Source organism: Sciurus vulgaris, assembly GCF_902686455.1.
Source record: "Sciurus vulgaris genome assembly, chromosome: 6".
Lineage (NCBI taxonomy): Eukaryota > Metazoa > Chordata > Mammalia > Rodentia > Sciuridae > Sciurus > Sciurus vulgaris.
The window spans coordinates 32,579,402-32,649,847 of NC_136466.1; the positions used below are offsets into that span (position 1 = coordinate 32,579,402).

The following is a 70,446-nucleotide window of genomic DNA, read 5'->3' on the forward strand; positions in this document are numbered from 1 at the left end:
AACAATAACTAATTTAATCCTCACAAGAATCCCCACGAGAGATAGGTAGTATTATCATGTCATTCATAGATAAGAAAAACAAAGTCCAGAGAGGTTAAGCAACTTGCCCAAAGTCACAAAACTACCCATGTGGCAGAGTCAAAATTGAGAGCCAAGCTGTCTCCTCTTCTGTGTCTTCCCATCTTTCTCCTTCCAGTCCCTGGTTTTAAAAGAAGCTGAAGCAAGTGAGGAGAGGCTAATTTAAGAGCAAGCCCTGCCCCTCAATCTCTGCCTCCCCTAGCCCCAGGAGGTCTGAGTGAGGTACCTGGCCAACCACTGCACTAAGCTACCTCTCCAAAAAAGGTGGCATTGTTGGTTGAGATCCCTTGAGACCAGCCTTTACAGCAGCCACCCCACTCTAGCCTCCAGTCCCAGTGCAGAGCCAGAGGAGTCCAAACCTTTACCCACCAACTCACCTCTGAGCCTGCAGATGGCTAGAGGACTTGCTGTGGGCTCATCTGGGTCCAAGGAGGGACAGCGCCACCAATAAAGCAGCAAGGGCTGCCCACAGCCTTGGAGGCACCAGAAGGTAGAAACCCCCACAGCAGCTTCCCTCCCTGGAGAACCCCCAGCCTCTGCTCGCACACCTCTGAGGACAAAGAGCTCACTGCCTCTGTCACAGACTGGGCGGGCCACGGTTGGCCAGCTCCGACTGGTAGACGTGCTTCCTCAAGCCGAGATGAAATCTCTCCGTGTAATTTCCTCCCATTAGCCCTGTCTCTGCCCTCAGGCCCCACAGGGCCAGCCGCTCCTCCAGCCCTCAGACATCTGGAGATGGCCATCTCTTGGAAGGAGTCTCCACTCAGGCTGAACGACCAGGCCTCAGAAGGCAGGGCTCCTGGTGCCCCTCCCAGCCCAGTCCCCACGGTCTGGCGGTGACCAGCAGCACTGCAGGATCACAGGGACAGACATTTGTTTAGGCAGCACCTGGGAATCACCTCTCTGGGCTTGGTCCCCAGCTCAGTCCTGCTGTCTGGAATTCCTGCTCTGCACTAGACATTGTGCTGAGGTCGTTACAAACATGAATCATCCCATCTTCTCAACTATTTGAGGTAAGTATTATTACTACACCCACTTAACAGATGAGAAAAAGAAGGCTCAAGTCAGGGTTGACGGTCCCAAGGTTCAGGTCATGATGAGTAAGTGAAGAACCCCAACTGCACATATGACTGGGACTTTCAGCTCTTGGCCACCAGGAGACAAAGACAGCAGCTGAAAAACAGCAGATGCTCACAGGAAACAGACCCTCAGCTCAGAATAAGATGAGTGGCTTCAGTTTTCAAGGAAATGGGAGTCTGGAAAGGAGGGAAGGAGTCCTATGGGCCTGGGCAGGTGGGGAAGCCTCCTCAATTAGGCAGAGACCAGGGATGGGCCTTGAAAATTAAAGACATCTCAGACACTGCAGAAATTCCAACAAAAGAAAAAAAAAAAAAAAAAAAAATGGAATCCTGTCAGCCCAGGAGCTTGAAGAGCCGTACTAGACCTTAATTCAAAAGCTCCATCTTCTGGGCAGTGAGCATTTATTAAGTGCTACAGTAAGTTTGGCTAGTAATAGACACAGATTAAAGTTCCATGATCCCAAGAGGCTGAGAATCCAGGAGGGCAAGAGTGAGACTGGTTAGAACTGTCTCAGCACTCTGGGGTTCAGCCCTTACTAACTTCCTCCACCATTGGTTTCCATTGGTTTCCATTGGTTTCCATTGGAACATCAATTGGAAGCAGCTCCCTCAGCATTCCTGTATGTTCTGGATAAGGAGAGGTCCTCACGCTCCCTGAAACCAAGGGCACCAATGTCCCCCAGACTTTCAAGAGATCTGCATTGGTTTGAAAATCATATATGGAGAGTGTTGCAGTACAGGCCTATAATCCCAGAGATTTGGGAGGCTGAGGCAAGAGAATCACATGTTCCAGGCCAGCCTCAGCAACTTTGTGAGATTCTGTCTCAAAATAAAAAAGAGGGGGCTAGGGAGATAACTCAGTTGGTAGAGTGCTCGCCTCGTAAGCACAAGGCCCTGGGTTCGATTCCCCAGCACCGCCAAAAAAAATAAAAAATAAAAAAGAGGTCTGGGATGTAGCTCAGTGATTCAAACAACCCAGTTTCTTTCTCCCTCTCTCCCTCTGTTTCTCCCCCCCTTCCCCCCCCCACACGCACATACACACTCATACATGGAAAAATAGTTATAGAATCAAATAACTGTGGGAGACACTTGCCTGATGGAGGTTAGACAGGTTTCTCTGTTCCAGAACTTCTCAGACCCTTTCCTGGCTGCAGACATTGGGACAGGCAGTGGTGACAGAGTCTGGGACAGGCAGTGGTGACAGAGTCTGGCACAGGTCCTTCCTGTCCACTGTGTCCTAGTTGTTCCTTTCCCCACCACCCCAACTGCCCTGGGTTGGAGGAGGAATGAAGCTAGAAACAAGAAGTGTACTTTCCACAGGGCACTGAGCTAGGAGAGTCTTGAAGCCCTTTGCAAAATGGTGGCCTATGCAATGGGAGGTAGTCTGTTCTAGGAGAGGGAGTAAATAGGGAGAGTCAGTGTCCTGAGGAGAGGAAACTTGGGAGGAATCGTCCCATTAGAAGGGATGGAGGGACTGCAGGAACTGGGACATGAAGAGGTGCCAGTCTAGACAAAGCTTAATGAAAGATCAAACTCTTCCCAAAGATGCGAGTTTACCTGGGTCCCAGGGACTCTATGAGGTCAAAGTCCACCATAACATAGAGGGTTATGACCCCACATGAAGAAGGCCCTGCCCTCTTTTTTTTTATTATTTCTTATTTTTAGATATATGTGACGGTAGAGTACATTTTGACATATTATACATAAATGGAGTATAACTTCCCATTCTTGTGGTTGTACATGATGTGGAGTTACACCGGTGGTGTTTTCATATATGAACAAAGGAAAGTTATGTCCAATTCATTCCACTGTCTTTCCTATTTCCATTCCCCCTTCCCTTCATTCCCCTTTGTCTAATACAATGAACTTCTATTTTCCCCCCTACTCTCATTGTGTGTGGGCATGCACATATCAGAGAGGACATTTGGCCTTAGTTTTGGGAGATGAGCTTATTTCACTTAGCATGATATTCTCCATTTCCATTCATTTACCGGAAAGTGCCATAATTTCATTCTTCTTTATGGCTAATATTCTATTGTGTATATATACCACATTTTCTTTATCCATTCATCTGTTGAAGGGCACCTAGGTTGGTTCCATAGTTTAGCTATTGTGAATTGAGCTATGAACATTGATATGGCTGCATCACTGTAGTATGCTGATTTTAAGTCCTTTGGATATAAACCCAGGAATGGGATAACTGGGTCAAATGGTGGTTCCATTCCAAGTTTTCTGAGGAACCTCCATACTGTTTTCTAGAGTGGTTGCACCAATTTGCAGTCCCACCAGCAATGTCTGAGTGTAACATTTTCCCCACATCCTTTTCAACATTTATTGTACTTGTATTCTTGGTAATTGCCATTCTGACTAAAGTGAGATGAACTCTCAGTGTAGTTTTAATTTGCATTTCTCTAATTGCTAGTGATTTTGAACATTTTTATGTATTTGTTGAGCATTCATATTTCTTCTGTGAAGTGTCTGTTCAGTTCCTTAGCCCTTTTATTGATTGGGCTCTTTTTTTTTTTTTTTTTTTTTTTTTTTTTTTTGGTGTTGAGTTTGAGTTCTTCATGTATCCTGGAGATAACTGCTCTATCTGAAGTGCAGGTGACAAAAGATTTTCTCCCATTCTGTAGGGAGAAAATTTTTTATTGTTTCCTTTGCTGTGAAGAAGTTTTTTAGTTTGTTACCATTCCATGTACTGATTCTTGATTTTATTTCTTGTGCTTTAGGAGTCTTGTTCCTAAGCCAACATGATGGAGAGTTGGGCTAACTTTTTCTTCTAGTAGGTGCAGGGTCTCTGGTCTACTTAGAGTTGATCCACTTTGAATTGAGTTTTGTGTAGGGTGAGAGATCGGGGTTCAATTTCATTCTGCTACATACAGATTTCCAGTCTTCCCAGCACCATTTGTTGAAGAGGCTCTTTTCTCCAATGCATATTTATAGGCCCTGTTGTCTTAAATCCCACTTGCCTTCCAGGCTGACATCCTTCCTCCAGGAAGTCCTCCCTAACTGCCACATTGAATGCCATGACATGAACTCCTGTTCTCGTCTCATGGCTGTGGGTTCCTCATGGCATGCTTGGAACTAGGTAAGGGACCCTTACAGTTCTAGATTGTTCTGGACCCGGACTAGGCAGAAGATTTACTTGAGTTTGTACTACAAGTCAGTGGTGGTTTGGGGACCCAGATCCCAAGCTCTTGGGTGACCAATGAATACTGTTGCCCTGGCACCTGGCTGCCACTCCAAGACTGCCTTTACGGCGGCCATTTGATATCTCTGACTCCAAACCCCTTCCTGTGGAAGGTCAAGGATGTTTTTTCCTTTTGGCAAGTGAACCCCAGGACCATTCATTGGGCAATGTTTGGTGCAGTGTGGCAAATAGTCACAAGGACTCTGAACTGACAGGGCAGATCTCCGTGTAATTCCCCCTCTTCTCATGCCAATTTGGCCAAACTTTCTTAGGGTTTCATCATGAAACACTAATTCTAGCTTCATTATTAAATTTTTATTTTGATAGTAATTCTTGGTATTACATAAAATATGAGGGAAGGGGGGAGGGAGAGAAGAGAAGGTCCCCTCCTTCTTTATGAAGGAAAAAATGACCCCAAACCCTCCTTGCTCCAAGTTCAGGATCTTTGGCTATTGCATCAAAGCCATCATGTGTCTTTTGCTGACGTGTGGGTCACAGTCACCCACAGACACACACACTCGAACATAGTTTCCAGAGAGCAAACTGTGTTTCTAACAAGGAACTACACTCCGCCTCTGGGACTTGTGACCCGACTCTGCCCTGAGAGAGATGCTCCATGGGAAGAGCTCCTGATGGGAGCCTGCAGCCGGGCCTCCAGGCTGCTTTTGGCAAGTCCCAACAGGATGCCAGGCGGGCTGGCGGGCAGGAAGAGACGCTGCTAGGAACCTCTCCCTGCTGTAATTTACTAAATCCATCTGGGTCTCCTTTGAGACATTTTCTGGAAATGCCACATTTCAAGGTTCTCCCTGTTAGAAAAGGTCAGGGAGTTCATACAGGCCTTTCATGTTATAGGAACTTGAAAGGAAAGGAAAGGAAATGTATATTTTCAGCTTCAGCTATGATTAAGCGGGCTCAGGCCATGAGAACATTCAGATGATTTACATGACGTTACATGAAGAGCCAATTAGCCTAACAACTTCCGAAAAATATCTAGCTCAAGAGCACCCATTTATTAGAGTACTTGGAATGTGCCAGACATTGTGCTAAGCTCTTTACTAGGATATGGTGATTCCTCTCAACCTTGTACCAACAGTCCAAGGTAGGTACAACACCCATTTCACCCAGGAGGAAACCAAAGCTCAGAGAGGGTCAGTGATTTGTCTGGGATCTCACAGCCAGTAAATTGCAGGGCAGGGATGGAAACACCAGTCTGCCCAAATTCAAAGCTGGAGCTTTCTGTCTCAGAAACCTCTCAGAAACCCTTCAAACCTCAAGGGTCCTGACTTAGTACTGTATCCAACATCCAAGGACAGTCAAGTTCACCTGATTCATTTGCATGAAGCTGAAGCCTCATTAAATCACCACCTCTGGCCTGACTAAATGAGTCCAGAGCATTCTGGGTCCTGCTCTTGAACTTTGCTTGTAACTTCCAGGGGCCCAGCCACAGCAGATCTCAACCCCACCCTGTGGGAGAACCCTAGGGCCCATGGTCTCTGGGATGTGAGTCACTGACCGGTACAGGTAGCCCAGGACAGCCAGGAGAGATGGCACAGGCTAAGGTCTGTGTGGCTCAGGGAGTGGCTCTGGGCCCTCTAACCCTGCAAAGGCCTTGGGTCCCCCACATATACCATCCAGGGGAATTATCCAATTGTCTCGGTGACCCCTCCATGTAATAAGAGCCACCCAGAAAGTCAGGATTCTATAATGGTGACAGCTCATTCATCACTATTTGTCTGCCAAGACCACACAACAGATAATGACTCCCTTGGAATTTTAGGGTCATGATGGAACAGCAGAATGGTGGGCTCAGGAGTCAGATTGCCTGAATTTGAAGTTCTTGTGCCCTCATTTTTAAGCTCTGAGATATTGGGCAACTTACTTAACCTCTCTGAGCTTTAGATTTCTCATTAGTAAAATGGGGATAATAGTCCTCATGTCACAAGGTCGCTGTAATGATTAAATGAGATAATATGTGTGAAGTTCTTGGCAGGATGCCTGGCACATAGTACTAACTCAGTATATGGGGTCATTGTGCCAGTGAGGATAAAGGAATCTGTGCTGACCAAGGGCTCCTGCCAGAATGTACCTGCCTTTTGGGAAACAAGTCTAAGTTCCTGCTCCTCTCTTCCTTAGCTTTCCACCTCCAGGAAGCCACCCTGATTACTCCAGCCCACTCAAACTCCTGCCCCTCAACTCTGTATAGGCTGATCCAGCCCCCAGCTCAGTTCTGACCAATGGCTCCCAGAAAGCACCTCTACTCCTCCCCCGACTTCAGCCTGAGCCCAGGGTTAAGCCCAGTAGCTGATCCCTCAGTGAGCTTTCAGACTGATCTCAATGAGGCTGTGAATGCCTGACTCAGCCCTCCTCTCTGCCTTACCCCTCCTCACACCCTCATTCTTCCTACTCCTTCCCCCTCCCCTCTTCCTCCCAGCGAGGCAAGGAGTCCCAGCCAGGACATCACAGGGCAGTGGTTCTCAGGCTCAGGGATTTCACAGCCCTATAAAATGTCCAAAGAAACTTGAGAGTGGGGGAGTGAACAGATGAGAAAAAAATGTCACTTTTCTTTAGCCAAATAAGGTCATTTAAAAAAGTCTATTCTCACTGTCATTTTAGTAAAGAAAGGATGCTTTCACACCAAAAAAGCAGAAAAAAAAGTACTCTTATTAAAGGCTAATGCCAAGCTGAAAAAAAAAAAAAATTACCCTTATAGACACACTTCACTTGCCCTGACTTCTTTCTTTTCTCTTTGGATTGTAGAAAACTTCAATCCCCCCTGACCTGTGTCCACTGGGACCTCATGGATCTTACAAATTGCTCTGGAGGAGGTTCCACCTACATCGTAGTCACCCACAAACGCAGGAGGACGCCCCCACCCACCCCATACACCTTTGGGTTAGGGAGATCCCTATTTCCGTTCAGTTTTCCAGAGGAGGTTGATACCAAAGCCAGACCCGACAACCTGGGTAGTTGATGGGCAGGAGGATGCAGGAGATCGTGTGTCTGTCCCCTTCTGGCAGGACAGCTTTTGGCTGGAGCCCCTCCCCCAAAGCTAGAGGGGTCGGGGTCAAATTGAGCACCCGCTCACACCTTGGGAAAGCAGGCTGGAGAGACCCATCGCGCAGGGTCTAAAATGCATCCCCTTTACCAAGCTGAGTGCTAATGCCCAAGCCCCCCAGCCCTCGGAAGGCAGGGAAAGTGGGCACCTTAGCCCGGAGGTGGGGGGCCGCGGCTCCCCGCTGGGCGGGCGCAGATAGCATCTGAACACAGAGAAGGACGGCCCTGGCTCTTTGATCCGCAGCCAGCTAGGCTGGGCCTGGACCCGGAGGGGCGGCGCGGCTGTCTTCCGGCCCGGCTTTGCACCGCTGCCAGCGGTCCTGTGGGGCCCTGCGCCAGAGAGGCGAGGCGTCCAATGCCCCCTCCCCCAAATATCCTCTTTTTCAACTGCTCTTAGAAGAGGTGGGAGCGCTACACTGAATCCTGCACAGAAACCTGAAGGGGGACCTGCGGTTTACTGCACCGCGATCCAACGAACTGGTGTCTTTCGTAGATGCAGAGGCTGAGCCGAGACCAAGTCACCGGAGGACCCTGTGGATAAGGCTCCGGGTGCCAAGTAGATGAGATGAAAGTTCAGTACCGGTCATCGTCAGTCAATGGGTTCCGGAATGCAACTTCCCAGATTGAATTGCTGCGGGTGAAGGATCCCACGTCGGAATCCGTGGTCCACGTGGCTGCCCAAAGTCCCTGGAACACAGGTTCTAGGCGTGGAACTGAGCTGGGAAGGACGTGATGGAGGGTGGCTGGAGGTTCGGCGGCGGGGGTCTTTCCTCCTTGTCGTCTGTGTTCGCACCTGGGAGCTGCCACATGACTGAGCGGCTTGTCAAAGATGTGTTATGTATGAGCGGCGCATGCAACAGGCGCTCAATAAATGCGTGAGGGTTGTATACTTGTGTTCTCACAATGGGCGGGCAACCTGGAAGGAGGTTCCAGATTGGCATAGGGATGGAGGATGGGTCAGAAAGTGGGGCTTTGAGAAGTCTTAACCCTGACGGTTCCCTGGGTTCGAGTAGCCCCAAGCTCTAAGAACCTCCCTGTTCAAAGCACAGGATACACTGGCCCTGACGCAGTTCACGCTAAGTTTGCAACTTGAAGCCACACCCCAAAGCCCAAGGCCTAAGGGACCCGCACCCTACCTAACTGGAAGAGAAATTTGGGCGCCGGATGAGAATATCTTGTAGGGAGGAAGCAGGGTCGGGAGTTTCCTTTAGCATCCCCACATTATAGAAGAGTGACAATATTTCAAGCTGGTCAGACGTCTCCCTCGGGGTTCACTGGCGGAGAGCGAGCCCTTTAAGACTGCCTAGTGGGTGCGTCCCGGTCTCTCCCGGGAGAGAAGGGGGCGGACCCAGACTACTCGGCCCCGCCCCGTCGGGGCCCGCCCCCAGAGTGCCCGCCCCGCCCCCGGCACTCCGCCGGCGGCGCCTTTGATGTTCCGACCCGCCGGCTCCGGGAGCCGCTCAGCCCCGCGCCCTTGCCCGGCACCCACAGCCCGCCCAGGCGGAGTCAGCCCGCGCTCCGCCCGCCGTGATCCGGGCTCGGAGGTACAGACTCCGAGCTCGCCGCCTCCCGGGCCGGCTCCGCGTCCCGCACTCCCCGCGCCCCGCGCTCCCTGCGCCCGGGCGGGTGGAGCGCACTATGCCGCAGCTGGACTCTGGCGGGGGCGGCGCGGGCGGCGGCGACGACCTCGGAGCGCCCGACGAGCTGCTGGCCTTCCAGGACGAGGGAGAGGAGCAGGACAAGAGTCGCGACAGCGCCGCGGGCCCTGAGCGCGACCTGGCCGAGCTCAAGTCGTCGCTCGTGAACGAGTCCGAGGGTGCGGCCGAAGGCGCGGGGATCCCGGGTACCGGCGCCGGAGCCCGCGGCGAGGCCGAGGTCGGGGCCGAGGTGAGCGTCTGCCCGCGCCCACTATGTTGGGGGTCGCCGCGCCGGACGCCGGCTCGAGCTGACCAGCCCTCCGCCTGGGGCCCTCCGCTTCTCCATCCCTCAGAGCCCTCCTCCCGGGTCCCGAGACCCTGAGCCCCAGGTCCCCGCTGCCCCTCACGGCCCCTCTGGTTCTCCCTCCAGGCTCTGGGGCGGGAGCACACTTCGCAGAGACTTTTTCCGGACAAACTTCCAGAGTCTCTGGAGGACGGTGAGTTTCTGCGCGGCCTGGCTTCCCTTCCTCGCGCTGAGGCCCTGGCCTCCATGGGAGATAGGGAATCGAGGGGGTGCCTCCCCCGGCTGCAGCTCCGGCAGTGGGTAGAAGCTAGGGGGTGGGGGAGTGGGGGGCGGGTTTCCCGGGCGCTGCTGGGCTCGAGTCACTTCCGGTGCCCTGACCTTTATAGGAGTAAACAGACCCCCTCCATCTTCGCCTCCCCTCTTGCCCAGGTGACTGACTAATCCCCAGCCTGGAGGAGAAGGCGTTGGCCAAGGTTTCTTGGCTGGAGGGCTAGGTTGGGAGTCTGTACAGGGTCTCCCGGAGAAGGCCTGGACTCCAGGGTCCTTCCCCCAAAGATTGGCACTGAGGACACCCACATCCCGTTCCCTATCAAGTCCCGAACTCGAAGGAGACCCCTTGTCAATTCTTATTTTTTCTCTCAAGAGCAGACTGCCTTCAGCCCGAGCAGCTGCCCGGGCTGGTATCTGACCCAGCTGTGGTTTTTCCAGGCCTGAAGGCCCCGGAGTGCTCCAGCGGCATGTACAAAGAAACCGTCTACTCCGCCTTCAATCTGCTCATGCACTACCCACCCCCCTCAGGAGCAGGGCAGCATCCCCAGCCACAGCCCCCGCTGGTAAGTGACCCCAGCAGCCAGTGTCCCTAGCGCGCGCTTCTTCCTTTGACTAGGTAGGTGAGGTATGGGCAAGAAGTACTTTTGCCTAGGAGATAGATAGTGAGGATTCTGTGGTTGTCTTTTTTCCTCATACACCACCAGTGGAATCTGAACCAAAAGGAGAACTTCAAGGGGAGGAAGGAGGGCCTGCCTCGTATCATCCCCTGTAGGTATTATTGGCTTTTGTCTTCCCAGCTTGCTCATGAGCAGGTGCAGGTGGGTTCCTTATGCTACATGATGCGGGGTGGGGTCCTCTGAACAACTAACTTTTGAGCTGAGATTACCTTCTTCCCAAGGTTGGTATATTTAATGTGATCTAAGCTGAGAGCTTTGCAATTAGCTTTTCTCCTGGGAATTCCTGAGCCTGGGTGTTGAAGGAATGGGCAGAAAAGGAGATCTGATGGGATCTCCTCCTTGTGCAGGAAAAAGGTTCTCCACTGTGTGTCCTTACTGGCATAAGTGTGCCCTTGCCAAAGGAGAATCCTACACACAAGTGGGTTCTGAGGAGGCTCACTTGGTCTCTTACCCACCAAGAAGGGTAGGCAGAGATGTGCTACAAATCAGTGGTATTGGTAAGGGGCCAGCTCGGTGAATTGTGAGTTAAATCCTTTCAAGTACCTGGAGCTTTGAAAAGATTTCACGATCATTACAAACCATGCTTTTTTCCATTGGTCCAGATAAAGTGTGAAGAGCCTTTTTGGAGTGCTTTGGAACAGTAAGCTGGACTTTAAAAAATCCACATTTGTATTTCAGATGGTCCCCAGTTGGTCCAAGTTGAGAGTGAGGGTGCATGGAAGACTTGGAGGTCTGAGGTGGGTGGGTGTTGGGTGCAAATGTAAGACCAGTGCAGGTGGGGCCACAGGCCAGAGACTTGTGCAGCTAGTGGCAGGGTCCACCCAGAAGGAGGACAGGATGACTGTGAGGCGGTTCAGATCAGGAGTGAGTTAGGAGGTTCTGAGAGCTATTTCCTGCTAAAGCTGGTGGGAGGTGAGAAGACAGATGCAGGCTGCTCTCCAGAAGCTCGGACTGAAAAACATGGTAGATGACTGACTTGAGAAATGAACTCTTTGTCCTCTGGACCTCTTCTCATCTCTGTACACCAAGCATGTTGGCTGGAGGGTCTCTCTGCCTGACTTCTCTGCTCTGGGATATAAAGGATAGTTCCCTTCTTTCCAGGTTTATGAAGGAGGGGGCTTCCTCTCGACCCTGCTACCTGGCGAAGCCACTCTCCCCATAGCCCTGCACCCTGCAGGTACAGATGCTTTTTGGATCCCCTACAAGGTGTAAACCCTTTGATTTGGGGCCATTTGACATAACCCACCATTTCCAACCACTGGCAAGCATTGCTTGGACTAGGGCTATGGTCACCATGGTAACTGACTAGACAAGAGGCCTAGGCCCAAGAACCTTCCTGGCTGGGCTAGCTCCCAGGACTCCATGGCAGAGCAGGGAAAAGGCAGTGGTTCCTCTCACAGTGTGGACAAGTGGCGGGAGAGTATCCAGAGCAGGAAGGACCTCACTCTGTTATAAGGGTATAGGTAATGAGACCATTTGGTGTCCTTTGGTTTACACTGGTCAATGAGTGGGCGGAGGGTGGACTCCCACCATCAGGATTAGCACCACTCACCTGGCCTGGGGCATATATTTTTCAGCTTCCAGTCTTTTCCCAAGTTGCACCAGATGCTTGCCTATGCTTTGCACCCTGTCCTACCCTCTTCCCCACCCAGCTGCTGCCCCCACTACTGGCACTGAATTTCTGTGTCCTGGCCTCAGCTGCTCTGTGGGGCTGGGGACAAGGCCAGAGGCAGAGGCCTGTTAGAGTAACACTGGGTAAGAAAATGTGTGTGAACATAGGGGAGCTTGTTTTAAGCAAACTTGATAGTTATAATACATAGCAAGTAAAAGTAATTGCTTGTATTATGCAGAGAGTCGTGTGGACACTTCATATATGGGTGGGTTTTACAAAGCAAAAGAGATTGACTCCATATTGTGGGAGCATGTTTATCATCTGATTCAAGGTTTATATGTCTGGTTCGGTGTGGTAATGAGCACCTGGAATCCTGGTGACAGGGGAAGCTGAGGCAGGAGGATCACAAGTTTGAGGCCAATTTCATCCACTTAGTGAGGTCCTCCGCAACTTAGTGAGACCCTGTCTCAAAAGAAAAATAAAAAGGACTGGGGATGCGGCTTAGTGGTAAAGTGCCTCTGGGTTCAACCCCCGGTACCAATAAACAGACAAACAAAAAAGAGTTCATGTGTCTGCAGTCAGGGAAAAAATCTTTGATTGGTTAGGAGCTCTAAAAAGGGCCCTGAGGAAAAACCGCACTGAGAGGTTTTTCCAAAGCTGGTCCTTTACCAAGCCCATCCGCAGGGGACAGACAGCATGCTACCAAGCCCTGTCCACAAGCCTTAGAACTATGTCCCCTCATCCTTTGCCCAGCCCTCTCTGAGGACATGGAGGTGGTCAAAAGTTGTGCTTAAGATCTAAGATGTTCAAGATGAATCACTGGACTTGCGCAGATAGCAGGGCAGATCCACATCAGCGACCTTCTTCACTCACATGTGTGTGGGATGCTCATGTGGCTACCACGTTTGGAGGCCTCCAAACAAGCAGATTCAAACCTTGCCAGGAGCTAAATGCCCAACTGACAGCCAGCTGCCATGGGGCAGAGAGACACTTTTTCCCCAAAATGTTGCTTTTTGGTGTTTGACTTCTTTGAAGCTTTGTTTGGGGACGGGAAGTTAAGTCAAAGCTTTTTCCGTGAAAGTCGTTTGTTAGGCATCTGATATAGGCTTACAGGCAGTTACGGCCTAGACCATAATTGTTATTTCTGTGTGTGTGTGTGTGTGTGTGTGTGTATGTGTGCGTGTGTGTGTGTTTTGTTTTTTCTTCTCAGTTCTGAGACCTGGGATGGAGTAGAAGTGGGGAGGTAGGGTAGTAAGCTGGTCCTAGGTCAGATTCTGAGGGGATTCTGAAATTAATATAATAAGGCATTATTCCCTAGGGATACTCAGGCGATTAGATGTACAGAACCACCAGTCTGGTTATATCTGCAAAGGATGTGAGGCAGCATTGCTCTGTGGCCCCGTCTGTGGGCTCCTCTTAGAGTCTGTGGCTTGAAGGGATTCTGAGCCTCTTGCCATTTAGGTGAAATATCCAGAAATGACAGATCCATAGAGACAGAAAGCAGAATAGTAGTAGTTTCCAGAGACTGAGAGGAGAGGAGAGTGAGAAGTGACTGCCAGTGGGCTTGGGGTTTCTCTTTGGGGTGATGAATACATTCTGGAATTAGACGGTGGTGGCAGGTGCACAACCTTGTGAGTATACCAAAAGCTGCTGGATTGTACATTTTAAAATAATGTATTTTATAGAAAGTGAATTACATCTCAATGAAAGAAAAAAGTTTGAGCTTTTGGCCGTTGTGGAGACTTGGGCCATGCTCCCTGTCCCTGATCCCCACAGCCGCCCTAGTACCAAGGCATCCTTCCAGCCAAGGGGTCAAGCGGCAGCTCTAGTGTGTGGGGCACAAGGGAGGTGATGGACTTAGTTGTGGGCCGGTGGCCATAGGGCTCACCACTGAGTCCCAGGATTGAGGTCCAGGTGAGGGCCGGGAGTATAAACTCTGAGGGAGCAAAAGGTGAGCAAGACCCGTCTCAAGCTGAGGAAGGAAGTGCTACTGACACATGGTCCCCTGTCTGGGGAGCTGTGCAGAGAGAAGGTGTAGAATACCACCCAGCCCTCCACCCCAACGCAGGGGCACTGTGAGCTTGCTGGGACATTAGTGGTGGTTGAGCACCAGCCCAGGTTGGAGCGAAGCCTGTGAAAAGGGAGTCTGGCACCAGGCTACCAGGTGCTGGGAACTCAGATGACCAGAAGCAGGCTCTTTCCTAAGAGTGCCCAGCTGAGCAGAGGGGACAGATGAATAAATCTAGCCAGGAGGTCCTGTCTGAAGAGGTACTGTCAAGTAGGCCCAGCTGAGGGTATCCTGGGTGGAGCTGGCCTCAGCTTGGGCTGTGAACTAGGGTCCCCTGAACGGCATGCTAGGGGCTGCAGGTTGTCCAGCAGATAAAGAAGGGACTGGCATGTCCTCAGTGCATCCCAGATCTTCCAGTTCACTTGTCACAACCCCCAGCCATCACTGTCTCCCACCCAGATGGCACAATAGCCTCCTCCAGGGTCTGTCTGCCCCCTGTCACCTAATCCACTGTCCAAACTCCATGTAGCAGCCAAAGGGGTCCTTTAAAATAAATGAGATTGAGTCTCTAACCTGATTATAAACTCCAGGGCCTTCCCCATTGCTTCTGGAGGAAAGTCCAGACCGCTCACTACAGCCTGAGTGCCTGGGTGGCTGGTGCCTCCAGCCTCCACCTCATTATCAGCACCACCTTCTTCCTCTCCCTCACAGCAGCTGCTCTGTCCTGGTGGGTTTTATAACCCACCGGGCAAACTTTCCACCTCAGGACCTTTGCACTTGTTCCCTCAGCTTGCAGTTCTCTTCCCCAGCTCTTGACGTAGGTGCTACCCACCTTCTTAATCCTTATTCGGGGCTTAATTCAGATGTCTCCTCCTCTGACCATCTAAGTAGTACCCTCCCTCATGCTGCCTCTGGACCTTGGTTGCCTTGCCCACCCCGCAACTCTTCTGGATGATGTGGTTAGCACAGCTTTACAACATACTGTACTTAGCCAAAGAGAGCTTATCTGCAGAAGCATCCTGGGCCTTGTTTTTTGCGTCTTTACAATGGGTTAACAAGCCGTCCTTCCAGATGTTTGGAGTGAGGACTAGCAGTTTTGCCAGAGATATGCCTAGGGAGGTGCTAGCATGGCCTGGGCTGGGTAGGGACATGATCAATCCCTTCTCCCTTGCTATCCTTACTCTTGTGGGTAAGGATTGGTGACTTAGTGGTAGGCCCCATGTGGACCCCCGTCTGGAGGGCTGTATCTTCACTTCGGGCTGAACCCTGGGCCTGGGGACTCAGGTGTACAAGTTTCCTACTCACTGCCTGACCTCACCCAGGGATTCTTGGGAGGGGAAGTGCCATCCCTGGGGCCAGAGTGGGAGCCACAACCTTTTGCTCCATCCTGAGAATCCCCTTTCACCACCCCAAAAATTTATCTGAAAGAGACTTCCCTTCCTCATCCCTTTAAAGCCCTTATCCAAGGTGTGAGGAGTTGAAACTCTTTTATAAGAGTAAAAAGGGAGAAGACCTTCATGGTCATTAGCCTGGAGCCACCCTTGGACCTTTGCTCACATGATCACCCCTGCGTGTACCCCCATATTCTTGCTGTGATGCTTCCCCTGGTGTGGGATGCAGGCTCCCAGGCAATGCGTGCTCACATTGTCCTTATTCATAGTGTCCCTCCTGTGGCTTCTGGCTCACTCGCAGGCCACCTTCTTTACCAGTGGCGATCAGGCTCTGTACAAACCACTCCTTAGCATCTGTTTTGATTATTTTCCTGGAGCATAATATCCCAAGAGAGTTATGGGGTCAGGAGGTAGGAAGAATCACAGTGTTCTGCTGCCCTGTTGCCCCTCTTCTCCATGGGCTCCAAGCCTGTGACTGTTCCCCAGCCCTTGCAGTGCCTAAGCATAACTGATGTGGAGACTCATCTTTGTTGCACTTCATTAAGTCTGTGGTGGAGTGTGGAACTTAGGTTTATTTTGAAATGCATTTCTTTCCTGACTCAGAAGGCTGTGGAATCTGGAGAACCTACAGGCCCTCCTCTGCTGCTCCCAAGCTGGGACTCTGCTTTGAGGACAGCTTCTACCCGACGGCTGCCTGCTAGAGCCAGGGAAATCCCATGAAGGAGGCCTATCCTGCAGATCCTGGTGAGGGCCAGGCTTCCTGCTTCACCCTGTCCACAGAGGCAGGGAGGAATGGACACCATTAGGGTAGCCTGCTGACTCCTTTGGAAGGGTAGGGAAAGCTAGCTCATCAGGGCAAAGGGGACATTCCAAGGCCCCGGGGCTGAGAGAGCCCCAGATTTGTTGCTAGGACCCAGTTCCCAGCTCTTCCTGGGTTCCAGTGAGCTGGTTCCCACAACCAGCAAATGAGGATCTTCATACCAGTTCTGCCTGCCTCCCCAGCTGAGACTTGGGTGTGAGTGGAATTAAAAGAGGGAAGCCCAACGTGGTGATACATGTCTGTAATCCCAGGGAATCACGAGTTTGAGGCCAGTATTAGCAACTTAGTGAGACCCTAAGCAACTTAGTAAGACCCCTTGTCTCAAAAATAAAAATAAAAAGGATTGGGGATGTGGCTCAATGGTAGAGTGCCCCTGGGTTTAATCCTCCCTACCAAAAAAAAATTGAATATGGCTCCTCTCCTGTACTCCTGAGAACACAGTCCATCCCCTGCCTCTGCAAGAAGGGAAGTGGAGCTGACTTATAAGCAGGGATCCAGGGGTGCTGGTTGAAAATCACTTAATTAACTTGGTGCAGTGGTGCACGCCTGTGATTCCAATGGCTCCGGAGGCTAAGGCAGGAGGATCATGAGTTCAAAACCAGCCTCAGCAACTTAGCAAGGCCCTAAATAACTCAGTGAGACCCTGTCTGTAAATAAAATACAGAAAAAGGTTGGGGGACTGGAGATAGCTTAGTCGGTAGAGTGCTTGCCTTGCAAGCACAAGGCCCTGGATTCAATCCCCAGCACTGCAAAAAAAAAAAAAAAAAGAAAAGAAAAGAAAAAAAGAAAAAGGTTGGGGATGTGGCGCAGTGGTTAAGCACCCTGGGTTCAATCCCCGATACCAAAAAAAAAAAAAAAAAAAAAAGGAAGAAGAAAAGAAAAAGAAAATCACGTAACTGCTGAGTTCAGGCTGGGTCAGTGGTGGGTTCAAAGTCTCCTGAAGGGCAAAAGAGAGCTGCAGCCCCTCTGAGCCCCCTCTGTCTGCTGTGGTCCAAAAACCATAGAGTCACACTCCCTCACACCTTGTGACTGGTGCTTCCTGCCACTGTGTACAAACAAGGCTCTGTTGGAGGAAACAGGTGTTTTATCAGGTCACAGGAACACCCCCTACCCATTGGTACAGTACACAAATCCTCAAGGAACAACCTCTTTTCTGCAGGCAGAGACAGTAAGGCCAGATCAGGGAAGGCCATTTGCTGAGGCCTCTGAGGAGTGGAGGGAGGAAAAGCATTTAGTCCAATACTGTATCTGCTATTCTGGCTGCGTGGCCCTGGGAAAGTTACTTTGCCCTTTGGATCTTAATTTCCTCATCTAATGAGGGGTTTCACCCTCCTTGGGTGACTGGCATGGAGCAAGACCGTGTCTGTTAAGGCACTGGCACGGTGGAGGTGGTGCCCACGGGCAGGCTACTGCTGGAGGACTAACACTGCATAAAGAACTCAGAAGCTCCGGCACTGCTGATGCTCAGGCTGGCTGCTCTTCCTTCCCTGCCCAGCAGCCAGCTCCCCCAGGGGTCACCATTGGCCTACCAGGCCCTTGGGCACTTAGCTGGGCTCAGTCCAGAGCCTGCTAGAATCTTGAGTCCAGATTGTGTTTATTGAGCCCCTTCTGTGTACCTGGCCTGGTTCAGCGAAGGAGAGGCTGTGCCTGCCCTTGCAGAACTCAGTCCTGGCAAGGCAAGGGGACACTCATTGGGCCCCATGTTGGCCCTGAAGTACTGCTTGAGCTGGATATAGGGCACAGAGAAGCAAGTGGGGCCATGGGAGCAGCTTAGGGGAGCCTGTACAGCCAAGAGCGGGAGAACACTCTGGGTGGAGGCTGAGCCATGCAGGAGAGAGGCAGAGATGAGTGTGTTCCTGGACCCTGGAGGGCAGTCCCAAGCTCAGGTTCTAGGAGGGGTGTGAGGTGAGGCTGGAAAGGTCAGCACTAAGACCCCAGAGTGTGAGCTGATGCCCAGCAGTGCTGGTTCCAGAGCCTGGGAGGGTGGTGGGCACATGCAGTGTGTTGGCATTCTGAAGGGCAGGGAAGTGTCCACTGTAGATGCGCTGAGTTGGACACGGAGGGCCAGGGAGGCAGCAAGGGCAGGGTGGGTGCTGGGAGGGGCAGGGGTGATTGAGTGGGGGAATGAGAGCAGAGCCAAGGGAGGAGTGGCCTTGGGCTGGGAGACCCAAGGTACTGGCTAATGCAAGGTAAGAGTACCCCCAAAGTGCAGTTGCCAATTTTCTGTTATTTCATTTGAGTCCAGGGACTTGGTACCCTGTTTATGGTGGAGAACTGCACTCCAGAGGTCAGTGGCTTGCTTAGGTCCCTCAGGGTGCAGAGAGCACCTCTGCCCTGCATTTCCTCCAGCAGGGCTCTGAGATCGCCAGGGTCTGGAGAGGATCTCTGAGAACCCAGCACATTCTCAGCTGCTTCTTCAGACACTTAGCTGCTTCATCTCAAAAACCTGTCATGCTTGAGGTTTGGACCTGGGAAACCACCTCCCTCCCTTAAAAAAGGCGTGGCCCACATCAGCCCCATCCTGCAAGCAACCTGCAGCCTGGTTGGTTTGTCCTATCAGAGATTTTGTACCCATTCCCTGCCCCTGGATCAGCTAGAACATGGGGCTTCTCTGGTTCAGTCCCCCAGTAGGCGGAGGCTGTCTGTCTTGCTCAATAGGGGGCCTAGCCCTGGCCTGGGGCACAGCTGGAGGGGTGTGAGCTTGGTGCTTTCCTGCTGGGAGGCTGTCCCACCCATGGAGACTGTCTGCTGAGCTGCACCCACAGACTTCGCTTCAGAGCCCAGAGTGAGCCTGTTGACACAGCCTGTGCTCCACAGCCCTGCCTCCACAGCCAGAACTCCCTGGAGATCAGAGGAAGCAGACGCACTGCCAAATAAGCTTCCTCCTGCGCCCCCTTGCCCCGGTCCCCCCCCCCCCCTTTAAAACAGACAGCTCTCACCAAGGGCAAGGGAGCTGTCTGGGCCCCACACTGTCTGCCTCCAAATGATGTGTGTACACCAGAGGCTCCAGGCATGGGTGAGCAGGACATGGCCCCGGGAAACAGGGGTGTGGGCTTGGGGATTAACTTGGTATGGGCTGCTCCTACTCCACCATGTCTGAGCTGGCCTGGTGCCAATGGTGGCAAATCGCCCCTCTCAAAAAGTCAATTTTCCCACGGGAGCAGGGGACTCTGCTGGGGAAGGAAGCTACCTCTTCCCCTCCGTGTGACCTCTCGCAAATGGTCTCATCTCGGTAGGTCTGTTTCCTTCTCTACAATGGGTGGGCATTCCTGGCTATGGGGATTTCTGAGGTTCAGAAGGTGAACTGGAGAGGCCTGCTGGTGACCTGGGTCTCCGGTGGGATTAGTTGGACATTGCAGGCACTACACTAAGGCTAGCCTCCCCATTGTGCCACAGGGGCCATGCAGAGAGAGGGACAGGTGATGGGAGTCATGAGTGGGGACTCTTGAGTAACTCTGACCTGGCTCTGGTGGCAGTGGGCCCAGCCTCCTGGCCTGCTGGGCCGCCATCTGAAACGCATTACCGATGCTTTGTAAACTCCACATCATTTGGCCACATGAAAGCTTGGAACCTAAAAATAGCTGCTCCCAGAGGACGCCCCGCATTGGTGGAGCTCAGCTGACCTATGCACGCACACCCACCACCATGCCATCTCCCTTGCCGGGGAGCCCCGACTGGCAGGGCCACACCCACCCACCCAGTGTGGGCAGCCACTGCCTCAGGCTGCCTTATCAGGGCACAGATCTCACCCAGCTGGTCAAGGCTCCAGGCCTTGAGGCCTCACCCAGAGCTGAATGTCTGGAGGAGCTGAGAGGAGGCTGCCGAGGGTGTGGCGTTAGCCTCAGGACCCTTCCCCAGACATGTCCATGCCTGGAATGCCCATGGGAACCTCTTTGGGAAACCAGTGGAAGCACCCTAAAGACGAGGCTGGGGCCCAGCAGCATTGAGGGAGACATGGAAGGGGACCAGACCAGCCTTACATTTACTTGGCTACTGTCAGGTAGGGGACACTGGCTGATGTGTTGGTGAGAGAAGGGCAGGGCCTGCCTGGTCCCCTGGTGTCTGGTAGAGCGTCTGCAAGCAGGAGGGCCTCCAGGCTGCCAAGGCTGACTCTTTGCCCTGCTTTCTGTGGGTTCCCTCTCCCTGTGTCTCTCTGACCAACTGCAAACCACTCTTTTCCCTAAAAATAAACATGCTTATGGGATTGGGGGAAGCTTTGTAGCTATCAAAGGAAATAATAGGGTGTTTAAGAAAATTACATTGCGTTTTAAATAACCAGCATGAAAGTCATTAAGTTTGAAGTTTCATTCAAATCAGATGGCTCTGTGGCTGGCCCGGTGGCCAGGCAGGCAGAGGGTGGGTGGGCTCTCAGATGCTAAGAGGCACCCTGTGGAAAGGGCTGTGGCTGCAATGAGATCTCTGCTGGGTACAGCTGGGGTCCAGGGGGGCTGGCCATTTGGTGTGTGCTTGGCTGTGGCAGCCACCCCAGAGCTTGCTGGCAGGCTTTGAAGCAGTGTGCGGCCCTGGGAACCGCCCTGCTGTGGTGGGCAACCCTTTGGGCAGAGATATGAAGTGGGGAAAGTAGAGGCCACAAGGGTTAGTGGCCATGTTGAAGCAAGGGCTTTCAGGGATGGTAGTTGGATCAGAAAGGGCTGGAGAGGATCCACGGGGTGCAGGCTACATCTGTTCCTTTCACCACTAGATTCTCAGTGCCCAGTACAGGGCCTAGTATATAGTAGATGCTCAGTAAACAGTGGTTGAAAGAACAACAGCCACAATAATTCATTTCTAGAACTTTCCTAGTGCCAAGCCTATGCCAGAAGCTGAGAAAGTAACTACTATTATTAGCCCCATTTTTCAGATGGGGAAACTGAGGCTCTAGAGAGGTTAAGAACATGCTAGAACCTGGAAAAATCAGGATTTGGACTTGGCTCTCTTTTACCCAAGGGCCCATGCTCCTTGCAGCCCTACTTCATCTGCTCTAGCTATGTGTTGGTGAGCACATTGCAGGCTGAGGAGCTGAGTGTTAGTTAACCCCACATACTGTAGGGTCCGTGAGCTAGTCCCTCAGGTCCCAGAGAAAGACTTGGCTTTTCATTGCCCTCCTTGGGTTGACTCCCTAGCTCTGAGTTTGGCCAGGGCTAGACCCTTTCTTTCTGGGAGACCTTGCAAAACTGGGAGAGCTGCCTTTTTCAGTTGGGAGGCAGGAGCCTGGGGCTTCTAGAAGAAATGCCATGTTTAAAAGTGTTTATAAATAAATGGCCTTTAAGATTGATTCAGGTTTGGTACATGACAGAAGCATGGTTGGGAACTGCTTACCATGGGTTCCTTCCTTTCTGCAGCTTTGGTCCTGGCCCAGCCCAGAGCTTGCTGCTGGACTTCTCTAGGCCCAACCTCTTGCCCCCTTCTATGCAGGACAGGTTGGGGTAGTGAGTTTCGCAGGCCCTGAATCACTGTAAGTGGCTGTACTGAGGAAGCAGAGGGAGTCCCAGGGCATGGCTGTGACACCCAGGGGAAAGCTACTTGGGAGGCAGAGCTGCCCACTGGCCTCACTGGGGCGTTTTGAGGGCAGATTCTTTCACCACCGCCTCCCGCTCCCTAGCTCTGGCATCACAGGCCTGTCAAGAGCTTGGCAGTCTGGCCCAATGGTAATCAGGCTGCCATCCAAAGGAAACCAAGGGTCAGCGGCCCCGACCTGGCACGAAGCTGGCTTTCCTAAAAAGCCTTTGTCTAGGGACATACTTGCTTTTGTCTTATTTTTTTCCTTTTCTTTTAGTTTGCTTTTAGCTAAGAACAACAACAAAATATTAGCACACACATCTCCCCTCACCACAACCCCATGAGGTAATGGACACTTGCAGACAGGGAGCTGCCAGCTTGAAGACTTGCACCTTGTAAGTGCTGGAGGAGGGATTTGAACCCGGGCATCTAACTGTGCTCCTGGCTCCTCCTGTGATGTGCCATAGGAATCATGTAGTTGTGTTTCATAGAGCCGGGTCCTCTTGACTCCTCCACCCCCCTCTCCCACTCCTTGCGCCAGGAGTGTGGTATTTTACCTGCTACTCTATATCTATACACTCTTACACCAGGTTTGCATCTGGAAGGGCTGTTTGGTGTGGTTTGTGTGAACTCCCTAACTCAGCCTCATTAAGGGTGGTGCCTCACATGGCCCCTATGGCAGTTGGAGCAGCCCAGCCCTGCTCCCTCTGCGTGGGTGTGAGCCCCTTGGGTGAGAGGGGCTGGGGTGGGTGCATTTTGAGACTAGGAGCCTCCAGCTGCTTCTTTCCACACCTTGCCTTTTTCCCCTGTGGATACACTGCTAGACTGGGTCCATTCAGAGCCCCAAGGCCTTAACTGGCAGTAGCTGCAAGGGTTAGACTCAGGTGAACTTCCAGACGTAGCCTCAGGGTAGAATTGTCCTCATGGGGTAGAAGAGGCAGCTGAACAGTACACGTGACCTGTAGACCCCTGTTTTGTTCTTCTCAGAGGCTGGCTAGTTTGAACTGGGGCAAGAAAGCAGAGTTGAGGCAGGGCAGATCTCCAAGTTTCCTCCCTCCCACTCTTGAGCCATTGCTGACCATCCTCTCAGCCCATGCCTTTCTGGGTCACGTCTGGGCTGTCCTGTCTCTCAGTCATAGGCAGTACACTAATGCTGCTAGAGAAGCCCTGGGAAGAGCCTCCCCAGCTTCTAGTGGCTTCCCACCCGTCATCCATCCGCACATAGAGAGGGACGGGCACAAGCCAGGCTCTGTAAGAGGGTAATTTAACCTGTCTTTGCTTCACCCCTTTTGACTGTAAAATTTGCACAGCAAAGGGCAAAGTTGGGAAGACTGGTGGGATTCCAGGGTGGGGTGGAGCTCTGTAGATTGCTAAACGTTCAGTAGGCCCTTACTGGTGGGGATCACCATCTCTAAGTGTGCTTCTCCTGTTCTCCCTGCCTTTTCCGCAAAGCTGAACTTTCTGCAAAGCCTTTCAGCTTTGCCCCCAGGGATACAAAGCCTCTGAACTGCTTCAGTGCCTCCCTCCAGAGCCCTGGTTCCTTTCCCTGCTGCCCTTTCCTTTCCTCAGGCGAGGCTGGGCTGAAGTGGTGTTCTGGCTTGCCTTGGTTCATGGTGGGCTCTTGGATGGCAGGGTACTGAGGAGGAGCTGGGCGGGTAACCTCTTGGGCTAGGGGGACACCCATGCTGGGCTGCTGCAGAGTCTCCAAACAGCATGTTGGTAGCATCAACTAGCAGCTCAGCTGCAGCAGCTCCCGGAAGCTTATATTTTCCTCTAAAAACATCCTGTCCTGAGGGGCGTTCACCTCAAAGAGGAGGAAGGAAAATGCAAGTAAACTAATGCATAGAAACCGCGAGAGGCCATGGCCAGGCAAGGCAGCTCAGCGGGGTTCAGCTAGCTCTGAGGTGCCTCAGGGCTGGGCTGGGCCTAGAGCTGGCCTGTGGTTTTGCCAACTCTGCCTGCAGGGACTCTAGTCCTCACCTCTGCTGTTGGCAGGCCCTGTTGTGATGTCAAGGCCAGTCGGCTAGTGGACTGGCCGCAGGCAAATGGCAAGGCTCTGTAACCATGGCAACAGCCATGTTGTCAACAGGTGGGACTGAAGCCTCCTGGTCCAGGAGGGTGTGGCCTAGCCATCCCCTTACCCTTCCAGGTCAGCTGGCCACATGGCCACGGCTCTGTGCTCTGTGGTGGGCGTCTGGCACAGGGCGTCCAGCATGCTGTAGGCGAGAAGCTTGCAGGCCGTCCTCTGGAGCACCATGTCCTGGGCAGCAGGGCCTGGAGCGGGGGCTGGGGATAAAAGAGCATGAATGAGGGCTCTTCCAGCCTGGCCCTCCAGGCCCCACTGGGTATATCAGCAGAGGTGGGTCTGCGGGAGCCACAGACTGAGGCCATTTTGAAGGTTTTGGGGACCAGCCTCCTCCTGGGAAGTTTATTCTCGTGGGCCCAGGTCTCAGGGAGCACCCCGCTCAGCAACTAGCCAGACTCTGGAGCATTTAAGCCCCACTGGTTCTGCATGGTGGCTCCCCAGGTCTAGACACAGAAGCCTGGGAGGGCTGCAGGGCTGCCTGGCAGGCCTGGAGCTGGGAGAGGAGCCCCTAGAAACTGACCAGGGCCAGTCTCTGGAGCCCAGTTCCTGGCAATGAGGGCAAGAAAAGTGAAAACTGGGGAGTGCCTTTTGAAAGAGCCACCCTATGTAGAGAAGGACGGGGCGGGAGGGAGTGGGGGAAGAGAGATAGTAGAATGAGAAATAGTATTACCCTGTGTGTATTTATGATTACATGAATGGTGTGAATCTACATTGTGTACATCCACAGAAATGAAAAGGTGTATCTCTCTTGTGTACAACGAATCAAAATGCAGTCTGTAAAAATAAAAAAAAAAAATCTTAAAAATTAAAATGAAAGAATCACCCTTGGGGTACCCAGGGGAGCTGGGCCGAGGAGAAAATCAGCCTACACCATGCTTCCTGAGCTGGGTACCCTGGCATGATTCTGGTGTCTCCCCATAAGAAAGGGGGCATTTTCTGATTTGTAGAGGCACTGTATGAACTAGTGGCCACCCTGTCTTTGGTCATTCTAACTCCCAGAGACAACAGGGATGGGGAGGAGACCAAGGGGTCTTGGGTGCTGGGTGAGGTGTCCCCTGACCCTAAACAGAGATCCCAGCTTCTCCCAGCCTCCAAACCTTTGTGCTGTTGTGACTCTATGCCCAGCCCCAGCTAGAATGCTTTGCCTAGTGCTGCCGTGTTTCCCTACGCACCACCTGTGCCCTCATGCTAGCCCCATCCTTGAGGGCCCAGCCTTAATTCTTTCAATAAAAACATGGGGCATAATCCCATATGACAGGAAGGGCTTCCAGAAAGAAATCTCATTGATATGAGGCCTGCATGATGGATAGGAATTGGCCAAGAGGAGTTGGGAAAGAGTGCCCTAGGCAGAGGGCACAGCATGGCCCCTGGGGCCAGTAGTCCTCGGTGGCTCAAGCATGGAGCAAGAGGAGGGCAGAGGAGAGGGTGTGAATTTCTGGTATCCTTGAAGACCCTGAGAACCTGGAACAGGTGGGCATTGGTGGTGGAGGGCTGTGTGACACAGGCAACTTTCTCACCTCCGCAAGCCTCAGTTTGCACATATATGAAATGGGAATACAAAATGCCAGCCTCACGTGGGTTTGTCACCTTTGGCATTTATATTACTCAGCTTCACCTCTGTGCCCTTGCCAAGCAGAGCAATAACCATAGCAATACCCACCCTTCTGTCTAGTCAGCGTCTGCCCCGGAAGGAGCACAGGCCTGAGGTATGGCCCTGCCATTCCTTCCACAGGCTTCCCCCCCCCCCCCCCCAGGGCCTCTCCCCAGCTCCATGGCAGGCATCAAGAACAGCCTTTTGCCTGAGGGGCTTGAAGGACCCGAAGTCACAGTCCAGTGGTAAATGAGTGGGTAGGGGCAAGCCGAAGGTCTGGGGGGCACTGAGAATTCTAAAGGCCTTCATCCCACAAATCTTTAGTGAATGTCTGCTGAGTACAGAGCCTGGACAGCAGAGGTGTCTGGCAAGGCGACTGCCCTCCAGGATGCCCAGGCAAGCTGGAGGTACGCCTACCAGACCACAGGCCTTTCCACAGAGGTGACATAGGCCAGGATAAGGAGCCAGTCTAGCAAGGAGAGGGAGGAAGTATGGAAAGCTGTGGGGGACAGGAGGCTGTGGTGAGTAAAGGTGCTGAGGCAGAGAAGAGCTGGGTACTCGGCAGCAGAGGAGCAGGCCCCCTAACGGCTGTGATGGTGAGCAGAGGACACATGGCTAGGACCTTGGGGCCATGTCCCACTCTCTCCATCAGATGGGCTGCCAGTGCCAGTAGCCCTGGCAGGCAGGTGAGGCCAGAACCCGTCCCAGGGGTCCTAAGCCTGCTAGGGCATTTTTAGGGTCAGAGAGGCAGTGGCTCTAGGACTAGTACAGCTCCCCCCACACTCCCTCCCCCCAACTTGTTCTGTCCACAACTTGTTCTGGCCCTGGACATCCTAGCTCTGCCACTTACTAGCTGTGTGACCCTGCAGTTCAGTTTCTTTATCAGTCAAACGGGGATAGTAACTTCTTATGTCACAGGTTTGTTTTAGGAGTATCCGAATTAAACTCTAAGTGCTCAGGGCTGTGTCTGGCTCATGAGAAACTCTCAGCACTCGGATGTCACTAGCAGATGCTCTTCTGGGCCTCAGTCTTTTGCCTGGCACAGGGTAGGAGCTCAATCGTACACCCTGAATGACCACGCATGCCGATGGATCCTGGTACGTGGGGGATTCTTCTCCTGTACAGTCCCTGCCACAGGGAGGCCTTCTTGGGAGGGCCTGGTGCATGCTCCTCTACCCCCTCAGGCTTGAGCCCAGAGGAAACAGCAACTTTCTTCTCTGGGAAAGTGTTGTGGGGCTCAAGTGTTTGGGGGTTTTCAGAGTCAACCGTCAGAGGCGAGGGAGTTTCTCTGCTAGTGGTGGCAGGGGCTCTCAGCATGCATGGTGGCAGGGGCTCTCAGCATGCACACAGCCTGTGAGCACAGCAGACCGCTGCGGTCTGCAGGGAAAATGCCGACTGTGTTTATTTTTCACCTGAGCCTGCAGGAAGTGGGCGGGGGAGGGGGCAGGTTGGAGGGAGGCAGGGGCAGCCCAGCCAGGCCCAAGATGGACTCAGAGCAGACACCTACCTCACGAGTCCCCCATTTCCACCTCCTTCTGCCTGGCCCTATCCTGGCCTTTTCGGCTCCAACCTGCAGAAAAAGAAGAGGACAGGCTGGAGCACCAGATGAGAAATTTCTAGCCATCTGCTAAGGAAAGTATCCCAAAAGGGAGGAGCACCTTTGGGATGGCAGACTTGAGTAGATGTGGGGAAAAGTCTTTGAGCAATACAAGCAACCTAGCAGCAGGAAGAACCACCTCTTCTGGGGGTGAGCCCAGTGCAGGCATCTAGCAGGAGGCTGGACAGGTTACTGGTGGGGACTGAAGGGTGACTCTGAGATAGCCCTAAGGTCTGAGTCCTGGACCTGTCCCACAGGCTGGTGGGAGAGGCCATGGGGGCTCAGGCAAAGGCAAAGAACAGGGACCTGGGGTGTCCTGAGAGAAGACTACAGGTTAGTTGAATTATTCATGTATCCATGCATCCCACCATTCTCTAAGCACTTACTGTATACTCTGCTCTCAGAGAAAGAGATGAAGTTGTACTCTTGAGGCACTCAGGGCCTGCTGGGGACAGTCCATCCAGGCCTGCCTCCTTCCTTTGGGGGCAAGGCATGGTCATGATAAGGCAGAGAGGGGAGAGGGAGCTTCAGTCACTGGGCTCTCCATACACACACCAGGCCCCAAGCAACCCCACCCTGTTGTCTGGGAAGCCTGGCCCTGGGACAGTCTTGTGCTGAAGCCCTGGAGCGGGACATTCCACTGAGGAGGGCAAGGGGCCCTGTGCCAGATGGTTCCCCCTGGCTACCACCACTAGGTATGGAGGGGGCTGGGGAGTGAGGCTCAGAGGCAACCTGCATGAGCATGGAAAGGACTAGCCACCCCAGGGCCTCCAGCTGCCAGCAAGTTCTCTGCCCCACCCCTGCCCACCCAGCACTTCTGTGGTTTGGCTGCAGACTGCTGCTTAATGGGGCTTTTCCCCAGTTCCCAGGGAAGGTTGGTAGATAGGACAAACCCATTTCCCCCAGAAACTTCCCCACCCCACTGCCCTGTCACATGCATACATAGCAGTCCTGCTGGATTCTCTGAGGTTCCACAGGCCCATCCTGAACTGTGCTGTGACCTAGGGCAGGTCACCCTCTGGGTGCCTTTCAGTGGCTCTGGGCAGAGTGGACTGTCTTCCTAAAACTGGCACCTTGGACCCCAGGCCCTACTCCTAAGGTTTTTCAGCGTCAGAGCTGTCCATACCCAGCTTTCCCTGTAAGCTAGCCAGGCCTACTGAGTCCTGAGGGTTAAGGAACCAGAGCCAAGTTTGGATGGTAGGGCCTTCTCTGAAGCAGGAATGTAAACTTGAAAACTTCCTGATTCTGGAGGCAACAGTGGAGGTATCATCCCACTTGCTGGGCTGAGACTCCAGGCATTTGTGCCTTTAAGCAGTGAATGGCAGAATGCTTTTTTGCCAGGGTCCAATGTTCCTGATGCCCAGTTTCCTTGCCCTCAGCTGCCAAGGTCTACCATATGGTTAGTGCTGTCCTGGGAACCTCAGGATAAAAAGACCTCAGGGATTTCTGGGAAGCTTCTGCTTCCCAACTGACTTCATATCATGGAAAAGGATGCTGAAGCACCTATGGGAAGTCCTGGGTGGTGTTAGCAAGGAGAAGGGTGGAATGTGCTAGAGTTAGGAAGCTGGGCCTGATCACACAGAGCTCCAGCTGAGGAAATACAGTTAGGGAGGCCACTGGAGGCTTTAGGCAAACGAGTGACATGATCTGGTTTATGAGGCTGCTGGATGAAGGCCTGGCTAAGGAGACAGGGAGGAACTGCTGCAGTTTTCCAGGTGAGAAGTGCCAACAGCCTAGACTAGGTAGGAGATGAGAGAAGGAAAAAGTGGTTGGATTCTAGATTTTTTTTAATTTCAATTTTTTGCAGAAATTGAATCTGGGGTGCTCTCCTAGCCCTTTTTATTTTGAGACAGTGTCTTACTAAGTTGTCAAGGCTGGCCTCAAATTTTTCATCCTTCTACTTCAGCCTCATGAGTAGCTGGGATTACAGGTACATGCTACTGCACCTGGCAGATTCTAGATTTTGAAGGTAGAAAGTTGATCATGGGGTATGAGAGAAAGAGAAGAATCAAGAATGATGCCAAGGTTTCTGGTCTGAGCAACTCTTCAGCTAATGAAGGATGGAACTGTCATCCTGAGGAAGAGAGGAGCAGATGGGGTAGAAAGTCAAAGGTTCTGATTTGGATATGTTGAGTTTGGGGTGCATTTTAGACCTCCAAGCAGAGTTGAATAGGCATGTGGAATGCGGAGTCATTGGATGAAGATGTTTGAAGCCATAGGCTGGAAGAGAAGGGATGGGAAGTCAGAAAAAGTGGCCTCTGAGGTTGGAGGGAAATCAGGTGAATGTGTAGCATTCTGAAAGCCAAGTGAAGAAACGGCTTCAAAAAGGAGGGAGAAACCAGTTGAGAGATCAGGTAAAATGAAGACAGAATTGACCAGTGAGTTCAGAATTGTGGAAGTCATTGGGGACCTTGACCGTAGTCGTCTGGTAGAGGAATGGCTGGAAGGAAGAATGAGAGCTGAGAACTAGAGGACCGACCTGCTGAGGTTTCTATAAAAGGGAGTGAGACATGAGTTGGTTGGAGGAGGATTTACAGATAGGAGAAATGGCAGCCTTATGTGCACCCTGGTAGGGATGAGATTGGGCTTGCAAGGTGCTTGGCACAGTGCCTGGCATGTGGTAGATACTCAGTGTCTGAAAGATATCACATGTGTCCACACATTCCACACCTGCCCCAACCTCCCTCTCCCTGTGTATTCCATCTGTAGGGACATCAGCTGCTGTCTGCCTGGGGAAGAACTGGTGCAGCTTACAGCCTGGAAGCAGGAATGCAGGAGTAGATGGCAGGCCAGGGCTGTTGCTGAGAGCTGCGGCATCCTGTGCACAGCTGGGAGCTTCGCTTCCTGGTTATAATGGGGTTCATACCCAGCTTTCCCTCCATCTTTATCCTGGACTCTCAATAGACTAGTGCCAAGAGATCTGTGCTAGGTCCCATTCATTACCAGGGGAGAAAACTGAAGATCTGAAAGAATCTGGTTAAATTTACCCAGTGGGGAATTTTACCCTAGGAAGCCAGCCTCTCACTGTTGTCTTGCCCCAAAGATGTCCCCTCTTTCTTCTGTCATGGGTGTGAGATCACTCATCTACTCTCAGCCAGCAGCATCCCCAAAAGCTTTGAGTGGGAAACTGAGCCTTGACTATAGATGATGGGTGTCCAGAACTCTGGCCTGCGCAGGTGTGCACTGAGGACATGCAGAGCTGGGCCGTAGGCATGGCAGTGACTCCCCATAGATGGGGTATATGGAGGGCCCTTTCCCCCAGTCTGCTGACTGAGTCATCTCAGAACAGAGCTGTGCGCCTCGTATGAAAAGTGAGAGTCCTGAGGAAAGTAAGAGTACTAAGGAAACCGGAAGCCGGGGCTGGGCAGGTTGGCTCCACCTCCCTTGAGTTAGGGGACCAAGGGGGAGTCCTGCCTGGTGTCATCATATCCAGTTAGCACTGAGGTGGGACTGAGGGTCAGACTCAGGACCCCCAGCCTAGGGGCTGGAGGAGAAAAAAGCTCCAAGCCCTGCTGCCTAGGGCTGGTAGCAATGAGCAGTCCTATAGACAAGCCACTGGATCTCAAACAAGCTGGATAGTCTCTAGGACTGGTAGGCTAGGAAGATTTCCCAGCAGGTGAGACCATGCCTCTGTGAACTGAGTGCCCAGAAAATCCAAGAGGCTCTCTAAGAGGTGGGACTGCTTGGTCAAAGTGTGGGGGCTAATGGGCAGAAGACTGCACTGCTGGACACAGGGTGGGTTGAGTGGTGGATGCCCCCTTCCCTGAGGCCTGTGGTTTTGGCCAGCACCACTTTTGACAGTTGGGCTGTCCACATAGCTCACTGCAGCTCTGCCTATATGCATGCCCCCACCCCCAAGACTTCCTCCTTTAGGACTCCCCACATTCACCTGCCTTCCTAATTTTTCAGAACAAGGCCAGTCAGCCAACCCACAGTGTCCCCCAACTGTCTCCTCTCTACGAACATTTCAGCAGTCCACATCCCACACCTGCACCTGCGGACATCAACCAGAAACAAGGTATGGGCCTGGGATGGGGAGGGCCCTGATGAGGACAGAGTCTGAGGGCTTCTGTTTTATAATGGGAGAACCTGAGGCTGTGCAAACCCAGGGTCCAAAGAAAATGCCAGAAAGATGATCTGGGGGATCTGAGGGAACCAGAGGGCTGGGGGAGGTGGTGCCAGGTCAGAATGAGAAGGCTTCAAGTTGGGGTAGAAGCCTGCCCCAGTGGCAGTAGAAGCTTCTGATCACTATGAGCTGTAGCCTTCCTCCCCCAGTGAGAAAATGGAAAGTGGTGGTTGTGATGGCTGATTCACCTCCCCTCAGCCAAAGTCATTCTGAAATCCACTATTGTCAGCTGTAGGAAATCTGCTGACTCAAACCTGGGGGACTGGTTAGTAGTGGGGAGCCCTGGCACCCCAGGTAAGGTTCCTCTAGACCAGGGGCCTACCTCCTGCCCAGAAAGCCAAGCAGAGCCCCCAGCAGAGAGGCTCCAACTACAGAGCCACAGTGGCCCAGGGAGTGGTGAGGCCAGGCCATACCCTCCTAAGTGGCTACTTACTGGTCAGCTGGTACCCTCAGGCAAGTCACCCAACCCCTCTGCCCTTTGTTCCCTTACCTGTCTGAAGGCCACTGTTATACTGGGATAGTCCTGAACAAACCAGTTTATCTGGACCTCTAGCAAATAGAGGTGCTGTAGGATGCAGTAACTGCTGAAGTCACCCCCAGATCAGGCTAGCCCACTTACCTGGCCCCTCTCCATGGCAGGAGTTCACAGGCCTCTGCAGACCCCTGACCTCTCTGGCTTCTACTCTCTGACCTCAAGCAGCATGGGACAGCTCCCCCACACTGTGAGCTGGTGAGTGTGGGCCCAGGGGGAAGGGGACACTGTGTTGGACATTGACTGCCCTTCCATGTTCCTCGCAGACACCATAGGATGGCTAGCAGTTGTATCCCAACCTGCTCTGAGCTAGGGGTTCTTGTGGTTCCCTGGCCCAGGGCATTCCCCAGGGAGCTTGACATATTTCCTCTAGGGAGGCCAGAGAGCTGGCTGTTGGTTCCAGCCCTATGAAACCTGAACTCTCCATCATGGGAGAACTTGGGGCTACTTAGACACCTCCAGAGCCATGTAAGTATGTGAAGAAGAAAAGGTAGGCCTGAGCAGGGAGGTGACAGCATGAATAGCCACCAGAGAGGGTGCTGTTTCTCAGCTGCCTGGTGGGCAGGGGGATGCTTCCCATTGGCCTCAACACCTGCTGTTGGCTAGTCTCTTCCATGGCTGAGCTGCTTGAACAGCAAGTTCACCCTTGTCCCTATGGTGCCTGCTTGAGCTGAAGCCTTGACCAGCCTGCTTGGAGGGTGTACTAAGGCTTGGCCAGGAAAAGCCAGCCTGGACCCAAGTTAGAAGGCCTGACTGTGGGCCAAAATTTGAGGCTAAGGCCTCAGCAGGACACTTAAGTCTTTCACTTGTCACCTACAACATTACCTGAGCAGTTCTGTAGGCTCACTGAGCTAGCACAGTCACCCAGCAGAAGGAAAGGTTGGCTACCCAGGAAGGGTAGGGAAGGCCAAAGGCCAGCATGCCCCTTTTCCCTTACCCTATACCTATGTTCAGCATACTCCTTCATTTCCGGATTCTCTTTAGTCAGAGTGCCATTCTAAATACAAATCTATACTCAGGATCAAGGTGGGGTGAAAGTGCTTAGGCTGGGCGTGGTGGTGCACACCTGTAATACCAGCAGCTTGGGAGGTTGAGGCAGGAGGATCATGAGTTCAAAGCCAGCCTCAGCAATTTAGCGAGGCGCTAAGCAACTCAGTGAGACCGTGTCTCTAAATAAAATACAAAAAAGAAAAAAGGGCTGGGGGTGTGGCTCAGTGGTTAAATGCTCCTGAGTTCAATTCCCAATACAAAAAAAAAAAAAGTGCTTAGAACCCAGGCTAGGGTTATACAGAAGCAAATCTCTGGGCCAACCGCTCCAGAGTCCTATACATCAGAAGCTCCAAAGCCAAGAGACTTGTGCTTAGGGGGGATGTTTACCTACTAAGGCTCTAATGAGTGTCTTTAGGCACAGGGAAGGAGAGCCCTGTGTTCTCAGCTCCCAGCAGACAGCACTTGGCTGACAGGAGAGTGTCATCTCTGTACTGAACCTTACTGTGTGCCAGGTAGGGTTATGGGTATCAGGGAAGCACTTCTGCTGTCTGATCCTTAGGTCCCTGCCCTCTCAAAACTCAGTTTGCCTAGTGGGTGACCAGGCAAGAAGCCAGGCAATTATAGGGCACTGTTAATATTGCTTTGGCTGGGGACTGTAGGAGCCCATAGAGGCACCTTTTCCAGCTTGGGATCTCTGGGCTTTTGGGAAAAAGGGTCACTAAGCCAAACAAGACCCAAAGGATAAACAGTTGAGACAAGCAAGTTGGGGCAGAAGAGCAATCTATATAGTGTCAGTAGAGGATGCAGAGGCCTTTGTACAGGTATCAACCCTGCATTATCAAAGAAATTTAGGAGGCCAGCTGGAGGGGCCCCAGGAATCTGCCAAGCTGGGTGCCAAGAAGAGGATACCAGTTCCATCCCTTAAGCACATGCTGGCCCAGTGAAATAAGTACAGGGTGAAGCACAAGTTGACCCCTGGTGGCAGATGCTAGAAGAAATCCCAGCAGAGGCCCATCTGTTTCAAAGACTATGCATCAGACCAAGCAAGGTACAAAAGCCTTCCCCATGTCTGGTTGGCAGCCAGACTGCTAACAGCTGTCTCTCCCAACCACAGGCCCAGCCCTCCTCTCTACCCCCTGTCCCCTTCCTGCGGATATAGACAGCACTTCCCTGCCCCCACTGCAGCCCCTGGCACCCCCTACCCCAGGTGAGTCCCCTACCCCTGCAGCCAGGCTCCTGCTTCCTGTTGCCCAGGCTTAAGTGCCCACACAAGGCCATGCTCAGGCCATTGCTTACCCCGTGTTAGTTGTTTGTCCACCTGTCTGTCTGTCATCCTGCAGCCCCCTGCTGCCCTATGCCTGACAGCGAAGCTGGTAGGAGTATAAGAGGCCCCAGTCTGGACCATAGTGCAGTAAAGCAACAAAGAGCAGCCAGGATAGCAGTGCATGCACAGCTCAGCCGGTGTGCAGATGTGTGTGTACTCACCTCTCTTCTGCACCCCTACTGGGGCATCCTATAAGCTCTACCCAGCTGAGGCAGTACTTTCTACATAAGTGTCCCCAGCCTCTATCCTTCAGGGGGCTGCCTGCTCAGGAATCCTACACCTGTGCAAGCAGCAAGGGGCAGAGTGGTCTTCACAGAACAGCAAGGAAGTGAGGTAGAGGTGAGTGTACATATGTCCCTTCATTTAGCTTATTTCCTCAGTAACAAACCTGGTGTCAACAACATAACAGCAAGGAATTCAGCAGACATTTCCAGCCCTACTGGAGATCACCGCCCAGGGTGAGAAGTATAAACATAGCTCCAGAGGGCCAGTAGGTGACTGGGAAGTCCCAAGGAGACTGCAAGCAGGCCTGATGGGTCAGGGAGAGTGTCATGGAAAGGGTTAACTTTTCCTGATGAGGACAAAGGGACCAGCAGTAAGAGGGCTTGATTATGGGTGGAGAGTGGTGAGAAATGGGGTAGAGAGGAGGCTAGAAATGTCAGCATGGATACTGAAGCAGGACTGTGCAGGACCCGGGGGAAAAAAAATCTGGATTTTATTCTGTGGGCAGTGGGCAAATTTCAGAAGGAATGAGCCAGGAGCATTCTTTTAAAAGGTCATACTTGCTATTGTATGGAAAGGGCCCTGGAAGGGGTCCAGTGGAGAGTGAGGAGGCCCACAGAAAAGCCCCCAGACTCTTCAGCTGACTTGGTGGCAGCAGGTGGTGAGAAGACAACAGATTTAAAAGCTACTTGGGACTATTTAGAAACCACCTGAATGGCATATACATATATTTTTGCAGTTTGTCTGTGTAATGTGTTGGGACCAGATATTTTATGTATCTCTGTATACTTTTGTCCAGGTCAGAGGGGATGGGTATCTGTTCCTCTGTGTCCTTGTCTATTGTGCAGGGGCTTCCATGTTATGTCTGAAGGTCTGCCCATAAATTCCTGGCTTAGTGTTAATTCTATTCCTGTTTCTAGGTTTACCCATCCATCCTTGATGCTGGGCTCTGGTGTCCCTGGTCACCCAGCAGCCATCCCCCACCCAGCCATTGTGCCCACCTCAGCGAAGCAGGAGCTGCAGCCCTATGACCGCAGCTTGTGAGTGAAAACACACCCAATGGGAGAAGGGGGGCAAGAAGGTATGGGATGGGCAAGTGTGCAGATGTACTGTCAGCCAGGACACAGGTGCCTCCCACCAGACCCAAGAACTGTCAGGTGGCCCCTTCAAGCCTTCTAGTGGCGCTGGCTACTGACCACCGTTTTAATCTTTACAAGTAGGGGTAGGTGGGACAAGGAACAAAGATTTTGTTCGTGCTGAGGGGAGGGGCCAAGAAGTCCTTATACATGCATTTCCCACTGGGCCACAGAATTCCTGTAAGGAAGTTACTTAGCTCTCTGCTCACTCATTTGGGCCAGTTAAAAAACACTCCATTTACAAAGCCTTAGGATCATACACTTATGCACCCACTTCTCAAGGAAGTTGGCTGCATTCGGTGATCCCTGGGGAAGGGTTTGCTCCCTTTGAGCAGTCTGGGTATCTGCCCCTCAGGAAGACACAAGCAGAATCCAAGGCAGAGAAAGAGGCTAAGAAGCCAACCATTAAGAAGCCCCTCAACGCGTTCATGCTGTACATGAAGGAGATGAGAGCCAAAGTCATTGCAGAGTGTACACTCAAGGAGAGCGCCGCCATTAACCAGATCCTAGGCCGCAGGGTGAGGTGATGGGCAAGTGGGTTGGGGTGGCTTCTGATCCCCTTCACTCTGCTGACTCTGATGTACTCCATTCCCTGGCCCCTGCAGTGGCATGCCCTGTCACGGGAAGAACAGGCCAAGTATTATGAATTGGCCCGTAAGGAAAGGCAGCTGCACATGCAACTATACCCAGGCTGGTCAGCGCGGGACAACTACGTGAGTGGCCAGAAACATCCAGCAGTGGTGGGCAGGGGAACCTTCAAGATACTATGTCCCAGACATCAATCTTAGGTGGAAAAAAAGCTATTGTCCTGACCAGTACAGATGTGGCATGGATGAGATAGGGCATGGAGGGTCTGAGGCTCAGAAGAGGCAAGCCAGGGGAACCACCCTGAAACCAAGCTCGCACATCCTGTTTTGCATTCTAGAATGCATTCACACGTGGGATGTTGCCCACTATTTGACTGGGCCACATGGGCAGAAGGGGAAGGGGCCATTCAAATTGTAGACCAGATTGGGAGAGGGAAGAGCCCCTAAATGTATCCCATGGTAGCCTAGTAAGAACTACAGTCCCCCAGGTAGGAGGGGCATGTATGCCCAGAATCCCAGGGGCATTTAGGCTAGGCAGTAGGCTGCAGATAGCCCAGTGTCTACCTCCCAGATCTGAGTATCTCTCCTTTTCTCCCTGCAGGGGAAAAAGAAGAGGCGATCGAGGGAAAAGCATCAAGAATCCACCACAGGTGAGGCCTTACCTCAGCAGTAGCGGAGGCTCCTCTCCATGCCCCCATATCAACAGCAGCTCTGCTCTGGCCCAGATGGGGCAGCAGTGCCTCAGCCATGAACCTCAGGGCCTGGGCCCTCTGGAAATGAAGGTCTGCATTTCATAAATCAAATCCCCAAACAAGGAACAGCTATACTAAATCCGAGGAAAGACCAGTAGAAGACAATTCATTTAGCAGGTGATATACCCTCCACTTTGCCAGCCCTGCCCACAGTTAACCTCTACCAGAGAAACTGGAAAGGAATTCCCAGTGTGGTTCCAGGAGTAACCTACTCAGTGTATACTAGTTCTACTGAGATGAGGAGCAGGCTATCTAGGCAGAGTCTGATCCAGGCCCAGCCCTAGCCCAGGTCACACAGCCTGCTGGCTAGTGCCTGGCAATTTCTCTACCATCATGTTCCCATCTCTTACCCTGGTTTCTCATAGCAATACAAAGCATTGTATAGAAGACACAGGAAGCCCAGAGTCTGCAGGTCTCCTTCCTGTGGGTGAATTCCTGCCTCTTAACTCTTGATAATTGTGCCTCATATTCATGACTTTCTCAGCTGTGTTGCCCCTACTACAGAAACCTGGAAACTAGGATTGGGACTGTGCAGGACAAAGTTTTCAGCTCTTTCTCTGAGGCTAGGAATGAATCCTCTTTCCCTCTCAAAGTGTACATTGTAGCTGCAAGTTGTAGCCTTAGTCCTTAAGGAAATGTGGGCATTGGCAAGAATGAATACTGGATAAAACAGGCAGGCAATTGAGGAAGAGATGGACAGCCCCAAGGCAGAAAAGGCTGGATCCCAAGGGCCTCCGTGGGCTTCTCTGTAGCCTCCATGTTAGAAGGATTCCCACAAGCCACAGAGAGGAGCCAGCTTAAGGACCCCTTCCCCACTTCACCATTCTTCCCACTGACTCTAGGTGCCAGTCAGTGAGCAATCTGCACTCAAAAAGTAGTCAATATGCTGGCAGACTGCAGATGATCACAGTGGACAAATGGGGTAAACAGCAGGGGATTGATCAGCAGCAACTGCCTGGCGGAGAAACAGATATCCTCTGCTTGAAACCTGAGTTACAGAGCGACAAGGAACGCAGCCTCCCCCAAGTCTCCCATCTTGGATCCTCTCCCCCACTGACTCTATTGCCCAGCTGGGTTACCTCCTTTCCTGATACCTTGCTCTGGGGCCTAGGGCTCCCACTGGGGCTGGCTGTGCCATGGAGAGGTCCATTCTGCCTGTGGGGGCTATGGGATGTCTATAACTGGCTAACACTGATATTACCTCTTCTTTCTGGGCCCTGCTCTGCCCTGCTGCCTGCCCGCTCGCCCTCTGCCCTGCTCTGCCCCTCTGGCATGGCTGTGAGCAGACACTGGCTCGCCTAAGAAATGTCGTGCTCGCTTTGGCCTCAACCAGCAGACGGATTGGTGTGGTCCGTGCAGGTGGGTTTGTCCCCACCGTCATTCTCCCTTTGCTTCAAGCTGCTTCCCTGACTACACATGTTCTGCTGGGCCTGCAGCCCCCCTCCTTTGGTTCCTCAGCCCCCTAGCATACCCAGGAGATAGGGGAACTCATGCCTCCTAAGACTGGGAGTGAACGCTGAACACAGCTTGTTGAGAACACTTGGGTCTAGGTGGAAGCAGTGGTGGAGTGCACACAGAATGTTCCATAAAGGAAAGCAGACTTAAACAGATGGCTGTGGTGCTAGTTAGGCCTAGTAGGACCTTAGCAGACAAATCCCTCTCATACCACTCAGGAAGTCTAAGCTCCTGCTCCCAGGCCTCAAAATCATTATGGCTTTCCAACTTTCTCACTTCTTCAAGGTGAGCCATGCACATTCCATCCTAAGCCCCTAAATCTGAGAAAAACGAGGTGGTAACATGAGACAATCACCTAAACAACCTCGTTGCCAGGCAGCCGTGACTTTCCATCTCATACCTAATGATATCAGAGGGCTGGAGAGGTTGGGAGGGAGAAGCAGCAGTACTCCTGGGCTGTCTTACCATGTGGCCATGTGGCACTAAACTTGTTTTTATCATGGGCACGAAAAGTTTCACGGCTAAAGATGCCTTTTTAGATTCAGGACATACCTCACAGAGCCAAGGCTGAGGGTACTCCAGGCAGTAAGGCTCTAAGGAACACTTGCCCAGCCCTCCAAGGAGAAAATAATTTGTCCTGAGGACAGGAATTGCTCAGTCAAGAAACAAGCATTGCAGTCCCTTGCCTTAAGGCAGATCTGAGTCCCACAAACATGACAGACACTCAAAGACCCACACTACATGCCTCCCCTGGTGGAGAAAAAAAAAAAAAAAGGCAGTCCACAGGCCAAGTTACAAAAGGTCCCTGTGCCACCTTGCGGCTGTCCTGGGAACTGCACCTGACTTAGTCTGGGCCAAATTCAACAGTTGCAGGGCTGATTCAGGTTTGAGGACATAGGACATCACCCAAGTCATGGGAAGAGGACAGGAGGTCAGCTGGCCTGTGCAAGGACAGCATTTTTTGGTTATGGTGTATGACTGTGAATTCACCCTCTGTTTACAGATAACTCTCTTCACTATTCCTAGGAGGAAAAAGAAATGCATTCGGTACTTACCCGGAGAAGGCCGCTGCCCCAGCCCCGTTCCTTCCGATGACAGTGCTCTAGGCTGCCCCAGGTCCCCAGCTCCCCAGGACTCACCCTCATACCTTCTGCCACAGTTCCCCACAGAACTGCTTGCTAGCTCAGTGGAGCCAGCACCGACATCCACAGGTCTCTCAACTGTTCTCAGTCTCCCCACCCCTGGACCCCCACAGGCTCCTCACAGCGCCCTGCAGAACACACAGGTACAGCAACAGGAATCTCAGAGGCAGGCGGCCTAGCATGCAAAGGACTCCTGGTGTCCTCCAGGGACCTATCCCCAACCCCTGAGAGGAAGCAGCAGAGGCCCAAATCATGTGGAAACCAGCCAGCAGCCCTGCCAACACTCCCCCCGCAGGTCCTGAAGATTTCAGAAGCTGACCAACTTCTGCGTAAACCTGAGGCGGTGGTGACCATATTAACGCCAATGTGTCGTCTCACTGAGGGAATCCTGGTGCCCATGGCAGCCTATGTCGTTTCCCCCCAGTACCCCAAACCATCTGTCTTGCTAGCCAGATGTCCCTTCCTCCCTTGCTTTTCTGTCATAGGTCACAGAAGGGCAGGACTAAGCCCAGCTACATTCTCTACAAAAATGCCTCATCTGTCCCCCTCTGCCACACCTTCCCATAACAGACACTTCATGGACCAAGAATGGCCTGTTTTATCAAACAACATCTGAGCATGATCACAACCACAAAGTCAAGATGCCAATGCTTCTCTCCCAAGGGAACGGAGAAGCTATTTACAAAAAACCAGCTGCTCTTCACAGCTGGACCAGAGGAAGCCTCTTATCGTATTCTCAGGAGCTTACAAGAGGAGGGAATGGAATAGGGTTTAGGCCTAACAACCTTGACAACAGGAATAACCTAACATTACCCTATCAGGCAAGTGCAGGTGGGGTACCTTGCTCAAGTTCAAATTACTTGGAAATGTTTCCTGAGCAACTCACCAGCCTAAGAAACCCTGACACCAAAGCTCAGGCACCAGAAGCTGTGGGCAATGGTTGGCAGAAGTCATGGCCCAAATCTAATATGTATCTCTTCCCATTCAGTCTTTTTCACAATTCCATTTCCAGCTCATCCATGTCACTTGAGCCAGCTCTTAGGCAATTTAAGAGAGGGTAAACCCAAAATCTCTCAATAGCCAGAACCTACCTTCTGGCATTCAGACCAGGCCAGCTTCAGTTTTTTCCCTATGGGGTTGCAGGAAAGAGTACTGTTAAAACTAAAGGAGCCCAAAAAACCTCTAGTGGTGTACATAGGTTTACACCACAGCCTACTTTAATCAATTTTTGAGCCAAGCTTCAACCCTGAGCCTTGAGAAACAAAGTAACAAAGTCTTTTTTCTTTTAATTTAACTTTTTTTCTTTTGCCTCCTCCTAACTGTACATAGCCTGAATCCAAAGAAAAGGGGCTGTCTGTGTACTCATACACCCTTAAAAGCCTTTAGTTGCTACTTTAGCCACTGGTTTCTCAGAATCCAAAGATCACATATTCTTGTGTAGTGTTGCAAAAAGTCTTGAGAAAAAAGGACCAATGTAGTGTTCAAAATATTTTTGTATTGTTAATGCATCATCGCAGAAAAACTTTTTTAAATATGAGAATAAAGATACTTTTTACTGGGTTTGTTTTTCAAGCCTGACCCTGAGGAAGAAGATGTTTGGGTAACAGAACATGACACTTTCCTTTTCTTTTCCAGTCACAAAACTTGGGATTAATTGGTATACACATTCCCAAAACTTACAACCTACAGAAGCTAGGGATCACCCTTGTCATCTCCCCTAAAAGGACTTGGGCCCCGCCCCTAAGTCTGGGCTCATGCTGAGAATAAGCTTCCATTGCAACCTTAGTCTTTAATCCCCTTACCCCACAACTAATGCAAGACAGCCTGTTTGCCAGTACCCTTATGAAAAGAGATGAGTTGGAAATTGCCATCCACAAACCCTGAAAACGAACCTAAAATAGGTGCACATGACCACTAGGCTCTTTCCCTCTGAGAGTAGAAAGAAGATATCCTACTTTCAAGGAAAATAAAAGCTATCAAGAATCTTTTATAACCTGCCATCATCACAGAATCCTCCAAAGATATTTTAATAGCACTCTTTCCTAGCAAAGATGATGTCTGCTAGGGCACTTTAAAAGTATTTTTCCTACTGGGCACGGTGGCACACACCTGTAATCCCAGCAGCTCAGGAGGCTGAGGCAGGAGGATAGGATCAATAGTTCAAATCCAGCCTTAGCAATTTAGCAAGGCCCTAAGCAACTCAGTGAGAACCTGTATAAAGCAAAATTTTTAAAAGGGCTGGGATGTGGCTCAGTCATTAAGCATCCCTGGGCTCAATCCCCCAAAAAAGTATTTTTCCTATTTTCATAAAAGACCTGTTTAGTTTGATTGCTAGTCTAACAGTCTGCTTTTTACATGGCAGTTTCCACCATTTTAAAGTACACCGCTAACTTCCTGAGACCTGTTGTGAATGTGAAAAAGATCATAAAAGTCATTAGATAGATGTTGGGCAAAAATTTCAAAAGGTATAGCCACTAAGCCACCATCATGCATTTTTTTTTTTTTTTCACTTCACTGAGTTTTTTGGATTTTATGTTTAAAACATATAAAGTCATCTTCCAGAATAGTGTCTCTTTAAAATAGGCCATGGGAAGCTGTAATCCCAGACTTGCTTCTTTCTGGGAGGGTGCTACAGGAGACCAACCATTCTCTGGACATCTGTCCCATTTTAAAGAATTCCACTCTGGCTACTGGCCTAGTTGTTCTAAAAAACTACATTCTAACCAGGGCTTATGCAAGGCTGGGTTGTTGCATCTGATTTGGTGTCTCATTTAGAGTGCACCGAGTACATAAACAATGCACCCTTTGTGTAGCAGTGGTGGTGGGGGGGTCCTTTGGCAACTTCGTTAGACCAGTCTTTTAGAGGAGAAAAAAAAAAAACACAAAAACCTGACTTCCAAAAGGAAATTCAAATCCTTCTAAATCTCATCATGCTCCTGAGGCCAGAGGGTGACTTGAGATTACAAACCCAAATTCAGCTTCAAATACCACACCAGTCTCCCCTCACAGTTGGCCAAGAATCAACCCTGTTTTCTGAGACATCACAGGACAGCATACCCTTATCCGTTCCCAGACAACTGGCAGACTTAAGCCTTCCTTGAAACAGATCTTGATTGCTCCCATCTACTGCAACTGCCCCCCATCCTGTGCTAAGTGGATTCGGTGAAGACTCAGTCTAGCAAACTTAGCAGGGCCTTCCACATGCTTTTTTTTTTTTAAATTGGGGAATGAACCCAGGGCTGTACTACCACTGTTCCCCGCCACCCCCACAAGACAGGATCTTGCTAAATTGCCCAGGCTGCCCTCAAACTTGAGATACTCCTACGTCGGCCTTTGGAGTCACTGGGATTACAGGTGTGTGTCACTGCACCTAGCAGTGATACTTCTCCCAATTTGAAGATATTTCACTCTTTTCCAGTAACTACCTTTTTTTTTTTTTTTTTTTGGTGGTGCTGGGGATGGAACCCAGGGTCTCGAGTACACTAGGAATGGGGTCTGAGCTACATTCCCAATCTTTATATTTGGAAGGGCTCCTGTGGTCTCAAGTTCTCTTTGGCTGTGGAGTCCCAAGCTGGCTGAGAAGTATAGTTGGTCAGCTCTGACTGTACACAATAAGCCTGGCTAGGAAGGCCACAAGCAGAGGGAAGCAGAATGGTTATTTACATTCTGCTCCAGAGAAGAAGGAATCAGTTTTTGTATCCATTTCTAGGAAAACACAGGAGCAAAGGTAACAAAGGCCATGTCAAACTGCTGCTTGCCAAAAATTTAAAACCCAAAACTAGTTAATTATATAAAAGCCAAATTGGCTTTGCTTCTGAGTTAGGAAGTCTGCATTAACTGACTCTTATAGTCTCTTCAGAGGTCTCTTTTTATCAGTGCTGTTAACTGAACCCAGGGCCTTCCACATACTAGATAAGCATTCTACCATTGAGCTGCATGAACTGCAATCCCAACTCTCTTCAGGGCCTTCTTAAAGCTCCTCAGGCTACAATGATTTAACAAGGTTCTTTGAAACAAGAGAGGCCCACTCTGGCAGACTCTAGTTCCTATCACTTTATTGTTCCAGATCTCAAATTCCTCTAAGGCATTTTTTTAAACTCAAGCTCCTGAATTCTCTAACTTAAAGAGATGTCTTTATGAATCTTTAGAAAAGTATAAAAAGTATAAAGCAATACCTACTTTGTATATTAAGGGTATATTCAAGAAAGCGAGCCAATAAAACACAATGACATATCAAAAGAAATAACTTGCTTTTACAATATAAGAATTATTAGAATCTGAGGAGGCATATCCTTAACCCATGATAGGGTTAGGGAGAAAGTCGTAAGCTAACATTAAGGAAGGATATGGTTTACTTCTAGATCATAAGTGACAAGCCAAAGAATTGTCAGAGAAGTCTTCATTACCTTAAAAAAAAAAAAAGCACATCACACTGCAGGAGGCATCTATGCATTTTTATGGACATAGAAAAAAGTTGACAAATGTTCTTTAATCCTATGTGGCAGTCACACAAATTTGCCAAACACCTACCTCTCATTCTCTTTCCTGGCAAAATAAGTTAAGCTTCGAGGTTTATCAAGAAGGGATTTCTGGGCTGGGGTTGTGGCTCAGTGGTAGAGGGCTTGCCTTAGAACCTATGAGTCACTGGGTCGGATCCCTAGCACCAAATAAAAAACAAAATAAAGGTTCTGTATCCATCTACAACTAAAAACATTTTTTTCAAAAAAGAAGGGATTTCTCCCCTCTCCTATATATATTAGTAATTAAAGAATGTCTTTATGATTTATCACCACTAACCAGCTTCCAAACCTTTCAAAGGCTATTAACCAGTTCTCCTCTTCTCATGGAGATCTTTCACTTACGTTAATACAGGAATACATGGAGCAGTGCTGCTAAATAAAGGTAAGTCCCCCCCGAAAGGGCCTCTAAGTCTTGGAACAACTAATGTAAAGCAGACTGCATTAGACTGAAATCATAGAAGCTACTGTTTTTAACTTGTCCAAGGCCATGTAGGCACTAAGAAGCAGAGGTAAGATTCCAACCTCAAGTATGACCTTCACCACATTTGTTTAGTACAATAGGTAAGAACATAAGCATGAATATATCTTTGAAGACTGAGGTCTAGCTGTTACAGATAATGGGAAAGGGTTACTCTGTAAGTGTGAGCCTGGAACACTCTTGGTAGACAAATTAAAGGAACAATGAGCATGCAGCAGGAATAGAGAAAAAAGGTTAGGAAGACATCACTGCAGCCAGTCTAAAAAGGGCTTCTTAACACCATGCTTAGGATTTATTTGGGTAAATAGCCTGTTTTTCCCAGGATGAGTTATCAGCTTTCCATTAATCTGAGATTATCAGGATCTTCTATTTATTTATGGGCATTCAGTGTCCAGCCACCTAGGAGGCAGAAGACTGATGCCAACCTGGGCAGCATAGCAAAATGCCATCCCCCCCCAAAAAAAGTGTGGGTGGCTGGGGACATAGCTCAGTAGTAGGTAGAGTGCTTGCCTAGCATGTATAAGCTCTAGGTTCAATTCCCAGCACCACAAAAAGCTATTTGCCCAGTGAACACAGTAGTACACTCCTGCAATCACCACCAGATACTGGGGAGGCCAAGGCAGCAAAATCACAAGTTCAAAGCCAGCCTCAAAACTTAGCAAGATTCATTCTCAAAAATAAAAAGGGATATAGGTGAGGGGTAGAGGGTCCCTGGGTTCAATCCCTAGTATCACACATACACATACACAGATGCGTGCGCACACACAAAGACTTAGGGCCATAGTTAAGTCAAGAATGAAACAAAAATTTAAACTACCATGTTGTCTTTCATCTTTTTGAATGATTATCCTTTAAATACAGATAATGATGTTATTTAGGCCTGTCATTGTAGCAACTTCAAAATGTTATGCAGATCAAGAGCTAATGATAATAGGCTTCTGTTGTCCAAAAGCTGAAATTTCCTTTACAAATTCAATATGGCACAAGCTAGTAATTTCAGACCTTCAATGAAGATCTGAGTTTGTCAAGACACTACAAGGGTTACCTGAGATGGTTAAATTTATTGTAGGAGTTGATCATTATAGCAGGAATTGGTAGATGAGACAATCCAGAGCTAGGACTGCTACCTTCCCCACTGACCGGGCAAATGGAAAACAAGTTTATTTCCTAAGAGTAATTGTAGGGGTCAGCAAACTTTCTGCAAAATGCTAGCCAGCAGCTATTTTAGGTTTTTTTGGTCAATACAATGTCTTCTTGTTATAGTTTTTTTTTTTTTTAAATACAAAACCATTTTTAGCTCAAAAACTATAAAAATAGATTGAGCCAGGTATGACCCACATGCATATTGTAGTTTGCTATCTCTGGGAAAAAAAATAAGTTGAGAATTATGTGAGACTACATACGGGATTTTATTAGGTAAGATGAATTTGGAACAAATGGGAGGAAAAGTAAAAGCAAGCTACTGTCATGATAACCTGCACCACAACAACTCACAGTAAGTGTAAAGAAAATACAATAAAATTACATATGAATACAGATAAGAATAACTCAAAGAAAAAGGGAGCATGGTAGGAAAGGAAAAAATTGTGAACTATCTAAAGCCATCAAAAAATTTTCATTCTACTGTAGAGGGAAACAGTGGCATGCAGTTTTGTGTGAGGAAATGAAGCACTGGCTCCAGTTAATCACATAAATGACAATTAGAAGAGACAGAAGTTATCAGTAGCCTCTGGTTATGTCAGTAGCCTTCAGTGAGCTAGAACATAAACTGCCTAAGAACATTTTTCAAGCTAAACCAGATGTAAGTCATTTAACAAAGTGAAAAGACATGTAGGTTCACAAAACAAACTATTTACTACCTACTACACAACTTACTTTTTATTGAAAGTATCTTGCACTCATGATGAATGTTTTCTGGGTTTTGCCACATATTTCAATGTTAAAGGTTAAATTACTTTTTACATGCAAGTAGTAGGAATAGCTTCCCCCACATGGGAACACTGATTATAAAAAGATGACATACCACATGAATTAAGTGTCCTTTTTAATTGAAAAGCTATCAAACTGTCTAGTTACATTTCTCCCCCCAAAATCCACAAACTGGGTAATAAATGAGTCTTTAGGCAACATATTCAAAGCTGAGATTAAGAAAAAAAAAAAAAAAAAATCCCCAAAAAAACCAAAAACCCAAGTCCTTCAGTCCAGTTAAGGGAGCCCTGTCACATACAGGCTAATCAACCCCAGTGGTACTGATTGAGTCGAGGAGGCTGGAAGACATCCTAACACTCCCAACTGAAAACGTTTACTTCAAGTAGCCTTTTTCCAGTTTCCAACTCATGAATAAAGATAATATTTTGTTAATTCTATTTCAGAAAACTTTTTGCAAGTTGTTTTATTTACAATGCCAACTTTTAAAAGCTCACTAAAGTTAACTGGACAATAAACTATGCAGAAATTGCTTTACAAAAGGAGGGAAAGCCCAAAATGCCACTTTCTACAGAGAACCACAGTTCAGTTTTATTCAGAGTAAAGAAAAAAGAAACTTGCTCTCATACTAGAAGAAATTCAGCCATAGGTTTGGAGTCTCTACTCAAACTACACATGCAATAAGGACAATATTACGCTAATACAATTGATTTGCTGCTGCATTTGTCTACTGTTTGTCTAATATTAACAATTATAAACAGAGCAGTGCAACTAGTATTTGGAACAATCCTTATAGTGTTACAGTGTCAGGTACAACATTTCACTTTTCTTCACACCACTGGTTCTCTTTGCGTACCTAGAAGAAGAGACAGACATAAGGAAATACCTTTACTTGAGTAGTCTTCCTAAGACTTATATTACATACTGACTCATCAACAGCCTGGGATGAGTCAGAAGGACAGGTAAAACACAGAAAAATACTAGTTTACAGTTTCTGATTCCCTTTGTTTGCCTCCCCAGATTTTTACTCTAGTTCTGCTGAAATTATTAAAAACAAAACAGAACAAAAGGCAATGGATAATTCAATTTAGTCAAAATTGACAGGGAAAATTTAGTTTATTCATATAATTTTGGTTCACAGCCATGTCAACAGGCATTCTGATCTGTTTGTTCACTTCCTCCCCATTCACTAAGTTGCTCTGAAGTATTCTAGCATATACTCATCCTTTGGCCCTGCTTTTGGCCATACATATGTATGGCCTATGTACCCAGGTACTAAAATTAGAAATTTTATGAATATGAAGGAGCTTTTTTGGTTCAAAACTCATTTTTCTTATGTTTATAAAAGAACAGTATTATCTAAGTGACTCAGACTCAGGGAGAGAGCAGTAAGAGTATGTGTAGGACTCAGAAAGTAACTATTATCCCCTCAAGTTTCAGGATTCCTTGATAAAGGCACCTCTTTTCTTGTCATGTTAATGAGTTTTAGTCTCTTGAAAACCATGTGATCAAAGACAAAACTGTGCACTACTACTTACCTGGGCTTCCTCCTCTTCAGTAAAGTCATTTTTGATATTGAAGGTTTTGCGAATCTCCTCAGGAGTTTTCCCCTTGATCATATTGGCAACAGTCTTGCATGTAACATCAAGCAAACCTTTGATGTCCAAGTAGTTTGCAGCCTGTAAAATGATGGCTGTTTTCATTGAAGTATACTAGATGTTTCATGCTAAAACCAAATTAGTAACTGACAATCTACGTCTAAGCTTAAAATGCTAGTTAATTTAATACTCTTATTCTTCTGCTTATTATAAGCTATTTCATCTTTCATTAGTTTAAGGTAGAAGTTTAGCTTGCTGGCTTGAAACTCTTCTAATCTAAGTGTTTTTAGTGCTATCACTTTCTTTCAGGTTTTAATTTAGCTGTGCCCCAGAAATTTTAAGTATTTTACTTATATTCAGTTCAGCATACTTTAATTTTTTGGATTTCTTCTTTGACCCGAGTTTCTTGGAAATGTGTTTTCAAATATTTGCAGATTTTCCCAGGTATCTTTCTGTTACTGATTTCTAATTTAATTTCATTGAAGTTAACGAATACACTGTAGAACTTGAATTCTTTTAAATTTGACTTGCTTTATAGCTCAGAACATGGTTCGTATTGACAACATATATAATGTCTTCAGATGTTAATTAAGAAAAGTTAGTGGTGTTAATTTAGTGTTCCAAATCTTTACTGTTTTTCTGTCTACAAGACAGGTACTGCAATAATTTCTAACTATGATAGTTTGGTTTTTTTTTTTTTTTCCTTTTCTTTTTGCAGGACTGGGCATAGAACCCAGGGTTTTGAACACGCTAGGCAAGCACCCTACCACTGAGCTACATCCCCAACCCACAGATCTGTATATTTCTCCTTTTTCTTGGATTTGCTTCAATTTTGGAAGTTCTGCTTTTAGGTAGATAAATGTTTATGATTATGCCCTCTCTAACCCTGTTAATAGTCTTTGATCCTAAATCTAGTTTTATATAGTCACTCCAGCTTTGTTTTGACTACTGTTACAGCATTACTCTCATCTTTTTCCATCCTAACCCAACTGTACTTTTATATTTAAAGTGTGTTTCTTACAGAGTGCATGTAGGCAAGTCTTACTTTTTATCTGCTCTGACATCTCTGCTTTATAACTGGCGTTTGAACCACTTACATTTAATGTAATTATTATGTGAATTTACACATAGTATTACATGTGAATTTAGAAACTTTAAAATTCAGTATCAATGAATTGAGTAAATTCAACTCTATAAGAAGTGGTAAAGGTTCTAGAACAATCTTATACATTAAAAACATACCAGAATAAGTTCAAAAAGTGTTCCTTGGTCAACTTTCAGGAATTCTTGGTCCCAAACAGGGATATCATCTGTTCGCTTTTCTTTGTTCTCATCATCCTCAGGAGGAGGAGGGTCATCCTTGTGATGTGTGCACCATTGAATGACCTACAACAAAGAAAGTTCAATTCCTCTGGGACATTTTGTCACCCCACTGCTAGGATAGCATTATTCCTACACTGGGATAACTAGCTAGAGGCTGATTTGAATAATAAGTTAATAGCCAAACCTGAATAGAAAAAATGAAACCTGAAGAATCTTTACAACCCTAAAGGGCAAAGTCTTTTTAGATAAAAACAAACTATGCAGACATTTTTTAAAATGTGCAAAAAGAATCAAAGTCTGACAGGATAATGACTGGAAGATACCAGAGGCGTGTACAACTACCAATGGATTAGCTTACAGAATATAAAAATCCTAAAAACTGCTATGGGGAAACAGGTTAAAGATATATACAGGCAATTAACAAAAGAAATCTGAATAGTCAAACATGCTGAGCCTCATTAGATATAAAAATAATACTGTCAGACACTAAACAGAAAAATCAATCAAGATTCTGATGATACTAGTTAGTTGCAGTATTTAAAGGAAACTCAAGTCATCGACTAGAGAGTATAAATTAGTATAAATCCCTTGAAAAAGAATCTAGTGCTACCTAATAAAACCAAATATGTGCATTACACTTATATAACCAAGCAATTCTAAATACCAAGACATGAGCATATAACTACTGATATAGGACAAAGCAGGAAAATCCATGTTCTCTTAGTGGGGGAATGAATATATCATAAAGTTTCAGAAAACTGACTATTCAAATTATGTATAGCACACATAAAGACCAATAATCAATGCTGGAAGTGTTAAGTAATTGCTATGTAATTCTTTAGACTTTTACCTTTAAAACTTTTTCATAGTAAAATATTGGGAGAATTAACAAGCTGAGAGAAAATGACATAGTTGAGAAATTATACTGCCAACACACACACACACACACGAACTATTTCAAAAGGGAAAAGTCAAGCATAAGGGATTTCAATAAATTAAATAATAGCTTTTTAAGAAGTTATTTCAATTATGTAAGAAGTAGTGGTGGTGTACTCCTGTACTCCCAGTAAACCGGGAGACTGAGGTAGGATCCCAAGTTTGAGTTCAGTCTCAGCAACTTAGCAAGACCCTGTTTCAAAATAAAATACAAAGGGGATTCGAAGGTGAACCATTTCTTCAATCTGCAGAATGAAAGAGCACTTTATGAGTTCCTGACTTCCCAGAAAAGAGAAGCTGTGCCAGGGCTCTCTCCAGAGCCAGAGAGTCAGACTCTCCAGCTCCGCCTCAGGATACCTTTCGAAAACTTCATTTAATTAATGGCAAATAAATGGATTCCTGCTCCATAAGAGCAGTGAGTTCCAGATTTCTGCCTTGTTTGTGGTGTGGTGTCTGAATTGTATAGGGAGCAAATTTGGCAGTGGTAGAGTTTATGTATGCCCCCTGTACTGGGTTGCCACTTGACCAGCTTGTCCAAGGGTATGACCAATAGACACTCACTACAGGGGTATAAACACTATAGCCACCAGGACTGTCCTGAAATAAACTTTTATACTTGAACATAGAAACTGCACATGTATTTTAGAGTTTTTGTGCTCTGAGATAAACAGAAGCTACAATGAAAGAATATAACCAGTCCCAAAGGTAACTCAAATAAAGAAAGCAAAGGTCGGCTGGGAGTATATAGAAGTTGTTAGCATCAGATAGCCTTAAAGTTGGTTGTGACCTTCCTGTACATGACTCTTCTAGCCAAGAGGTGACAAAAAAAATGGCAGCCCAAAGTGAATTAAGAAATTGAGACATTAGGCATAAAGAAAAACATTTGTGGGTTCTCCATTCAGGGCTTCTTCCTATCCACCAAGGGCTAGTGAGTCCTGGAGATGTTTGTTCCATTTTCATGTTTGTGTGTTTCTTTAAAAGAAAAGTGAATGATCAATAGATGGCATACATTTTATAATAAAATCACCATTTTATATTCTTAAAAATGTGCTAATGCAAAAGACTACTCAGATATTCACAAGGCCTTGTTAAAAAAATTACAAAAACTACTTACAGTCATGATCATACTACATAGAATTTTTAAAAAAGGATGTTATGAGTTGAAAGATCACCATTTCATTTGGTTATATGAATAAAGTATATAGGCTGCTACCTTAAGAATGAAAAAAAAAAAAATACACTTATTTGTTAATATCTGCAACACAAAATACTGGAAGAATAAATGATTACCTGAAGGAGGGGGATCAGAGTTAACAGGGAAATGAGAATGAAGTGTTACGTGTTCCTTTATTTTTGGTTTTAGTCATTTGAAAAATATAACTCTAAGGTAGTCATGATTCAATTCCATGATGCTCTGAGAAGTATTTTTATAGAAGGCTATTTACCAAGATCTATGAAAATTTAGGTGTATAAACCATCTTGTGACCCAGATTTCTTACATCTAAAATCATCTACCATAGAAATCCTTGCACAAGTGTACCAAGTATAGAAACCTTTCTCTCAGCGGTAGAGCATGTGATTAGCATGCATAAAGCTTCAAGTTCTATCCCTGCCCAGCACCACAAAAAAAGAAAACAAGTCCTTTTAATAACCAATGACAATGGTCATCTGTGGCAACAGAGCACACAGAACTTTTTTCTATATACTAGGACTACTATTGTTCAAAATAATTCAAGGAAGTGTTGAACAGTCAAATTTAAAAGTAATTTAGTCAATAAGTTCTAATATGATTAAGTATATTTTAAGTAGAAAGGACTTAACTGATGACAGGTAAACACTGACAGTATATACCTCGATAAAATCTATACCAGAAAAAGTTCAACTGTGGTTGAGTCTACTTTCAGAAAATTTTGATCTACCCCAAAATAAAAGAACAACTACATTTTCCTATTTCAGGATTAGAAGCATCACATGCTAGATTCAGAACTACTCTCTAGACAAAGGAACAATGGAAGCATGTAGAAGCTTGAAAGCTAAATTCATCAAAGACCTTACAAGGGGCTGGGGATACAGTTCAGTGGGAGATCATGTGTTTAGCATGTTCAATGCCCTGGGTTCAATCACCAAAACCAAAAAATAAATGAATAAAAAAATAAAAGACCTTACCTTTTTTAATATTGCTGCATTAACATTTGGTAGAGGAACTGGGTCATCATCTCCTTCATCATCCATTCCCAAATCTAAGAAAACCAGAAGAGAGTGACCATTATTTCCCAACTCTGTACTACTCCAACTAGGCTATATCAAACTTCCAAGAAATATTGTCTGAAAGAAAATACAAAGTCCTTTACTAAGAATTATCTTAAGAGCATTTAAAATTGGTGGTTCCTGACAATGGGCCCATGATCCACCCCAAATTATGTAAAGCTGTGTGAGTAGGACCAGAATATAATAAAAGGGAAGTTTTTAATTAGAAAGAAAAGTGATTTAAAAAGAGGGGCTAAATGAAAAGATGACTTAAGATAGCCAGTCGTCTGGAAAAAAAATTTAAGGCAAGACCCTTATCCTCACTATCTTTGTATCAAATTCTCCAGATGGACTACATAGAAAAATAGTGAAAAGCCTCATAAGTAATAAAATTTCAATCCATTCATATATGAAGCCCATGGTTTCCACCCCCAGTACTGCAAAACAAAAAAATAAAAGCAGCTTAAAGATATATATATACACACACACACACACACAGTAGTAGGTCATGCAGCCAGTGACAAAAATGAGGCAGACAACCCACACATACTGGTATGATCTCAAGAAAAATTTTTAAAGCCAGGTAAAAAGATAAATGTTATCTGAATAAAAGTAAGAATTGTGTTTACACATTTTTCTAAAAATTAGCTCCAGAATACTTAAGGAACTGTTAATGATATTAAGTCTAAGGAAGTTAAAAAGAGTATGTGGGTTTGAGGGACTTACTTTCAACATATACCCTTGCATTTTGTCTATCAAGCACTTATTACCTACAATAATGAATCTACAAGTTTCTCTGGTAAAAAGGTCTAACTCAAATTTACAAAATAGTTGGGTGAGCCAGATTCCAATGACTCAGGAGGCTGGAGCAGGAAGATCCCAAGTTCAAGGCCAGCATGGGCAACTTAGCCAGACCTTGTCTCAAAATGAAATTTAATAAAAGGTTGGGTATGGAGTTCAGTGGTAGAGAATACTCTGGGTTCAATCCCCAGTATTATTCCAGGTAAAAGTGGTTAGTGAATCTTTTTTTCTATTTTCTTTTCTTTCTTTCTTTTTTTTTTTTTTTTTTTTTGAGTGGCTGGCGGGGACAGTACTGAGGATTGAACCTGGAGGTATTCTACTACTGAGCTCCATCCCCAGTCCCCCCGGCCCTTTTTTAATTTTGAGACAGGGTCTAGCTAAGTTGCCCAGCCTGGTCTCAAACTTAGGTTCCTCCTGATCCAGCTCCTCAAATCAGTGAGGTTACAGGCATGCGCCATCACACCTAACTTGGTTTAAAATATCTAAATAGAAAGCGGGGATATAGCTCAGTTGGTAGAGTGCTTACTGAGCATGCGCAAAGCCCTGGGTTCAATCTCCAGCACCTCCAAATAAACAAAAAAATTCCGAATAGAAATTTTTTTTAAATCAAAAGGACCTATCCTTCAGTTTCTACACAACTAAAGAGCTGCCTAACAAAAAATTATGTAATTGTTACCAAATACCAAAATTAGAGGCCAAAAGTTACATAGTACTATATTGGTTAAAATAAGAGTTATCAGTGATGCAACAGGGCCAATGCTTAGTAAAACATTACTTAACATATACAAGATGCCATCCTAGGCAGGAGAAAGTCAGCAATGAATACAGGAGCATGGCGGGGGGAATACAGGAGGGTGGGGGGAGTTACTGCAATTAAAGAATTTCTCCTGAGATTATTCTAGTAAAATCCTAAAAGAGGCAAAAACACATAAGCAGAGGAAACCAAGGAAAAGCAAATGCACTCAGGAGTATCTGGCATGTTCTGAAAACACTAAGGATCAGCCCAGGCAACCTAACAAGATTCCATCTCAAAAACTAAATAAAATAAACAAAAACACTAAGGAATCTAATATTACTAGATTGATGTTAACAAATAGGAAGTGAAGCAGATAAGAATGAGTAACAGAGCTAAATAGTAGTAAGATATGGGCTTTCTGGCATAAGAAGAAACAGGAAGGAGAAAACAGGGAAACAAAGACTGGTTTCAACAATTCGGGAACAAGATGGTGGCTTGAACAAGGTTTGTAGGTAAGAAGAAATGGTTTAATCCTATATGCATTTTGAAGGAAAAGCCCAAAGAATTTGCCAAGAAAATGGAAGAATTTAAAAGGAGTCAGAGAAGCCTGAGTTTTATGGCATAGGAAGGATGGAGCTGCCACCAGCAACTATTAAGGCTGTCAAAGGCAGGCACTGTGGTACATGCCCATAATCCCAGCAACTCGGGAGGCTAAGGCAGGAGGAGCTCAAGTTTGAGCAAAGCCTCGGCAACTCAGCAAGACCCTGTAAGACCCTGTCTCTATAAAACAAAAAATTAAAAGGGCTGGGGATGCAGCTCGGTAGTAAAGTGCCCCTGCATTCAACCCCCAGTACCCCTCTGCAAAAACAAATAACAAAAAAAAAATATATATATATATATATTGGATGTATTGGTAAGTTTGGGAATTGCAAGAGCCATGATTCATGGAACTATGGGAATGAATGAGTATAGAAACAAAGAAGTCCAAGGATTAAGCCCTAGGGAACAGCAGGTTTTAAAGATGGGAGACAGAAGATGCTTGAAAACGACTGAAAGCCAATTTTCAAGTGTCAAATACTGTCAACAGGTCTAGATAACAATCAAAAACAGATAAGGAATGTGACCACTTGGAGGTTACTAAGTTTAATAGGCAGTTCCAACAGAGTAGTAAAGGTAAGAACAGATTCAAACTGGGCACAGTGGTGCATGACTGCCATCGCAGCTATTTAGGAGGCTGAAGCAGGAGGACTGCAAATTCCAGGTCAATCTGGGCATCTTAGCAAGACCTGACTTCAGAGGGGGAAAGAAAAAAAAAAAAAAAGATGGGGATGTATAGCTCAGAGGCAGACCACTCTGGGTTCTCCCCAGTACTGAGGAGGGAAGGAGTAAATTAAAAAAGAATTTAATTCATCTTATCTTGGATGGGTAGATGCACTCGCTTCCCACCAATACTGACCCTGATCCCATTTCAGCCTAAAGTAAAACTACAAAATGTCCACATCTCAAGTTCCATTTGGATTATTTTTATTCTTCCTGAATAAGTATGAATGTATTTTTAATTAAACGAGAGAAAAGAAGTTACACTATGTAAAGTACTCTTGCTTGGGGAGTTAAGATAATGGGAAACAAAACAGAAGACCAGTTTTTTAGTTCCAAAGGTTATTTGGAAGAAAGCTTAAGTTGCATTAAAATTAAGCTCCTTGAGAGTTGTAAAGGTTTACTTCTCAAGCACTTATGTGCAGCATTTTTGTTTTTAGAACAAATGCACAAGTAGCAACAGTCATTCTTTTAAGCTATTTAGTTTCAAGGTCTTCTAAAAGAAACCTGTGTCCTGATACCAGACTCTGGACCTGAACAAATAAGCCAATCCACATGTACACATGCCAAGATTTTCACTTCTGATTGTCTTGTGATTAAAAGGTTTTATTTTGTTTCCTAAGTCACATGAAACTCTAACCAGAGACACTGCAGATGCAAAACAAGGAAAGCAGTAAGTTGCCAAACTCAAAAGACTCTAATCTTCAAGAGGCTAGAATCCTATATAAGCCACTGTACTTAAAACCATTCACCTGATTTCCAAAAGCTATGGAATCATTTAGCTGTTGCTATCAATCCACTTGCTTGCTTCAGTGATCAAAGCTGACATAAAACCTTCAAGGAGCCCTATGTTCTTAAGATTGGCAAATGTTCTTTGAAGCAGCATGGGACAGATTAGTGTGTCAGGCACCAACTAAGATGAAATAAAGAACACTTTCATGGCCAAAGCAAGTATACAGGCAGCAATTTTACTATCAGTTTCTACATCTTTTACATAAAGCCTTACTCACCTGCCTTTAGAGATACTTGGATTGCTTTCATATTCTTTATTACTGACCATACCATATTTCTTCATTCAACAGGTACTTGGATGAACAGTGACTGTGGGATGTACCAAGGGGTTTATAAACTTAATAGAAGCGATCTATGTGTGTAAGTTACAAGGATATAGGACTGCAAGTGCCACAAGACTGGTACCAATAACCAAAAATAATGCTATGTTCAGCTTTTATTGGAAAGCAGAAGTCGCTTACTCAGAAAATTGAAGACACATTCTCCATAACTCAGCTTCTACCTCTACCACACCTAAAAATGTTAGAAGTTCTCTAACTTATTAATTATAATAAAACCCTAAGTGATCAGTTTATAAAATATGAATCTGGCAACCATTCTAGTCATCTAGAAATGCTTCCTCTTCCCTTTGTTTCCACAACTCCACTGATTTGTCCAATTCTGATTACTATATTCTTAAAACCGCAGTCCTGCACTAACCTCATCTTCCAGTTTATACTAATAACCCACCATGCAATCCAAGTCTATCCCTAGCAGTTTAAAAGTCAGGGGCCAAGATCCGAAATTGGCTAGGAGACTGCTATATAAATTTGATTTTCTTTTCTTTTTTTTTTTTTTAATATCAAGGATTGAACCCAGGGGCACTTAACCACTGAGTCACATTCCCAGCCCTTTTTTAATGTTTTTGTTTGTTTGTTTTTGGTGATGGTGCTGGGGAATGAACCCAGGGTCTTGCACATGCTAGGCAAGCACTCTACCAACTGAGTAGGTTGGCTATATCCCCACCCTTGAAATATGTGTAACCTTACTAGTACTACATACTGCAGTCTTTCCAAAAGCCTAAGGAAAATCATCAAGATGTCCTTGCAGCATCACTTGGCACACAACTTTATTAATGCATTAATTACAACAAGTGACAGTTTGCTTTGTTTAGTGTCTGGCTCCCCTTCCTTCCAAGTTTATAAATTCTTCAAGGGCAAATAGTCTCTCTCAACCTTCTTTGCACCAGCATATAACTAGCAACTGGCACATAATCTTTCTCTTCATTTAATTATATGTAAGCTGCAGATCTTGCTTATATAAAAACCTCTGACATTTCAGTGCTAAAGAACACCATTGCTAAAAAGTTTTGTCCCCATCAATTTTAGACACTGACTTATAGGTCTCCCATGTACCGTTAATGTGCACCAGCCCACTGATAACACTATGAAGGTTTCAAAGTTTCAAGACCTGTTTTCTTGTCTCACTTTGCTGTGTTCCATATATACTTTAAAGCAGTTTCAGAGGAATAATACAATGGAAACCTTGTTTTAAAGAAAAAAACAGCATCTACAGGGTTTACAATCTACCGAGCTTACTCCCTATGCTAAAACAAGGTGTTTACAATACAGTAAGATAGCCCTTTCCCAAGGGCTATAGTTTTTGTCATTAGAATTTGTGAATCCAGCTGGGCACAGTGGCACAAGCCTATAATCCTAGAGACTCGGAGGCTGATGTAGGAGGATTTTGAGTTGGAGGCCAATCTCAGAAACTTCAGTGAGCCCCTCAGAAATGCAGAGACCCTGTCTCAAAAAAAAAAAAAAAGGACTGCAGGTATAGCTAGTAGCAAAGGGCCCCTGGGTTCAATCCACAGTACCAAAAAGAAAGTAAAAAAAAAATCATGAATCCAAATTCATTCAAACACAAATAGGCCACTGTCTGACACCTGAAAATCACTTTGGTCTTTATTAACTTACAATTTTATCCTTTTTGTAAGGATCAAATATGTCATTAATTCAGACACTGCTGCAGAAAAGATGACCCGAGTCAGAACAACGCAGTTTATACTTTAGGGACAAAAAAATCAAAATGTTACTCTTTCATATGCTTGAATCTATGACAGGTGTTTTTCACACAAATTCAATATTCCCAATTTATCTCAAATTACAGATTTTTTTCCCCTTTCCACCCACCCAGATTTTCTGATAGACTTACCTTCCAACATGGTCTTGATTGTCACAGATTGTTTGGCAATTTCTACATCAACTTCAAATATCTCCCCATCAGAACTCTGCAACTTAATTGAAGGCATCTAAAAAGGTACATTGAATGTGAAATCCAAGAAATACTAGGTTCTATCTGACATTTCATGAACTATGGTCTGTCATGTCTAACTTATTAAATTATATTAAAGTTTAAAGAACCTACAGTATATAACACTGTAAAACACTGTTGTAAGCAGTTCTTCACAAAAATACTTGTACTCTAGTACAAGAATTTCTATAAAATTTTTTCAAAGTATAACATCCAGGAACCGAAGCTTTTAAGGTCTGCCCTATCACTACTGGTATAATTTTAAGAGTTATATTCTATACTTCTGATGCAAGTTCTATTCAAAGTAAAATATATTTATTTGCTTTCTGTTCCCATTGAATAATAACTACTCTATTTGAAGAGAACTGCCACAATTAACCACCTGCAAACCCAAGGTCAGTCCAAATAAATAAAGCTATCCAGTAAGTCAGTGATTTCCCCACAGTTATACCTACCAGTAAAAAATGAGTTCATATCCAGAATAGATCAGGATACGCTCATTTATATTTGAACCAATGCAAGACCATATACAAAAGAATAAAAGGACTTAAGGATAAACAGGTGTTAATACAATTCCCTAAACCTCAAAAGGAGCTTAAAATTCAGAGTTCTTTTTATCTTTCATTACTCATTGTCCACATGGCTAAGTTTGAGATTTTTGGGCAAATACTGATAATAACCTATTACTTGCTTCAAAAATGCATTTATTAGCTCAAATGAATCATGATTTATTAGGAACAAGATCTCTTACATGAAATTAAGCAATTAACTTCAAAAGACTTGAGTTCTGCCAAAACAAACAAACCAACCCACTAAAACTAAAAAGTTCTAAGCAAATTCTTATGATCTTCAGAAAAAAGCAGCAATATCCTACTGTAAAGTTAATTCAAGATCTCTAAAATTCACATATAGGCCCATACTTTGAGGTGTTCACAATCCCACCATGACTCTATTTAATTAACTTAATTTTAAAGCTTTCTAGGTGGACTGTATTAAAATACAGTGTCAATTTTCATCAAAATGTACAGTTTGGCATTTAGAACAGTTATTGCACCCATTTTACGTTCAAAGAGTTAACACCCACTACATCACTTAAATTATTCATTCAGCTTTTCTGAGACTACTGTTGCCACCACCCAAGCAAACAAGCTGCTAGAAGGAAGCAAAAAGGTAAAGTATGTTTTACAATCAGCCACTGAAATATTCAGCATTCTCCTTCAAGGCTAGAAAGAATCAGATTTCACTTTTCAGCTGACAAACACGTCTGCTTCTCCATGTTACTTAGTGCTTGCCAATAATGCAGTTGTCCTGCTCAATGGAAAAAGGCCCAGGGCAGCAGACCCTCCCTGTGACAAGGCAACAACAAAAGGTATTTGAAAGAAAATGTTTTAAAGTAAGCCCAACTTTAATTACCAAACACTTTACATTATTTTTATATTTCATACTACTGCAAAGACCATTCCAGAAACATAAATCTAATAACTCAGTTAATAAAAGTCAACAATTCCATATTTCCTTGAAATAATTAACAATAAAGAAAGATGTGCTTAGTCACAGTCAACTTCGTGTATTAGGTTACTCTTAAGGGAGCCAGGATCTTACTAAATAAGAGAAAGGCAATCGGTTAATCTGTAATTCGATGCACTTTGTAATCCTAGACTTCACAAAGAGAACTTTTCAGCGTTATGGTGGAATTAAATACAAAATTTTTACTAATAACGGATTTAAAATCATTTTTTTTAAACTGGGAAATTAGGTAACCCTCCTAGGTTGGCATAACGTGATTTCTATCACTTCATAAAAAGTTAAATTAAAAAAGAAGTTTTCATTGACCCGAAATTCTGACACCTCTTTTTGGACTGGATGGAGAACATTGTTATATGACACATACGTTCTATTATGACACTCTGATGAAAAACGCATGCCTCCCCAAATCTACTGAAAAGTGAACCAAAGGAGGTAAACTTTCTACCCCTTTAAAAAGCCAGACACCTCAAGTTTTCAGAAGCCCGGGCTCCTAAAAGCCACCACCACTGTGTATCTGCTATTACACATAATTTCAGCGGCTCCACGCCGTGGCAAAACAAGGCCGAGAAATATTCACTAAAAAAAGACGTTTATCTGCAGACTTGGCGGCAGAATACAGTGAGGCAGGACCGGGAGCTAGTGACAATAGATACAAGAGAGAGAAAAGAAGGAAGCCAAAAATGAAGCGGACTACCACCGCCATTCTCCCTTCCGACAACAACAAAAAAAATCAGGCACCAACACACGCCCACTCTTACGCCGCCACCCACTCCCTGGTGCCCCCGGCAGCAAGCTCAACACCGAGGCAGGCCCGGTGCGGCCCGGGCCTTGCGCCGAGTTCCGCGCCGGCTGATGCTCGCCCGCAGCAAAAGAGGCCCCAGCCAGAGCCAGAGCTCGGCTCACACTCGAGAGGCGCCGCGAGGGCGCGCGGCCCCAACAGGCCTGGTCGAGTCGAGCGCAGAGGGGCTGAACAGGCCCCGACGGCGCCTCCCGGAGAACGGGGTTGGCAACGGGTTCCACCGGGCCTGAGGCGAGGCCGGGCCAAGCCAGGCCAGGCCCAGTCGCAGCCCGCCTCGCCTCGCCTCGCGCAGACCAAAGCCGCTGCAGTACCCTCACCCACCCGTAACCCGGGGTCACCGCCCCTTCTAGCTCGTGGGTGGGTACTCACGGTGTTTGGTCTCCAGAAGACGGCGGGCCGGGGGCTGACGGGAGCGGGGCGGCGTCCACACAAAAAAAGAAAAAGGCGCAGGACAAGGCCACTCCAGCGGCGCCGCGCGGCGTTGGCCTTTATACAAGCGGGCGCAGGCGCCGAGGACCCCGGGCCTGCGGCGTCACACAGCCGGCTGGGCTGGCCGCCGAGATCGCCTGACGGCAAGCCGAGGACGACGGGGCGGCTCAGGTGCGGGCGGGCCCCGCCGGCCAGAAGCGGCAGGACCGCGGCCAGGGGAGGGGCTTTTGCCTCACCCCCGCCCCCATGAGCGCGGCTTTGTCTCCGCACCAGCCACCGGCAGCTGTGCCTCCGCGGCCCGGAAGGGTCTTTCAGGCAAGGGCTGTCCTAAGCGGAGTGAAGACCCGAGGTTCTCCAAAGACGAAACAACAAACAACAAAACGCTGGTGGATCCGTGCGTGTGCGATCCTCTGAGGAGTGTGTCACTGAAATGATACATCCTGACCTGCACGCACTCTCCACAGTAACCTCATGAAGTGACATAGTGTTAGTCCTTTTCACCTTTATAGTCGGGGAAGAAGTTCCGAACGTTTTAAATAGCGGAGCCATGATTTGGACCTAACTCCATTCAGTTTGATGTTCTTGACCCTTATTTTCCACCCTTGACATTTGAAAAGGCTTCCAGGCCCAAATGACCATTGAAATTCCAAGCCCAGAGAGAAGGCGTGTATCTAACAGCGAGAATCCATTCTTTCAGTATACGTGCACTGAGCCCCCACGTGGGAGGCACCCACCGAGGTGGGAATCCCTCTGTGAGCCAAACAGCCAGGCCCAGCCGTACAGAACTCTGTTGTACAGGCTGCGCCCGGAAGACTGTGATAAGGTCGAAAGAGACAAACCTGGAAGCCCCTCCATGGCCTCACCCCAATGAGGGATTGTTTAATTGCCCAGCCCTGTCCTGCTGTACAAAGAAAACATTGCCATCTCCTTCCCAGGAGGCCAAGGCGCCTGGTTCACGTAGCCAACAGGCATGTGATGGTATTCCAGACACCAGGAAGACAAAAGGCATTTCCACACAGGGCCCCCTAAAGAAATCAGATACCTGCAGCTCCTCGGTTTGGGACTGGGCTGGCAGGTCAAGCAGCTCCTTGGGTTACCAGGTCTTTGTCTGCAAACTATGGTATCCAGTGTCTGCCTGGTGCCACAACTGATGACAGAAGATGAAAGGCCCACAGCTCTCATAATTTTTTATCTGCAGCACAGCCCTTGCCCTCTGCAGCTGTAGCTTTCAGACTCTCTTCCTGGGAAATAGACGGTGGCACCTTATAAGCTTGAGTATCCTAAGCAGTAGCCAGGTCACACAACTAGCCTGAGGACCCAGTATGGGTCCTGGTATAAAGTAGGTGTGTTTTTCCAAATTCTGAGAAACCATAATATTAGAATCACCAAGACACACTTGTTTTAAAAATGAAGATTTTGGGGGTTGGGGTTGGGGGTGTAGCTCAGTGGTAGAACTTGCATGCTTAGAATGCATAAGGCCCCAGGTTCAATGCCCAGCACTAAACCCAAAAAGGGAGATTTCATTCACTATGTATATGCCATGTAGGGTCTCAGAAAAGACACACAAGAAATTAGTTGCCTCAAGGGAAGGGAACTAGGTGTCTTGGGGAGAGGTGAGTTTCACTTTGAATCCTTTTTAATATTGACCCACATTCATTTTTTTTTTAACTTCAAGAAATTGGACATAGCATAGCAACTCCATTGCTGCAGTCAATTGAAAGTCAGGCTGGGGTTGTGGCTCAGTGGTAGAGTGCTTGCCTGGCATGTGTGAGGCCCTGAGTTCAATACTCAGCACCACATATAAATAAATAAAAGATCCACTGACAACTAAAAAAAAAAAAATTTTAAATCTATCGACAAAAGGGTTTGTAAAATAAAAAAAAGTAAAAGAACAAAATTGATCTCAAGGAAAAGACAGATTTCTGGGTCCACTCTCAATCTAATGAACCTAACTTTTTTTGTTTTTTTGAATCTAACTTCTTGTAGGCAGGTTTTCTTGCCTTTTAAACAAGTTCTCCAAGTGATTCTTAAGCACAGGGTAAGTTGAGAAACCTGTATAGTAGGGACTCACTAATGAAGCACTGACAAGAAGGAGCCAAGTCAGAAGGGACTGGCTTAACTCTATACTTTCTGGATCAACCCCATGCTCTCTTAAACCTTCCACTCAAGAAAGCCAAGGTGATTGCAAAAATGTGGGATACAGGCTGGGAATGATTCATCCCCACTCATTAATCCATGATTGCCAGTCTAGGTGAGAAAGGACCAGTCACACAGAGTCCTTTGGTAAGTGTGGATGTGTTTGTGAATGTGAGAGAAAACGGATACTTCTGGTTCCAGAGCTGGTCCCAAGGAACCTGAAGCCTCATCCTGTTTCAATCAGTTCACACACCATGTAATCAAAAACCACTTGTTCTAAAGAGAACAAATTAAAAAAAAAAAAAAAAAAAAAAAACCACTTGTTATAGAGAAGGAAGCAAAAGCAGGATTATCCCAGTATCAAATAGCCACTGAAGAGCAGAGTTCCTGCCATTGCAGCCCAGACATTGAATCTTGACTGTGCCCCTCAAATGCAAGGAACATTTTCTGATTGGCAACTATTCCCAGCACACTACCTCCAAGGATACTAAAGGCCTTGAATTAAAGAAGTCTGTATGGAAAAAAAAAAATCTGTTTTTTGATTTTTGTGGTGAAATCATTTCCAGAGGCTCTCTTTTTGTAAAGCATTCACAGAAGGATTCCTATAAGGAAAAGCCCTCTCAGTGCGTGCAAATGAGCCGTGAAAGCTCAGAATTCAGTTCATACTCCCTTTCTCAGCCACCTACCCATGGACAAACTCTGGACTTGAGGTCCAACCCAAATAACAGCATGCATGTAAGCTAAGAAGTAATCTAGTCTGCTTGGATCATCTTCTGAATGTGGCCTGCTGCTGTGTCTCCTTTGTCTTGTTCCCGATAGCCACCCTAGAGTCAGACCACCTATTATGTTATCTTGGGTAAATTACTTCACCTCTTTGAACCTCATCTTCTGTTGAAAGATGTGGGAAGGAGGAGGTGTGTTGATGCCAGAACCAGTTTTCTAAAATGCTGGGGTGGGGGAAGAACTGAGCCAGAGAGGAGAACATTGCAGCTAGCTAGCAGCATGAGTCTCTGAAAAGAGACTCCCATTCCTACCTCACCTAACCTAATAACAGAGATTAGGATGCCCAGATAAGTTTGGGGGTAGTCTCCCCACTTAACGCATAAGCATCCCATGTCAACATATTATGATGCTCCTGTGATGCTCATAATATGTCCTGAGGCCCTTTAACAACACAGAAGTCACTGAATCAGGGAGCAGGTGATCAGGAAGATGCTTCTGAGGTAATACAGGGAATACTAAAGTGATACTAGCCAGGTGCAATGGCACACACCTGTAATCCCAGCAGCTGGGGAGACTGAGGTAGGAAGATCACAAGTTCAAAGCCAGCTTCAGCAACTTAGCAAGGCCCTGTCTCAAAATAAAAAAAGGGTTGGAGTACTAATAAATAAATAAATAGATGAACTAGACAGTCCAAGCTAGAGACATGGCCCAGATGCACAGCAGAAATGAAGGATGATAACCTTCTACTGGCAGAGGTGAGGTCTGTTCCCTTCCCTAAGCAGTAGAGGAAGATGATGATAACAAAGGACTACACAAACTATGCAGAATATGACTGTCATCCTGGATATGAATAGAGTGTGAGAACCCTCAACTCGATTGAGTATATCCCTAAAATGACTCAGTAACACACTTACCTGATTGTGCCAGGAAGTGACCTGATTACATTTTTGCTATCCAATAGAAATAAGGACTGTAGAAAGTACTGAAGAATATAAGAGAACTACTATCATACTACACCCAAGTCCAAGTATTCTGACTTTAAAATTTCATACAGCCACAGGTGCACAGGAATAATGCAGAACTGTTGCCTCCCACTTGCTGCTAACAGCTCATGTCATCTGGAATAGGTGGCTTCCCCCTTGATGAGCCTCAGTCTTATCTGCAAATTGGAGCTTTACAAGGAGACATCACAGGAAATTTGTGAAAACATTAGTCAACAAAATGGCTATATTTAAAAGAATGACAATACTAGCTGGGCACGGTGGTGCAGCCTGAAATTCCAACAGCTTGAGAGGCTGAGGCAGGATTGTGAGTTAAGTGAGGCACTAAGCAACTCAGTGAGACCCTGTCTCCAAATAAAATACAAAATAGGGCTGGGGATGTGTCTCAATGGTCAAATGCCCCTGAGTTCAATCCCTGGTACCAAAAATAAACCAATAAATAACAATATCAAGTGTTGGCAGGGATATAGAACAACTTGGAATTTCATATATCTTTCATGGGAGTACAAATTGGTACACTTCAGTAAACTGGAAGTATCTATTCAGTGGTTCAGCAATTATGGTTCTGGATATATACAAATAAGTTATGTCCACCAAAAGATGTTTTAAAATGTTCATAGCAGCCAGGTGTAGTGGTGTATGCTTATAATCCTAGTGACTCAGGAGGCTGAGGCAGGAGGATCACAAGTTCAAGGCCTTCTTCAGCCACTTGAGACCTTTTTTTCTTTTTTTTTTTTTCTTTTTTTTTAAACTGGGGATTGAACACAGGGACACTTTGCCACTGAGTCACATCCCCAGCCCCCCAGCCCCCCCCCCTTTTTTTTTAACTTTGAGACAGGGTCTAAGTTGCATGCGGCCTCATTAACTAAATTGCTGAAGATGGCCTTTAACTTGTGATCTTCCTATCTTGCCCTAGCCTCCTAAGTCCCTGGGATGATAGGAAGGCATGCCTTATATACAATGCTGGAAGCAATGAAGGGGGAGACACCACTTTCATCCCTGGAATCTGATCCGAGACCCTGTCTCAAAATAAAAGTTAAAAAGGGGTTGGCATGTAGCTGAGTGGTAAAGTGCCCCTGGGTTTAATCCTCAGTACCAAAATAAATAAATAAAATTTGCAGCAGCTACATTAGTCCTTTTGTGGGGCAGGGGGGTGGAACTGCTGGGGATTGAACCCAGGAGCACTGTACCAATCACAAGACATTTTATTTATTTTGAGAAGGGTGTCACTAAGCTGCGAAGCGTGGTCTCAAACTTTCAATCCTCCTACCTCAGCCTCTTGGGTTACTGGGGTTACAAGTGTGCCCCACCCTACTAGTTCATTTTCCTTGCTATAATAAAATACCAAAGACTGGGTACTAACTATAATAATTCTGGTAGTTGAAGGGCACAAACAGCATGGTGCCCAAGTCCTGGTAAGGGTCCATTGGATGCATCACAACATGGCAGAGAAATGGAAAGGGAAACAGGACACACACAGAAGAGGCCAAAAATGTGGGTGGCCTTGCTTTACAACAACCTGCTCAAAAGAATTCATAAGACTAGTATTAATCCCTTCTGAGGGCAGTGCCCCCATGACCTAATTACTTTGAATTAGGTAATTTAAGAGATTAAGGAATCTCGTAAAGGTTCCACCACCTCTGCTGGGTGTGGTGGTGAACGCTTTAATCCCTGCAACTTGAGATGCTGAGGCAGGAAGATCACAAGTTCAAAGTCAGCAACTTAGCAAGATCCTGCCTCAAAATAAAAAATAAAAAGGGCTAAGGGTACAGCCCAGTAATAGGGCACCCCTGGATTCAATCTCCAGTAACACACAAGCACACACAAAATTCCTCCACCTCAATATCACCACACCAGGGAACACGCTTCCAGGACATGAATCCTTGGGGAATACTCCAAAACCACATCCAAACCATAGTGGCAGCTTTATTCATAAGCATAAAAAATCAGAAATAACAAATACATCACCCATAAAAACCAATAATCTGTGGTATATTCATATAATGGCACACTAACAGTGAAAAAGAAACTACTGATATCAATAACATGGATTAATCTCACAATGTTGAATAAAAGCAGCTAGATACAAGAGTACTTATTGTATAAACCCTCTTAAAGACCAAAAAAGAGGCAAAAACTAAGGAGAGGGGAGACAATAAAGATTATTACCTTTAGTAGGTGGCAGGTATTGATGAATAAAGTCTCTGGTATGCTAGGCAATTTCTAGCTTGATTTAGGTGGTGGTTTCACATGTGCATGCATATATAAAAATTCACTAAACTACAATTATGTTTGTATACTTACTGCATGTACATCATAACTCAAAAAAAGGGGAAAAGTGACAATGTGATGTTGCACTTAACATCCTTAGCATAATGCCAGTGTACATTCCTGAAGGAAACTTGAGCCCCTATAGCCTCTCCTTCACATGGCTGCCCAACCATTCACAGCCAAGGGCAGAGGAGCAGTGGGAGATGTTGAGAGGGAAGGCAGAGAATTTCTACAAATCTCTGCACACAGAGAGGACTATTTTCCCATAGCTCAAGTCCAACTTTGGATCTTTATCTTGGACAAAACTGCAGAACTCCACTGGAGGCAACTAGTGTGATACCACCTCTGATGGCCTGTGGACCTCCTCTCAGGGAGCTGCTATGGAAGCTCCAGGAAGAAGTTGTTTATACACTTAACTGGTGGAGAAAACTTCTTGATCCATGTTTGTACCCCACACTATCAGAGGTCAGGCTCTCCCAGGGCCCAGGCTGGATTGGAGGGTTTCGTCAAAGCAAAGTAGGCCTACCTGAGGGAGGGACTGAGAAGCAACACTGTTCAAATCAGTGTGCCTATGAGCTTGGTCCTGCTGGGGCAGTGAGGTAGTCTCCCTGTATATTACCTTCACAACAACTCTAGGAGGTAATTACTATTACCACATTCATTTTGCGGGAGAAATTGCAAGGTTGAGATGGGTTATGTAACCTGCCCCAGGCCATAACTCAGTAATGTGGGGAGATGAAATTTGAACCTAGGACTGGCTAACTCACCACAGATAGGTCAGAGCTTCTCAGAAGAGAATGGCCTACACTCTGCTCCATCCCTCTCCAGTGGGGAGATTGTGTGTGCTGAGTGGCCACACTGGGTTCAAATAAAGGCAGAAACAAGGATGTGAATCCTCTATAGTATGGTCCTGGATAACCAAGAATTACCAGCACTGTCTGGCTCTGACCAGCAGGTGGTGCAAGAGGCCCAGATGGCTGTCCAAAACGCCTCTTTCCTGAGTCTACCTTTTTCTAGACTGCTCCTCCTGGACTGTCCGGCACTGGGCTAACTTCAGAAGCCACCTCTCCTCTGCAGGACAGTCTTGTCCAGACTCCTGGCCTGGCCCCTGGTGGCTGAATACCAGTGCAGCTTGATCTCATGCCCACAGTGTGACCTGAGAACCAGCTTCCAGCCCTCTGGGCCACAGTTGCCCCTCTGTGAAATGGGGAGTTCAGTAAGTCCTGGCAGCAGGGATAGGGCAGGCTGAGTAAGGAACAGGGCAGTGCAGAAGGGCTTCTTCACAGATGAGAAAACAATGGCATGCATGACTTACCAGTTATGTCCCCTTACCCTTCTGCTGGGGGACTCAGAGCACCCATGTGTCACATGGGGTCAGTACACTGGGGCAATGATCAACAGAGGGCAACCTCTGAAAAGTCTGCCAGTCAACCAGCTGCCTGTGGAGCTCCAGGTGGGTTCCTGAGTTGCATCCCAGGAGCCAGATGGGGACAAATGGCATGAGGTAAAGTCATGTGATCTGAGTATGTACTACAAGCCAGTTGCCAGCCTGTGACTGCCAAGTATCCAGTCAGGGAGGGCTGTCTTGCCAAGGGAACTACTGAGTGCCAGTTGACTTCTCCAGGAGAACCTCAAGTCCAAGCCCCTGAGTGCTGGTATGGACTATGTCAATGAGTGTTTAGCACTCTCTTCCCCACCCTCCACCCCCTACTGTAAATAGGATAAGCAAGAGAGAGGAAAAAAAAAAATTCTGCCCCCAGGGAGCTTACCTTCTAATGAGTGAGATGTAATAAACACAAAGGAGAATGTTAGGTAGATAAATACTATAAAGAAAACTGGTTTAGAAAGTGAGGGAAGGAATACATCAAAGCATAAACCTGTAAGAAGGCACCAGCAAGAGATGTGAGACACACTCAAGGGTGTGCACAAAAGCTCTAAGAACGAGCTTGGTGTGCTCCAGGAACAGCAAGATCAACATCATTAGAACTTAATGAATGGGGGAGAAGATGAAGAGATGAAGGCAGAGTAGCAAATCGAGTTTTGGAGGACATCATGAGCAAGTTTGATTTTATTCTGTTTGTATTAAGCAGCCTCAAGGGATGAGGGTAAGCAGCATGAGGCATAATTAGTTCCAGTTTCAAAAGAACACCCTTGATTATGCAGAGAATGGGCTATAATTGGGGGGAAGTAGCAAAAGTTTCAGGAAGCTTGGATGAGGGTGGGGGCATGGAGAAGAGAAAGATGTGTTTGGAGGTGTGGTTACAGGACTACACATGGATCAAACAGGTGTAATGAAAACTGCATGAACAGTGGTACAATTTATTGAGACAAGAAAACCCCAGGAGGCCTGAGTTGTGGCTCAATGGTAGAGCTCTTGCCTAGCATGTGTGAGGCACTGGGTTCGAACCTCAGCACCACATAAAAATTCAAAATAAAATAAAGGTTTTGTGTCCATCTACAACTGAAAATATGTTTAAAAAAATGAAAAGGGCTGGACTGTGGCTCAGTGGTAGAGCACTTGCCCCGCACGCAGGAGGCACTGGGTTCAATCCTCAGCACCACATAAAAATAAAACAAAGGTATTGTGTCCATTTACAACTAAAAAAAATATTTTAAAAAAATGAAAAGAAAACCCAGGAGTGTGGGAGATCAGAAACTTAGGTTGAGATGCTAGACAAGTGAGTCACATTAAGTAGGCAGCTGGATAACTCTGCAAGCTGAGGGAGAAACTGGCATAAGGACATATGGTGCACACCTGTGATCCCAGCAGCTCAGGCGGCTGAGGCAGGGGGATCACAAGTGCAAAGTCAGCCTCAGCAACTTAAAAGACCGTCTCAAAATAAAATATAAAAAGGGCTGGGGATAAGCCTCAGTGATTAAATGCCCTGGGTTCAATCCCTGGTACATTAATTAATTAATTGGGGGTTTGGGGGCAAATAGATGAGACTGGACAAGATCACTTAGAGATGAGCAGGTGGATAGCTCAGTAGCAGGGTACTTGCCTAGCATACATTAGGCCAAGTTTAATCCCCACTATCAAAAAACAAACAAAAAAGCATACAAGGAAGAAATTATCTCCACAAAATTGCTTTGGTCACTCATTTTATTTGATCTTAGCCAATGGGTCAAGATTGATTATTACTTGACAATGTGAAAATCACCCTGCTAAATCTCTTTGATTTCAGCAGAGTGGTGTGCGAGAAAAGAATGTGGTATGAGAAAACAGGACAGAACATAATCTTTCTAGTTTTGCTCAGAGGAATATAGAAGAGGTGCAGAAACTTAAGGGGAGGAGGGACTGTGAGGTCAAAGGAGTCTGTTTCTTAAGACTGAACACAGAGCCATGTTTGTATGCTCATGGGAACAGTCCAGTTGAAGAGGTTAAGGTTAGAGGTACAGTTGCAAGACTGGTGCCTGTGATGGAAAGAAGAAAGA

At 47.1% G+C, this 70,446-nt stretch overlaps 2 protein-coding genes across 8 annotated transcripts; one reads left to right on the top strand and one right to left on the bottom strand.

The window, feature by feature from the left end:
- The first annotated feature begins 7,527 nt into the window (after positions 1-7,527).
- On the top strand, positions 7,528-40,731 carry TCF7 (transcription factor 7). 6 transcript variants are annotated; one of them, XM_079144238.1, is made up of 12 exons: positions 7,528-9,288; positions 9,469-9,535; positions 10,051-10,175; positions 30,803-30,911; positions 31,659-31,749; positions 33,656-33,748; positions 35,008-35,127; positions 35,579-35,741; positions 35,829-35,936; positions 36,412-36,460; positions 39,044-39,064; positions 39,187-40,731. In XM_079144238.1, the coding sequence occupies exons 1-12, from the start codon at positions 9,040-9,042 to the stop codon at positions 39,336-39,338; spliced, it is 1,347 nt and encodes a 448-aa protein (XP_079000364.1). In that variant the 5' UTR covers positions 7,528-9,039; the 3' UTR covers positions 39,339-40,731. The 6 variants fall into 6 exon arrangements, with proteins under 6 accessions (XP_079000364.1, XP_079000360.1, XP_079000359.1 ...); XM_079144233.1 differs by having other exon boundaries at positions 7,537-7,803; positions 7,895-9,288; positions 39,044-39,261; XM_079144234.1 differs by lacking the exon at positions 39,187-40,731 and having other exon boundaries at positions 7,531-9,288; positions 39,021-39,182.
- Positions 40,732-46,184: 5,453 nt separating this feature from the next.
- On the bottom strand, positions 46,185-60,974 carry SKP1 (S-phase kinase associated protein 1). 2 transcript variants are annotated; one of them, XM_079144286.1, is made up of 6 exons: positions 60,821-60,974; positions 58,027-58,123; positions 52,107-52,180; positions 48,924-49,067; positions 47,622-47,762; positions 46,185-46,939 (listed from the first exon to the last, which is right to left on the bottom strand). In XM_079144286.1, exons 2-6 carry the CDS (start codon positions 58,121-58,123, stop codon positions 46,904-46,906), a joined length of 492 nt encoding a protein of 163 aa, XP_079000412.1. In that variant the 5' UTR covers positions 60,821-60,974; the 3' UTR covers positions 46,185-46,903. The 2 variants fall into 2 exon arrangements, with proteins under 2 accessions (XP_079000412.1, XP_079000413.1); XM_079144287.1 differs by lacking the exons at positions 58,027-58,123; positions 60,821-60,974 and adding an exon at positions 56,052-56,632.
- Positions 60,975-70,446: the final 9,472 nt, after the last annotated feature.

Coding starts and splice junctions, on each gene's coding strand:
- SKP1 (XM_079144286.1), bottom strand. CDS start 58,123: ATGCCTTCAATTAAGTTGCAGAGTTCTGATGGGGAGATATTTGAAGTT. Junction 49,068..52,106: donor ATGCAGCAATATTAAAAAAG/GTAAGGTCTTTT, acceptor TCTTTGTTGTAG/GTCATTCAATGGTGCACACA. Junction 47,763..48,923: donor CACTTTTTGAACTTATTCTG/GTATGTTTTTAA, acceptor ATCATTTTACAG/GCTGCAAACTACTTGGACAT.
- TCF7 (XM_079144238.1), top strand. CDS start 9,040: ATGCCGCAGCTGGACTCTGGCGGGGGCGGCGCGGGCGGCGGCGACGAC. Junction 35,742..35,828: donor ACCAGATCCTAGGCCGCAGG/GTGAGGTGATGG, acceptor TGGCCCCTGCAG/TGGCATGCCCTGTCACGGGA. Junction 39,065..39,186: donor AGGAAAAAGAAATGCATTCG/GTACTTACCCGG, acceptor AGTTCCCCACAG/AACTGCTTGCTAGCTCAGTG.